The sequence below is a fragment of the Streptopelia decaocto genome (genome assembly GCF_964273445.1).
Source record: "Streptopelia decaocto genome assembly, chromosome: 2".
In the NCBI taxonomy this organism is placed as follows: domain Eukaryota; kingdom Metazoa; phylum Chordata; class Aves; order Columbiformes; family Columbidae; genus Streptopelia; species Streptopelia decaocto.
Genome location: NC_138655.1, coordinates 118569222 through 118633607, shown reverse-complemented (window position 1 = coordinate 118633607; position 64386 = coordinate 118569222). Strand labels below are relative to the sequence as shown.

Here is a 64386-nt window from a genome sequence, read left to right as displayed (position 1 = left end):
AGGATTGTTTTCACAATCTGTTGCCAGCAGTGAACACTGTGGTTTGACTAACGGCTTTTTTCTGGCTCATAAGAAATTTCTTTTGTTTGCATCTCCATAATCCAAAAGTAGACTTGGTATCACTTGTCATCTTGCAGAGACTGTCCTGCTTCTGCCAGCAAACTGGAAGGAGTGCGTTTTGCTACATTAAAACCACTATATCTTCTCTAAAAAAAAAAAAAAAAAAAAAAGTGTGCTGTAATACACACTGTGTAGAGTTCCCTGTGATGGGAGCAGGGATAGATTCACTGAAAACATGAACTGTGTGATTTTTGTTCCAGCATTAGCCTTTTTTACAGTGGTATTACTAGCTCATCCACATTATGGCTGCATCTTGCCATGTTTTTTACACCTTCTTCAGTTACTGTGTTCAGAAGGGATGGACTTTTCTCTCTTTCACTGGAATTGAACCAAAAGATCTCTCTACTACCTTGAAATAGTGTGGCCAGTAGAATCACTGTTAAAATAGTTGGCCGGTGCCAATGCCAGGCAGTCTAAAGTGCAATAGCTTTTCTTTTTCCTTCTAAGCAAAGAGTTTACTGGAGAGGTTGGAATGAAAGCCTCATCTGTACACTAGATCCTTATCTACTCTAAATTGTGGTATTGAAGTCAGTGATGCTTTATTGGTTCATATCCCAAGGGATATGTTGGATAGGAAATAAAATGAAAGAAAGCAAAATTGTGACCTGTCTTTCCTGTAACAGCTGATTGCTATAAAACAGAAGAGAACAAAAAGTGGGTTTTGAGACTGTATGATACATAGAAGATGGTTTCTGGGGGGGAAAAAAAAAATCACACAGCTGTAGGTTAAAGCATGTTGAAAATAAAATTAAAAACTTTAGAGAAAAAGTCAAGATGGAGGGAAGAGACCAGGAAAACCAAGGCACAGCTGAAGCTGAACCTGTTTAAGGATGTGAAAAAATAACAAGAAGGGTTTCTTTGGGTACATAAGACAGCAAAGGAAAAGAGAGAAACTGCACACTCCCCTGTTCTGATGAGAGAAATGGGAGACCTGGCTGCAACCAACGTGGAGCAGGCTGAGGTACTCAACCACCTTTTCGCCTTGGTCTTCACCAGTAAGTGCTCTAGCCGTGCTCTTAGAAGTTGTCATTAGATGTGGCTGTGCTATATATAGCTGATGAGCACAAGCTTGGTGTACTGTATATGTAAGTGAGAAGATACCTAGGAAGACTTGATATTTTTAATACCACACAAGGTTAAGTTTTTAATTAAATTAACTCTTTTCTCCTTAGGATTTAGTCTTGTACAGTCTCCCCTTTGGTTAATCTAAAGCAATTTTGTCTTTAGTCATTATATCTGATCTGGGCAAGGGAGCTTTCAGCATTTTCCTTCAAATTTAAATTTGAGACATCTCAAACATTTCTGCAGCATGTACAGGCATTTTTCTTACTGAGAAAAAGTCCAAATAGATTTGATTACATAGTTGCTGCTGTCTCCCTTTCATTGAAGGGATATTTGAGTCCAGCATCACCAGGTGGTACTGGGACCCACTTCCATCCTCTAACTTTCAGAGCATCCCAAGAGCTCTGCTTTCAGTGTTTGGAAGTAATTAGCGTGCTTTAAAAAGGGACTGGACTGCACTTAAATCATCTGTATGTCATTATGTTGGATAATATAGTGTATAAGGGTCTACTTTTTTCTTAACACCAGATTAAGTAAAAGCATTTATTTAGAAGTCCTTTTGCAACTGAATTGAACCTAGAAACTTTGAAAGCAAAATTAGAATGTAGAAATGTAATTACTCATGTATTAATTCAATTGGTAAATAAAGGCATATGCTATTCTTGAACTGAAACACTGGCCAGGAAATCTTAGTAGCGCTCAGGGAATAAACACTGGTGCTATATTTGTTGTTTTCTTTTGTGTTGTCCTAAGGAAACAGAGGATTCTTTTTGTAGATGATGCTGTAGAGGCAAGATGCCATCACTGACTCCCTGTGCATGTGTTTAGTTGTATGTTATCTCAAAGTATTTTTCCTACATAGGTTTTTTAGTGTGCATGAAGAACTAGCTTTCTGGATTAAAAAAAAGAAAAAAATGTTGTAAGGGAGGTTGTGCACAATTCTTGCTGGATTTATTGGGATAAAAGTGACAGGGCTTTGAAGGACGAGAACTCAGCACCTTCATTGCTACTCTGGAGGCTCATGATATTCCTGCATCCGTCAAAGTATTCCTTTGTAATACAGACTAATCATATACGACAAACTTTTCACAGGTATTCTCCAATTAATTAGTGTTTTTGGGGTTTTTGTTTTCTGCATGCCTGATTTTTAATTATTTTTTTTTTCCTCCTTCTTCCTAATGCTGGAGTCTAGCTTTTTTAACTGAGGTTGGGAAGAGTTGTGCTTTGAGTGCTAGTTACTCTGAAATGCTACATCTGAAGTTAAGTACACTGTATTAGCAGATATTCGTGTTTGTAACAACTTGGTTCCTTGGCTTCCCTCCGTAAAATGACGCAAAAGCACCTTCATTTTGTAAACATGTTATAGTTCATTTCAGTGTCTAAAAGCTTGGTAATGCAGTATTTAAAAAAAACAGTGGACACTACTTTTTGAAAAGTGCAGTACTTTGAGGGATGCCAAATTATTTTCAAATTGATTTCCCTTCAAGGAGAAATTGAAATTTTGGGCTTTTCATTTGGTTCAGTGTGAAGCCACATTTTAAAGTTCCTTAGCTCCTTGCAAAACTGTTTTTCCTGCTAGTACTCTAGTTCTAAAGAACTCTAATATAGTGATACTGTTTCTGAGGATTTTTGAGGAATGTTTGCGTATGCATGAACATTATATCTAATGCATGGTGACTTTCTATCTAGTGCATGGTGAGTGTCACAGAAAGCATTTTTTAAGTTACCTGCCTAAGTACTCTAGACACCTGAGAAGGTGTCAGGTTTCCATAGTTACAGCATTTACTTTGGTTTGTTCTCACAGTGGGGCAATATATAAAATATGCTGTTTAATTTTAATTGCTTTTACAACAGCTGTAGTTGAAAAGATGGCTTTAGTGGTTTGCAGTAAGGAAAGACAGAAAAGGTGATGTTGGTTTTTCAGTTTTCCAAGACTTATGGCAATGAAAAAAGCACTGAAAAGTTTCAGAGGAGACATTAAAGTGAACAGCATCCTGCTTTATTTCCTATTACAGAATATATATATATATATATTTTGCATCTTAGTGAAAGCTTGATTTAAATTTTACTTACTTTCTTTAAAAGACTAGTATAAGCAATGCCTAGAAGTGGCAAGAAAGAGGAGATATACCTCACATCTCTAGCTACAAAATGAGAGTTTTCCAGTTGTTTTCAGGGTGGATCTTGTGAAGATATTCACAAGCAAAAGCCTTGATTCTTTCTAGCTCACGTTTTCCTGTTGTCAAAAGTGGTAGATGTTTGGTAAAACTGTGCATGATTTCCAGCATTAAAATAAGAGGACAATTAGGTTCTTTTAGCCAAGTGATGTTAGCAGAAGTTTTACATCTGTGACTATTGCAAGGTTACAGTTTTCTTCCATGAAGCTTTCATAAAACAAGAGCCTGCATTTTGCCAACACCAGTAAGCTCAGATTGTTAGAGTCTGATTTCAAAGGTATGTCTAGCATATTTTAGTGGATAATGTACTGGTGGTTCAAAAACTTCTGTAACATTATGTGTAAACTGTTGCCATCAATTTTGAATTCCCCATTTTGTGGTAGTTCAATGTGAGGTGACTTACAGTATTTTTATTCTAAAGCAAAACTTATTATAACAATAATTTGTTCCAGATGAGATGGGTTTAAGTACTTATTCCTTTGTATAGGGTGGTTTCCCACTCAGTATTCCTAGGAGCAGGAGAGTCACATCTGCTACCTTTCGTAAGCGCTTTTGGCTTTGGGAAGCTGCTTTCATGAATGAAATGTTTGTGTTTAGTTTGCTTAATATCCTTTACCAAATGAGTCAGTGAAGCACAGATGGGTAAGGTTGATATTCTTAGCATTTGTGCTGTTCACATTTGTCTACTTTCCGGTCAAAGGAACTGACAAGAAAATGATTAATTCCTTTCTATAAGCAAACAAACTTGATCCTTGGTACTGACATGATACTATGTGCCTTATGCAAAGTAGGTCTAAAGCCAGGATTGATAGGAGAGAAGGAAGAATGATACCACATGTATCTCCTGTTCCATAAGGACTTTCTGATTTGGGAAAATTACTTCTCATACCAAGGATCTCTTTGGACCTCCTTTATTCTCTTTTAACAAATCCCTTAGTAGGAGGCAAAATCACCTTGCTGTGAAATAGACAAAAATATATAAGTATAGATGTTACTGTTTAGGGTCCCAAATTATCACACGGGGTCCCCTTCCACCCTTCTTTTATTCACGCCAAAGAGCAAAATGGTTAGGAGTTTGAAAGCAAAGTTGTTCTGGGTCAGAATGAGTCATTACTAGGTAAGAACTTGTTTAACAAGGTTAAGAGACTTTTCAGCTTTGCAGCTCCTTTTATGGGGTTTGATTTTCAAATTATTTCCCCCATCTGGGATGAAAGGGGAAATATAGCATTTTGCCTGACTTCTTTCCTGAGGAAACAAAACCAGGAGAAAAGTCTAAAGCCATGGTCCTGAGTGCAGTACTGTACATATTTTAATGACTACATGGGATAGTCTCGTTGAATTCATATGCTTAAAGACAAACTTTAACTCCAGCTGTGTATATCAATTAAGTTAGGGTGTGATTAATAAATAGCTATTTACAGAGTGTGCAAAGTGAAGAAGTGAAAGCTTGTCAGGCTCTCAGAATAGCCAGCTCTAGTCTTAGGTAGATGTGATAAGTATTCAGGTTAGATCTTCTTTTCAGCTAATTGGGTTTTAAACTGTTTTATTTTATTCTGTAATAAAGATTAGCTTTCAGGGGGGTGGGGAAAATTTCACTGAAGATTTCCCAACAGGAAAGTGCTGGGGGTTGGAGCAGGCAGCAGAGCAGTTTCAGAAATTTTGTTATCTGAATCTTGAGGAATTTTTAGTTCTGATACCTGACAGGCAGCCAGGACAGCATCACTTGTCTACCTGCTTTATCTGCTCCTTGGGAAGGAGACACTACAAAGTAATGGGGGAAGTGTAGGCTGGTCATGCTAAGCTAGAGGAAGGTGGGTAGATAAAGCAGGTTTTTAAATGATGCTGAGAGTTTGCATCCTGATCCTGAGTAACTATAAATACATACTCAAAAACTCAACACAGTTGACTTCTGGAGAGACTACAGGGGTATGGTTACTTTAGTTATGGAGACATCATAATTAACTGGGTTCTCTGATAGATGCTTTGGTTTTGAGGGATCCTCTTGACTGAAGAGAGAAACTATAATTTGATTTTACTTTCATGGTAGGTTAAGAACTGTTTGAGGCTATGAGGATGCCAAGAGTCCATTTTCTAGATTTTGTTAATATGTACTCATTGCAATTTATGCTGTTAAAGCCAGCAGGGAGATACAAGTATGAATGATAAACAAGGCTTACAGAATAATAGCATGCCAATTATAAAGCTTTACTCAGAAAAGAAAAATAGACAATAAACTTATAAAAGGTGCACCAAATACTGAAATGGAAAATAGTTATGTCCATTCTTTAAAATCAAGTCAACAAGTGTAAACATCCATCCCACTAGCTTGCAGGCAGGCAGACACCAAATCTAACAGTAAATGAAATTGACTTTCAATGTCAGTCAGAATTTCCATTTAAGACTGGGTGTAGACACCTAATGGGCTGGTTGTGTGCTTGTACGTACGTGTGTCCGCATGTGGGGGTATTCCTACCATTGTGGCCACATCCTTTCCAGCTGTGGCTGCTTGCCCTTCTAAATGAAACCACTCTTTGGAACATCTTGAATCTCATGTTGATGACATTGGCTGTCTAAGTCAGGTAAGTCACCCAGGGTTTCCTTGCTTGAGTCAGTGTCTGGCCATGTGATTGTACCTGGGAACATTAGGAAACTCTTCTCTGAGAAACCTGCTGCAAGTAAAGCTGCAACTTGAGACATTTCAGTGCTAACAAAAAGATAATGTAATTGTAGGAAAAAATGTGTCTGTAGAGAGGAGATAACTGATAAAAAGATTTATTAATTTACAGAAAAAGCTGGCACCTAGAAAATATTTTACATTGTTTTTACAGGAACATTTATCCTTCTTCTTGTATTAATATGTCTTGGTGGCTCAAGTTTAGTATGTGGACATATGAGGAGAGTGGTGAGGTGGGAGGGTGGGATGGATTTCTCCCAGTTTTACTGTTTGGTGAAATCAGGAAGTTCCACAGATGAAATCCAGGCTTTAAATTTGCATTAGTGAGAGAAAAGGGGGTGGCAGAGGAAAGGAATAACTAACTGGCGCATGTGAGCTGAAGCTGTCTGTCTGCTACACGCCAGGGCTTGGGCTTTTTCTGAAGACTTCAGAAGGAATGAAATCAGCATATAAAAATGGAAGAAATCTAACTGGAGTTCTTCATTAGGTAGGAGAAAGCTACATGATCACATTCATTTTCACTGGTAGAAATAGGATTTGAAGTTGTCATAAGAAAGATTGTGTTAATTCTCTTCGTACATACAAATTGAAGAGGGAAAATGTCCTCAAACCAGGGTGTGCAGGGAAATCCTGCATGCAGCATGGTTATAAATTATAGGTGAAAAGCAGACATTGCCTCAAAATCTCCACACTTTTAATAGTGTACTTAAGAAGTTTATTAACTGTGTATTTTGCTCTGGCAGCAAACATCTACAAAATGTCTTTCTTTTAGCTGTGTAAAACATTGAATCAGCTTAAGATGAAATTGGAACATTAGTTGGTTAAAAAAGAAAAAAGAAATAGATGCAAGCAATATTTTTGAAGCATTTACAGAATTCAGGAGTACTGCTGATCTTTTCCTGCCTTGAGAGTTATTGTATACATATTGGTGGGTCTCTGGGAACAAATAAGGAAAAATGCTGGCAGTAAAATAAGCTTTAAAATATGTATCCTTTTATACTGTTTTCAAAGGGCTTTTAATATTTTTCATGCTGTTGTCTCCTAAAATAGCATTAAAGTGGAAAGAAGTCTTAGGTTTTTGAGAGTTGCTGTCATAGCATTTTACATAGATTATGCCTATATATATTTATATAAACAACTACACATCTGCACCTTTAAGTAACTTATACTAGGACCTGCGTATACTGTTTTATGTTCAAATAAGTTTTGGAATTAACATATTTGTAGCTTAATATGCAGAATTGTTAATGCTCTGTAACACTGCATGTTTCTGAGTGAGATTATTTAGGCTTTGATCTGCAGTACTTCTAAGCTGTATGACCTGAGTTTTCCATTAAATTACTTCTTTCATTTTACTTTAGCAAACAATGAACAATACATGTAGAAGGCATAAAGTGCCTCTCTTTATGCAGCTTGTAGTGCACTATTGGAATTTCCAATGTGAAGACAGGGAAAAATAAATGCTACAAGTAGGGAAACTAGTCAACACACATTTTTAAATTGCAGTGTCACTGTGTATTTAAAGAAGCTGCCTGATGTCAATAGAGGCTACTAAAGGGAAAAATAAAGAGCAAGTGGGAAATACATTCCCATCTGCACTCACTGTTTAGAAAGAGTTGGAGAGATTTTGCAGGTGTAGGGTATCTGACCCTATGACCACGGAACATTCTTGAATCATGAGGCTGAAAGAAGGTGAAGGAGACACAGAGACTACAGCCGTTATGAGGTATGGAAATAGTTGCATAGCTCAACAGTGACTGATTATTGTGTATCATCTAACAGTAAGAGCTAGACTTTGATACGAAATTCTAATGTTTACATTACTGAGCAAAGTTTAGCCCCTTGCTAAAACAGTAACTATATTTTGCTCATCTGAGTGTGGGCAACCACATACACCCCAGAATCATGGTGATATTGGTGCCCTTGAGTTTTTCACAAACTCAGTGTTTTGCTCTAAAAATCTTCACCACTATAACTAGAGGTTTTGGAAGCTCTGGTAGTATGTTACTTATCTGCCTTTGAATATGTATGTTTCTAGCTGCATCGAGAGATCTGTGTTCAATTTATTAAAACCAGATAGTTCAGGACACTTACTGCTCCTCTGGCACTGTAACTGTGTTATCAAAGTAGGTACTGCGTAATACAGTAATGGAAGTTAGTAATTGTGATGATATTTTAATGTTATTAAAAATAAAAATAATGTCTCAGTATAAAGTTTTTGCTTATTAACGTCTAAAAGAGGCTGACATTGTGAGGCATAGTAGTGAAAATAGATAACTGGAAATCAAATCTCTGTCAAAGTGATCAAGGGGAACTCCTAAGATGTTAAGTAACTATCAGGAATATGTACAGAAAAATTAATTAAATCCAAGACAAAATTTATTTGTGAAGATGCCATTTAAGATGGCTGCAGAACATTTTTATTTGCTATAGTTTCATATAAAACATAGCACAGTTTCCATAGTAAGTGCTTGTTAAAGAAAACTGCAATGTGCAGAGGCATGAAGAAGGTTTCCACAATGCACAAACAGCAGCATTGCCACCTTTTTAAGGACCTCATAGTACCTGGAACCCCTTTTCTTGTATAGGGACCCCAGTTACATCTGGAATCTGTGTTACTGCAGTACTAATAATAGTAAAGAGTGCCCATATGTGATACATGTCTTAAAATATAAGAAATGTGGCTTTTTTCTTCCCAGAGGAGAAGGTTCCAAAGAACCCTTCAAGAGCTACAGTGAGGCTTGATGTGGTAGTACTTGGAAATGAAGTTTTGCCATTGTCTGAGCATAGAATATAGTCAAGCAGATTTCTGTTCATTGCTTTTTGTTGTTTACAAAACTTAGGGTAATATTATGTACTGTTACCCTAAGAACTTGGAAGTGAACCCTGTGCTATGATGTTAGACCAGCTGTAACCTTTCCACTAAATTGTCTTTGCAGATCCAAGATACAGTTTTCAAACCAGTGTAATGAATTGTTAACAGCAGCATTTGATCATCAACCTGTATTTTCAGAGATACTTGGCTTGCTTTTTCAATAGAACGTAAGTGATGTTTGCAATATGATAAACAATCTAATTGGTTTGTGATTTTAATATAAAACTATAGCTGGCTTCAAAAGAGATGAGAATAATTTATGGAAGTATGGTCTTCACCTAGAAGCAACCTGGAAGCTTTTAAACCAGTCTGTGTGGAAGGGAGAAGATTCCTACATTCCTTAACTTCCTTTTTATTTTATTTCCTTAAGCTAATGGCTATTATCAAAGATACGGGATTGGGCAGGATGGACCTTTATTCTGAACGCTAGAACTTTTTTGGTGACTAGTGGCAAAGGGAAGTTTAACAGAAGTGACAGAAATAAAGAGGAGCCATCTGCATGTACTGGTAGATACCCTGCCCCTCGCACATACTTTCAAGATACTGAAAAGACTAATATGTGGATCAACCTGTTATACTGTAGCCATCACTTGGATATCTTCTCCCACTACACTGGTTCAGTTCCACATCCTTCTGCGAGAGGAATTTCCTGTGTCTGAGACTGCTTGATTCTTAGAAGCATGCTCCTGGGATCCAAGAAGCATACCCAGGAAGCCTTCCAGTTGCTGGAAGGACAAACTAGGTTTTTTTGTCTCTATCTGGTTGCTTCTGTGTGTCTTTACATAAATTTCCTTCTCTGTTACCTGTAAGTTTAGGCAACTTCATGTGAACATAATTATTAGGCATTAAGCAATAGCAGACACATGCTGGGGAAATTTGTGTGCAAATCATCTCCAAAATGAAATTGTAGACTGATTGTTCTGAGTTCCAGAAGCCCTGAAGTTTGGTTTGGTTTGGTTTGGTTTTTTGAGTGGGGTCAATGGGGGCAGGGAGAATGACAAACGAGGAGCCGGGAAGCCTGGAGTATAAGTGGCTCAAGCTATCTTTTTCTTCTGATCTTAGCATCTACCAGGATCACCCAACAGATTCAAAAGATGGCATGAGGCAGAGCAGTGTTTGGCTTATTCTATATTACTGGTAGTTTAACAGTGCTTTCTATAAAATTTTGGTAATAAACACGTGGTGGCGCATAAAAGTCAGTAGCCATGCATCTTTCACAACAATATACCTCTAGCTTAGGTAGTATGTGAATATGAGATTCTTAGGGGAGCCCCAGTGGGATGTATTTTTCAGTCACTGAGCTTGTAAGCGTAATATATTAGTTATGTCACGTTGCTGAATTTTACCTCAGCCTCCTCAATGACTCATTCCTCAGTATAATTTCTGCAGAATCCTTGTTGCTAACAGGTGTGTTCTGGAAGCCTGAAGAAGAAACTACACGCAGTGTTGAACAACATTACCTCTGACATGCACATCCATGCAAAAGCAGTCCAGCATGGACAGCAGCTCTGTCAAGCTCTTGGTTCCCCTAGAATGGGAAGAGATGTGCTCTCAGTTGGCAGAGGACCAGCTACAAAAGGCGGGTGAGAAGGCTGGCTTTGGCTGTCTGAAATGCAGTGGGGACATCTTTTGCTTGTCTGTTTTAAATACTTGAATAACCAAAGGCTGTAGAATAAATAAGCACTCTACCCCATTTTCCTCATCCTCTCTGCTGGACATACCCAGCCAACCTGCTTATCTGCTACTCATGTCACCATGCAGAAGCTTTGGCCTTTATATTAATAAATTTTACCATAAATCTTTTCTTCTACCTGCTGACATCAGCATTGTGCTATACAGCTCAGTTCTGACCTGGAACAGAATGAGAGGGTGGAACTAGGAGGAAAGCAGCTGGAGCTAGTCAGAACAGAAAGATAACTTGAGCTACTCCAAGGAAAAACATTATCTGAAATGTTTTCATATTCATGCTTTTTTGCATGCTTGGCCTCCAAGGCTCTGGTTTATTGTTTCTGTTTATTCTTTAAGCTATTTAGTATACTTGTGTTCTAGAATTGAAAGTTTTTCAAAAGTGTTTTGTTCTCCCTTGCTTGGTGTGCTTAAGCTCAGCCTGGCTAAATTTACTAGTTTCTCGCAGAGATTTTCATTCCCATTTCCCATAGCATTGAGTTGTGGTACTTTTGTATAGCAAGAGTCTTCATTACAGGCCAACTAGCATATTTCATTTGTAAATGAGTGCTTGTTCTTATCTGTGCCTGTTGTATATAAACACCACCACCCAATTTCTTTTAAATACATATGTGGGTGAGGAATTTCAAGGCTAGAGGGGAATCTTAGAAGCATAACTCCCATTAATCTTACAGTGTGAATAGCTTGCTTGTATTAATAGTTGAATTTTGGATCGTAGTAAGTATAGTTGTGTGAATCAGAACAAAGCATGATTGTGTGAGAGCAGAGCAGTGAGCAGTTCATTTTAGTTATATGCTGTACATCAGTATCAAAATCTTAACAGTTGTGTTCAAAGTCTCTGTGTTAAAAGCTGAGGAAAGAAAATATGAATGTAATATAAATGTAAAGTGCTGCTTTAAATTGCATAGAGCTAGAAAACCTCCATGTTCTTCATAAAATGCACTTACTGATTTCTCTCATGATTAAATATGTCTTTCTAAGGAAATTATGCATGTATTTCTTACTGTCCTTGTTTTTTTTTCTTTCCTAGGGAGGTTTTCAAAATGGATGACTGGAAACCACTTCTTGTTCTTCTCTTTTTTTCCACCTTCTGCTCTGTAGATGCACAGCAGACTGGTAATACACTAAATAAATTATTCTTCTTCAAGTTGATAGCAAAACTAACTTTTTCTATTTATACCCAATGCTGGAGGGAGATGAAGAATTGATTACAGTTTATTCTTTGTATAACTAGGAATAACATGGTATATTTCTATGAAACAGATATTTAAACTGAGATAGGAGTGTTTTCCTAAAAAAATGCAAAATTAAATGCAACAGCTTAATAAAATTTTGTTCTGTTCATGTGTGTTAAGGTTCTCTATTTTCAAAAGCAATTAAAAACTCTCACAATTGTAAGACCACCAAGAGTGAGATAAGTCACGGGATTCAGCATTTTTATTTTGCTAGTCAAGTCTTCTGGAAAATCTACTTGAGAAAGTATTCTGTACAATTGCAGAATGTTTAGTGCATGACTGTTGGGTAGGGAAGTATTACAGTAACTGCTTTTTACTTGCTCTACTAGTATGATATGCTTCTGAAAGGTGTGGAAACATATGAGTTTACTATTTACTACAAGTAGATGTGGCTGGCCTTGTTTAAGTTGGTGTCTTTTTTTTTTTTTCCCTTAGATGATAAATATTTTGTAATGTATGCTTGCAGAATGAAGCTCAAAGTGCATGAGTAACTTTTCCTTTGGACTCACTTGACAGCAGATCAATGCATTCTTATAGTTCTGGTTCACATACAGAAGTGTGTACAACAATTACCATATGCATTTATTACAAATGGGTTCTGAGCAGGCTGTGAGGCTGTGTATGGAAATTGTGTCGGTGTGAATTTCAGCATCTTTAATTTGCCTAGGAATGGTGTTGCAGAAGGATGTAGCCTCTGACCCTCTGTGTGATGAACACGGGAAAAGAAGGAACTAGTGGGTGCTGAGAATTTACCAGGATAGGTGGAAGGATTTTTTTTGCAAAATGCCAGTAGGTCCTGGATTCTGATAAGCGATCAGGAGAAAAAAATTACTCTTCCATTAGATTACACATCCCATAGGAAAATGGGAAAGTTACAAAGTGTTTCTTCAGTCTGCAGGAAGGCTTCTATGGCAGATGTTGTCTTCCTGGTAGCTGGATCCTGCAAGGCTTCTTGTACACAATGGTCAGTGGCTTTGATACTGATGTGCCATACACCATGTTCTTGTTGAATACTTACTATAACAAGAATATCTTACAGAAATTCAGTTGCAAAGGAGGAGGCACCAAAACTGGGCAGAACCTCCAGTTTATGCTAGAGAATCACTTTGTAGCAAGTGCTGGTAGCCAAAAGGAAGAAGGCATTCCTCAAATTGCTGTGGTAATTACAGATTGATAGGCTGAAGATAATGTTCAAAACGCAGCCGCACTAATCAAGGCATCACATTGTATGCTATAGGTGTTAAAGGTTCTACTTTGTCTGAGCTTCGAGAAATACCTAGTGAGCCAGCTGACAAGCACGTCTATGAAGCAGAAGATTTTGCTTCTCTGCAGGGACACTCTCACAGTATTCTACAGATGCTTGTACTACACTAGCAGAGATAGCTGGACTGGTCACCCACATTGCCCATGATATATCCTGTGAGAGTTGTTTTCTTCCCAGCTTTATTTTTTTCCCGTTCATATGGAATTGCATTGTGTTGCCAAAATACAGGTTTTAACTTTTTTCATTTTCCATATATTGCTAACTAGCTTTCAATAATATTGGCTCATAGCTGTGATAAATTTGGAGTACCTGTCTACCTTGAAAATACTCAAATAATGGTGAAAGATGGGAAAAGTGTTGGGAGGAAGGGGAAGGCAGAAGAAACATGTGACACAGTTGTAATGTATTTCATAAATGATAAAATGTACAGTCAGTTCTTCCTTGACCATGAGAAAAGCTAGAGAAGAAGCTGTAGTAATTCTTTCTTCTATATGGTCTTCATTGGGCAGCTTGTGAAAAGCCTTGTTGGCAGATGTTGTCTTTTAAGTGGATACTTCAACAAGTATTGGCCAGGAAGACTTTCAGCAGGTGAAGAACTCCTTTTCCACCTTGGTTTCATGTCTTCCTATTTGTCTTGATGCAATCCAAGTTCGGCTGGCACAATACAGTGATGAGTTTTACCACAAATTCATGCTGAATCAGTATTTATTGAAAAGTGATGTTTTGGAGCAGATTGAGAATTTGCCTTATAGAAGTGGAGAAACATACAGAGGGAGAGCTCTGGGTTCTTTCAGCAGAGTGATATTTCACTGAACCTGCTGCTAGCAGAGCTAAAGGCTGTGTCCCACAGGTTCTCATTGCTGGTTGAGAATTCAGTAATGAAGTTGAATTGCCTGCCAGGAAACTGAGCAACAGAGGCATCTCCCTCTATGTTGTTTCAGTTGGTGTCCAGAATACAGCTGAGCTTCAAGAAACAGCCAGCAAGCCTGTATATCTGTGTAGTGCTGGTAATTTTCATGACCTTCAAGATCTTTCCACAAGATTTTGAGGTAACTTTTGCAGTTGAAAGTCAGAGAGAAGGTAAGTTGTCCTTATACTTTTGCAGTTTCAGTTGCTCATGCTGTGTAAGTGTGTAATTAGGTTCTAGAAAAATCGTCCTGGTTTTGATGTTGTTTACAAAAGCATTACTGTCATGTAACGTGCTTGAAAGCAATGGGGCTAATTTTTGGTTAGCTTGCAGTTCAGGATGATTTTCCTGTTCTTTTTAACACATTCCAGTGTCTATTGAAATCAGTGAGCTTTAATTGTTAAAATATGAAGGCAAACCTATGCTGGGTGCTCTCTATAAGCTGAGCCTTAATGTGTTGCAAAGAAAATCAGGGTCAGATTCACAAAATCTAGGAAGTACATTCAATTTCATCTCATTAGGGCTGGTGGAGCCTTTTTTAGGAAACGTTTTGATGTCATTGAACAGTTGAAGAGAGAATTATTTCTTGATTAAGCTATGCTTTTGATAACTCTTAATTCCTTCTCCAGCAAAACTTTTTCTGTGATATGGAAGCCTCATGTCAGAAGCTTTGTGACCTTGATCCAAGTGTGCCAGCAGGTACAATTTATCACCAGAGCAAAACCAGCAGCCTGAGTAGCTTCTAATTCACTAGCAATCCAGAGCAACTTCTCAGGTGGCTGTGAGGGAAGAACAGAGTGCAAATGGCTGGCACCTGTGATTCTATAGTGGTGCTATATGGACAAAATATTTACCACCTTTGGCTGCGTGATGGCAATACTTGCCTATGTACATTTTGTTGTAATTACCTGTACTAACCAAGGGGAGCGGGGCAGTGGTCTGAGGGGTTTGCTGCAGTGGAATTGGCTGTTCTGACTGGCAGAAAAATTATTTATCTTGATTTTTCAGGAGAGTGAGAAAAGCACCTGTCTAGCAGACTTTCCTGTAGTGAGGGCAAGGGGCCAGTTAAGGTATTGTGTTTATTTCAGGTATTCCTTTTACTGTGAAAATCTGCTCTTCAGCACTGATAGGGATTTAGATTTCATGTTTTGTTGTAGCACCATCTTGTGTATTGCCTTGAAGATGAACCTTTTTTGTAGCAACCTTTTCTGATTATTCCACCAGTTATCCCATGGTATGACCTACATTCGTCTTATCTTCCTTATGTCTACTCTGCTTTTAGTGAGTTCCAGTGTTAATGTTGCAGATATTGTGTTTCTTCTGAATGAATCCAGCAAAATTGGGTCACACAACTTCCAGCTGATTAGGCCTTTTCTATTAAAAATTCTTGATGCCCTGGATATTGGTCCAAGTAATGTAATAGTTGGGTTAGTGCCATACAGTAATGAGCTAGAGTTCACTCTGGGCACGTTCAAGGATAGATTGGAAATCCTGAATTACTTGAAGAACTCAAGAAAGAGGCAGCAGGAAAAAACAAAGAGTACAGCATATTGCTGTGGTGGTCACTGATGGCCAATCCTTGGATGATTACACTGAACCAGCATCTAAACTAAGATGTAAAAGTGTTAACTGTCTATGCTGTGGGCATGCAGAACATCAGAGAGTAGCAAACTTGATAAAATTGTGACTTATCCCCCAAGGAAACATGTCACCACCATGAAGGTTTTTCTACAGCTGTCAAATATTGGGTGGAAAAATAAAGAAAGGGCTTTATAATGAAATTGTGACAAAAATGCTTGTAGTCCCATTACAGCTGATAAGTTTGAAAAAAGTTTTGTGATGTTTAGGTGATGACTGACCCAAATATCATCAAAGGAAGAGCTGCCCTGCTTAGAACCAGGTTCGGGGGTCAGGCTCAGGCATCGAAGGTCACAGTCAGAGGTCACAGTTAGGGGTCGCATGGCCTGTGTGTAGTGCATGGATCATCTGGTATCACATACCTGCAGTTCCAAAATGTGAAGTGGCTCGTAAAAGCAGTGGTTAATGCCTCAGTGGTTAGGGTGAAAAAAGTTCGCTTTGATGTTTCCATCTGTAGCTCCAAGTGGGAAATGTATTTCTCACTTAATTAATACTCCTCGAAGTCTCCAACTAGAGAAGCAGTATTGAACTTGAAGCCTCTGTCAGGCCAGCCCTTCACAGCAAGAGCTTGGAGCTTTGCCAGACAGAGATCTGGTGTGAACTAGGGTGGTTGTGCGTCTTTCCTTGCTGTCACCAGGATCCTCATTCTTACTGGAGAATCAGCTGTGCCATTGGATAGCGCCAGCCTTCCCAGGGCCATAAAAGCTTTGAAGGGAGGTGGAATCAACTTAACTGCTGTTGGAGTAAACAAAGAAAGCAAAGCAGAACTTGAAGAAATTACTGAAGGTCAAGAAAGATTACTCTTTGCACAGAGCTATGATGCACTTGCCAATAAAAAGGTAGGAAACTTGCTTCTGCAATGAAAATAACAGACAAGAATTCTCTCTGCTTCAGGGGTACCAACGTGCTGTCTTTCTCCACGGAAGTCATGCAGTTTGAGTATTTATTTTTTCCTCACAGTGGCCCTTGAGGTAGCAAGAGGATGAGTGTGGTGAGTGGGGTAGTTAATCTGACTTGGCTTCATTGGTACCTCAGCCGAGGATTTGATTTTGGTTGCAAGCTCTGTCTTGTTATGACTCTCCCAGGTAGTCTTTTAGATGGTATGTAAAGATATATTTCTTCTACAAACTAATTGCAGAAAAGGATGAATTTTATCTGTACATGGAAACTCTCTGAGTTGAAGTAGGATAGATTGGCCTTGCGTGGCCTTGCTGTGAACAGCTTCTGTGACTAAAGCTTCACACTGCAGAAAAAAGGAAATAATTAAACACTGCTGAAGTTATGTTCCTCACTAGTTTGGTTTTTTTTTGTGGGTTTTGTTTCTGTTTGTTTGTGGTTTTGTTTGGTTTGTGGTTTTGCTTGTTTGGGGTTTTGGTTTGTTGTTTTGGTTTTTTTGTTGTTGTTGTTTTGTTTTTTTTGTTGTTGTTTTGTTTTGTTGTTGTTCCTATTTTTGTTTTCCCCTATTTTTTCCCTATATTTGCAGCAGTCAAGTGGCAGATCTGGTATTCCTGATAGATGAATCAGAAAGCATGCCAAGAAGAAACTTTTCTGTCTTGAAGACCTTTATGATGAAAGTTGTGGACAGCTTTGTTATTTCTAGGGGCAAAGTACATGTTGGAGTAGTCCAGTACAACCAAGAATCCCAGAAAAACTTTCTCTTAATGACTTCTATACTGTCACCATGATAAAGGAACAGATGAACAGAACTGAGCAATTGCAGCCCTCTGCATTCACTGGCAAGGGGCTGAAGCTTGCGCAAAGCCTTTTTCAGACGGCCGATGGAGGCTGCAAGGGCCTTGTAGTGATTATAGGCAGAAATGCTACTGACAGGGTGGAGGATGCAGCAGTGGCTTAGAGAAGCAGTTGGCATAGGTGTTATCAATTCCTTTTAGCTGCTGGTGCTGCAAGAACAGTGGAAAACCTTGATGCACTGAAAACCATTGAGAGGGGTATTGTCAATCAGGTCTGTGAATCAAAACATCCTCCTACCCAGGGTAACTTGAATATTTTGTTGGGTGCATGATGATGAATATCTACATGGCTACATGCAGTTCCTGATGAAAGTACCTGAGCTAGCTGGACAGCTATGCCACTGTTTTACCAAAGAATACTGCTCAGGTTACTCACTCTTGTAACTTTCTAGACTTGTACCTGGGTTCAGTCAAGAACCACTACACTCATTAGTATGGTAAATAGCTTCTGAAGTGAGACAGCACCTCACATCTAGCATTCATATCCATAGCTCCTCAGTGTCTCAAAGGAGCCAGAGCAGATGTGCCCAAGGTATCCTAATCAAAAGAGAGAAACAGACATTTCAGTGATATTTATAAAAGAGCCTTCCAAAAACGTAACTTTGTCATCTACAGCTGACCATACTGCTTCAGTGGGACTGTCAGCAGCAACTGTTGACAAAACTTAAGTCTCACAGAGGCACGGTGGAGAAGGGCTGTGAGAAAATCCATCGTTGTGTATGTGGGAGGTATTGGAAAGGTGTGAGCAGCAAATCTACAGTAAGCTGAGATGCTACCCAAAAGCTTTCCCTATATAAGAAAGAGAACTTGCTATCTTTTACTATATCTTTGTGATGGCAGTGTTAGCTTGGATGCCACACAGCCTGAGGGTCTCCCAACCCCAAAGAAAATAAAGGTTCAGTATTGGCTTTGATTAATGTAGCAACTTTTATGAGATGCCAAAGGCTGGCTTTGTATCTGAGTTTATTCCAAGTTGGTGCTGGGTTATCTATCACCTTGTCACGTGGGAAGACTGAAGCAGAAAACATAAGCAATTGCTCTTTAAAATTACAGATTCTTGCCAGTTATTTAGTAAGATAATACTGTAGATGTGTTTCTTAAGTTGCAAAAAGAAAAATGTGGTGAATGACAAATGAAAAGGCAGAGCACTTCCTCTGCTGAAGGTAAGGGAGATCTGTGTTTTAAGTTTAAGCATTGATTTGGGATAGCAGGAAGAGACAACTGCTGGAACAATTCTCTCTGTGCCCATCCTTACAGGGTCTGTGGCTGTACTTTAAATCTCCTTGTTATCTTCCTTGTGTCTTCACCTTATAGGTGATATTTTACATGTGTTGAATACATGCTCTTTCTTATCTTTGTTATGCCATAAAACTGATCGTACCCAGTTCTCTAGGTTTCATTCCCTTAGTGACCAGAATCTTACTGTGTGAAAGGAACACTGGGGTGACCACACTGCTTGTCTAAGGCTTGTCATAACAATGGCTGAACAAAAAACTGCCTCTCCTGCACCTTGGGCTGCTGAGCTCTTAAACACAGCAGGTGCTTTTCAGAGAAGAGAACAGCTGGGCTTGTTTCAGTGTGAGCTCTGCACCCCCACCCCCTGTTTTTCCCACCAAAAGCTGAGCAAACCTCCAGCTGAAAAGGCATGGCCTGAAAGCAGAGAGAGGAGGCTGCTGTGGAACTGGAGTGCACTGCTAGTGGCTAGTGCAGTAGCACCTCCTGGTGTTTCGTGGCCAGAGAACAGGTAGTAATAGGAGTTACTGCAGTAAACATCTATACAGGCACACTTGTTTAGAGAGAGAAGTTAAGGAAAGCATGTTGACTTTGATCCAACCAATGCATGTATTTATTAAGTTCTGCATAAATTTGTCTCATACAACAAAAAATAACTTCTTGTGAAGTCTGTTTTATACTGTCATCTGTTTTCCTATATTTGCTGACCTTCTTTTCTGTAATAAATCTATTAATTCCCCTTTCTCCTGTCACTGTCTCTTAAACTGCCAGATTTTTCAGATTTAAAAAACTGCATTCAAGGTACTTTTTACAAGGGCGTGTAGTGATAGGGCAAGGGGTATGGCTTTAAAGGAAGAAATTCTTACCCAGTGGGTGGCGAGGCAGTGGAGCAGATTGCCCTGAGAAGCTGTGGATGCCCCATCCCTGGAAGTGTTCTTGGCCAGGCTGGATGGGGCTTTGAGCAACCTGGTCTAGTGGAAGGTGTCCCTGCCCATGGCAGGGGGTTTGGAACTGGGTGGTCTTTAAGTTCCTTCCAGCACAAACTATTCTGTGATTCTGTAAGCCAACAGGGTAAAAATATACCTTTGCAGCAGTAAGGTGGGGTAGTTTAACAAAGTGGATGTGTGTGGGAGAACAAGGTGATTAGAAAAAGAGCTTAGCTACACAGAGGTGTTCACTCCTGCAAATAAATACAGATTATCAAAAGAGTATAGAGTACCTATCAGAAGCTGGTTTACATATTCTCATGCAGAACACAGTAGCACTACAGTGGATAATTTACTGCTGTTTTGGTGTTATTGCTGGTATATTGAGGAGTTGGCAGGGAATGTTTTAAGAGCTATGCAGCATGTCTGGCCAGTTGTCAGGGCTATACTGCTGAGTCCATGGTTACCCTTTGCACTCCCTTCAAATTATGTGGTTGAAAAGACACATATCTCAGAAACATCTCATTGTGAAAATGTACTTTGTGTATGCTGGACTTGAACACATACTGGAAGAAATATCTGATAAATTTTATGTTGTTCATGGAAATGTTTAATCAGAAACATCTCTCACAATTAGAAAAATTCTGTTAGCTGAACTGCTGATGACCTTTGCATCACAGGTGTTCTGTGAATCTTGAAATCAGATCTATAACCTCACAACCTGGCTGAGGGGCATGACTGTGGGGTGTGTGTAGACATATGTGTATATAGATATCTTTAGCTGTTTAAGAGAAATTTTTTCTTGTCGACTAAACAAAAAATATATATAGATTTTTTTTATATTGTTCTGAGGCTTGAATGTTGGCTGTTTTAGCCATAAAAACTCATCCAATGTGATCTTTTAACATTGAAAGATTTTCATGCTGCTTACCAGCAAGTCATACCCTCTAGGGGGCAGTTTGTACCACAAGTGAAAATACTGAAACATAACGATGGCTACTCTGAGGTGAAATTATTTCTGGATTTATTTGGTTAAAGAGCTAAACACATTCATCTTTTATATGTGGGGAAAACCCAGAAATCCCTGATGAAGCCTATATGGAATAATGGTCTTACAGGAAATAGTCCAAACTAGCAAACATGGAAAACAGCCTTGTGTTTGGTAAGTGTTTTAGAGTCAATAGCTAAAAAAGGAACAAAATTAATTAGGGAGAGAGCTGTTTCACAGATAAAATTGCATGCTTCTGACATCTTTGCATAGGCACAACAATGGATGATAACACATCTAGAGGCACAGAATAAAATTCAGCATGACACATGAGGAATTGAGGTACAAAACAAATAAGTCAAGTGGTTTAGCTGCTTGATGAGGGCAAGGTGGTTGGGGAGGTGGGATTAATTAACCACATTGCAGTATTTGCTGTTAAGATCAGGAGCTGTGCAAGCCTAACTGAGGTAGCCCTTGCCTTACAGCAGCTGTTATTCACAGTGGATTTATGACATTGCATGTAGGCAGTGCTGCGTCTTTATCTCATGTTTGTTTCTTTGGCCTGTTGTTCTACATTTGCATGTATCATCTGGTCTGGTGACAAAGCGATAAAGCACAGCCAACCATCAAGCTGTTGCACATTTCTCCGTTGATAGCAAAGCTCATGGAAATGTTTGCAGGAATAGAACCTTTGAGGACATTTGGCAGCTGGGGAACAGTGACAAGTAATGTAGACCTTAGTACCTGCAAGTTCACATAGCCCCAGTGAAACTGGTGGACTTGATGGTATTTTATATTTATGGAAAACCTATCTCACTCATTCTGACTTGTGGTTCTAAATCTACAATATTTGATTTTGTTCCACTCCCATACTTCTGACAAAAGTCAAGATTACAGATAGTGTATGCTTATAGTTTTCTGTTTCTTCTAATTTTTTCAGATTGCGACGTAGATCTTTCTATAGCAATTGATATATCAAGGCACATGCAGCCAGTGTCCACCGTGCTTCTGAAACAGAAATTGCAAGCATTCCTTCCCAAGCTTTTACTCCAGATGAAATTGCTGCCAAATACCAGCTGTAATGCTGGCTCTTTAGTCAACATTAGATTCAAGTTCCAAGTATGGGCACAGACCAAAGAATTCGTCTTTGACTCTGATTTTGAAGACTATAACGAAGAGATCATCCAGAGGTTCTTAGGTGCACAGACCACTGTGAACACCTACCTGAATGCAGACTTCTTACAAGCACTTGAGGAGAAGTTCTTCAATGTGACCTCTGCTAAAGTGAAGGTAACTTAATGGTACGAATGTACATCTTGGAAAAATTATGCAGTTTGATGTTTACAGTCTGATGCTGAGTACTCCAGAGAGACAAAAAGGTAGTTCAGGAATTGGTCCATCCAATAGACAGAATGACAGAATGGTTGAGTGTTGGAATGAATAAAGGACTCAGCATTCTGATTCAATGTGAATCACGCAAAGCCATTTATTACAGAAACAAGCCTCCTTATATATGCAGCTATTCTCTGATCACGCATCCACGCTCCAAGTATGCATTCACTAATTGGATATCATCTATGTTCATGAGCTGTCTGCACACTGGAGTCTCACTGCTGATGGGTCCATTGATTTACATCATGTTGAGGCTCTGTTATTGTAGAACTGCCTCCCTTCCACGGCAGGTCCTGTTTTCAGCTTTCCAGTGTGGCCTTGAAATTCCTTTGGGCCTGGCTAGTTCAATAACAAATCTCCATCTAGCAGAAACCCCTCCACAGTTGAGGAACCTCTGGAGGTCACTGTGTCCAATGCCCCTGGTCAAGGAGGGTCAACTAAAGCAAGCTGTCCAGCAGCATGTCCAGATGGCTTTTGAGTATCTCTAAGAATGAAAACTGTACAACCTCTCTAGGCAACCTGTGACAGTCCTTGGTCATCCTCATGGTGAAAAAGTGTTTCTTTATGTTTATATAGAACCTCCTGTTCTTTCATTCATGTGACTACATATACCAGTTCCAATTCCCTGAGTGCTCTTGCAGTGAGATGGTGCCCAGAACATTTCAGTTAATACGTATGATCACAAGTATGCTTACAGAAGACCTTCTTATATCTACCATGTACTTTGAGTAGTGGAAACAGTTTTCTTTCAAAAACTCTTAAATCCTGATCCTGAATCTCTGTCCAGCATAATGACAGCTCTAAGCAGAAGTCACCACAAGCATCATCCAAGAAATTTGTTTACAAAAGTCTATTTGTGTAGTTAACTTGTCAAATAGTTTCCAGTAACAAAGCTGCATATCATCCAAGAAATTTGTTTACAAAAGTCTATTTGTGTAGTTAACTTGTCAAATAGTTTCCAGTAACAAAGCTGCATTCTGCTCAGGGATCTTATGGTCAAGAAAATCTGCATAGGTGTTGCAGTTAATTCTTCCATCTTGAAGTGAGGTGAAGGGAGAAGCATAAGACTTGATCTGATCTCTTCTGAAGTAAATGGGGGGAGTCTTTCCACTTAGTGGAAGAAATTTAAATCTCATTGGAATGTTTCAGGGTTATTGCCCTGGCAGTTTTTTTCTTAAGACACTGACTCAGTAAAGTACTGACCATGTCCTGTAGTAGCTGTTTAAATATTATTCCTTACTAAGACCTCCATGCAGGAAGATCTTCCTTACAAAAGAGGACAGGTTGGCCCTTGCAAAATACATAAGGAATTTCCTCTATGGAGCTTATTTTAACTTTTAGAAGATGTTAATTGTAGTCTGATATTATTTCATCCCACTTGATGGGGTGAGAGCAGTTAACTTTTAAATACTCTGTGCAGTAGCCAGGAGTAATGACAATTACTTGAGAGCTTCAATTAAATCACAAGTTTACTAAAAACTCAGTGGAATTTCAAGGAATACTGGCTTGGCAAAAGTTTGTAACTATATTATAAAACTTAACAAGACTTCAACAACAAAACTCACAACGATATCACCCTAATGTGCCCAGAATAAAGAGAGAGAGAGATTAACGTATCAGAAGAAAAGCAAGATTTCACCACTCCAAAGGTCAGTCAATCCAGCGACGATCTCTGTAGTTCTCTTGGTGGTGAGCGCAATGAAACTTCACTACTAGTGTCCCAAGTGAGGAGTTTATATACTTTAGTTCATTTGCATGTGAGATAGGAGAGGGTGGCTCATCTCCTCCCTCTGCACGCTCCTTGTACTAATTAAGGAGATTGTTCCAGACATGGGTCGGTGGTCTGAGAAGTAAGTCAGTTGGTCCTCTAGGGGTAGCTGGTGAATCATAATTTCCCCTAGCTGGTCAGTGATTGCTCAATGACCATGTCTTGGTTCCAGCCCAATTAATAAGGCCTTCATTTTGCAAAGAATAGGTAGGCCTCAAGGAAGAGGTACATCCTCTCTCCGCAGCACTCATCTCTTCCTCCTGCCAGTAGCTGCAAAAAAAACAGCTGTTTAAGGCATAACAAGGTGCATACCATCACCATCACAGATGTGGAGTGAGAAATTGTTAGAAATTCTCCTGCTTTCAGGTGAAAGTTGGCATTCTGTTTTTTTTACAGCATTTATATATATACAGCTTACTAATTTAGGTGGTAATTTTGTGCATAGTCAATACTATTTTTTCCCCAAAGATTTCTTAAAATATAATTTTATTCTGAATGGGGAAAATTACCACGTATGATTTTTCTTCTTTTGGGCCTCAGTAGAGAGAACTTGTGTGACATACAAGTAAAAGCAGTGCTTTTTTTCTCCTAATTGCCAGTTCTGTTAGATCCTGTTGAAGATTAGAATTAAGCAAGGCTTCTTTCTGCTTATGCATTATTACTAGAAATAAATGTGCTGCATATCTCAGCACTTTTCCAGTGGGTTAATATTCCTTTCTGATACTGATAATGTGCAAATTGAAAACATAAGACTTTAGAATGCACATGAAATCACAATTTAATCTTCCTTGGATCCTGAGTAATAACATGCTTGTTCTGTAAAGATTATTAGTTTTAAACATCATCAGGGATAGTGATTTCCTGTTGTTTGCATTTCTTCTTTTATTTATCATGTTTGTTTTTCAGCAAAAGAGATGTACCTAATTCCAGCATTTTTGACAAAGCAAGACTCAGATGTGTACCAGCGAGAGGTTTATATAAATGAAAGCTTTGTAAACATATATGATGCCCACACTAACACCCCACACTTCCCTTCAGCCCCATGTTTTTAAAATGAAAGGATTGCCAAAAAATGCATCAAGCCCAGGCCTGCAGTGTGGTTTCTAACAGTCTGTGGTGTGTTTACCCATCTATGGTTCAGCTCCCCACTGCACCACACTCTGCTTGAGCAAACATAGAATCAGCACCAGTTCCTCCATCTTGGATGTTTGGGAACTTTGCACCACCAGAACAAGTTAACTCTGTCTGCTCTTAAATTCTGGTCTCCTTGATGTTTTAGCACAGAAGTGGGATGTTTGGTGTTACAGTCTCTTAATTTGCCTTTTGTCACCTGTGGAAAAGTGCACCTTAACAGAAGTATTTCTCTGGAGTTTGCACTGTTTGAAGCTGTGCATTGTATAGGGAATGTAAAACAAGAAGGATGGAAGGGAAGGAGCTCTAGCTGTGCTTGTCCACTTGTTGGTCAGAGTTTCAGAGGACTTAAAAATTATTATTGTTGGGGGCAGGAAGTGGTTTACCTGTGTAGCCTCTTTCTGGGAAACCTAATCCACTGGATGAGTGACCCCTGAGAAGACTTCTGCTGGTGAGAAGTGGGAAGGTGAGGAGAGAAATGGGAAGAGACTGGTAGCTTGAAGAGGAACTGTAAGAAATGGTGCTTTCCTCAGCCCTGAAAGGGTCTTAACTATATTGACCCGAAAAGGCAGGAATGTAGCCAATACAAAGGGTCAGGATTAGCATCCTTATGTGCACTAAGCTTGATGTCTTAACAAGGAAAAATATGGCAGAGTGGAGCAGGGGGGTGCACTGCGTATGTGGGAAGGGCAAGGGGACATGAGCATCTGCAGGGAGATGGGATTGGACTGAGAGAAGTGCTTCAGAGTGTGGTTCAGATGGCAGCCAACTGGAGCCGCTCTTGCAGAAAGGGAATTTTTTGTTTGGTCTCAGTTCCACATGCAGATATGGGAGAACTCTTCTGACATCAGAGAAGGCTCTGCAGTGGATAAGTTACAGCAGAACTGACCTTCCACCTTTCTAAGATGGCAGATATAATTAATAGCAATGCTGTGAACTGGTCAGCAAGATGAATCCCTCAAATGGAACTGTGGTCATGGAAGACTCGCTTCTGTGTTCTGTTTTCCTTGCTCCTCAGCACTTTTTCGAGCACATGTTTCAGATCTACCACAGTGTAGTGCAGTTTGACCACCATATAGCCAGTTTTCAATGTAAACTGTACATTTTGCAAAGACTCAACTCTTAGTCTCTTCTCAATTGACTTGTCAGTCCTCCCTTTCCCTACAGGTTCTGTTAGTATTTTCAGATGGGCTGGATGACTCACTGGAAGATCTCAGAAAAGCAGCTGACTCCCTTCGCTTTAAAGGTATTACAGGACTTCATTGATGCTCTGGCCTCCTGCTACCAATGGCCCAATGTATTGTTCCCCCACAGCTTTTATGCATAACATTACCTCTCTATGTTCATATGGCATTCCCCAGGAGCCACTGAGAGAGTGTTTGCTTCTCCATGTGAACCAGTGTACATGATGGCTTATCACCGTTTGGCAGATGATGCCACAGACATGCCTAGGGGTGCAGAGGGCCTGGGATGGTTCTGGTTTCTGGAGTCCAGCTCCAGCAGCTGGGGCAATTCAGGGCAGCCCCTCTCACTGATGAGTGTAGCACCAGAGGTTAGACCCAACTCCAAGTTCTGGAGAAGAAAACAGTTTTACAGTTCTGCTTGGGCACTAAGTAGCAGTTGGTTAAATATTGTTGGTTAAATGGTATCATTCAGGTATTCACTAATTTAAATCTATACTTACATTGAAGGTCTTGATGCACTGATGTTAGTTGGCCTGGACAATACACAGAACTTGACTGAACTTCGGGAAATAGAGTTTGGCAGAGGGTTTGAATACAACAAACCTCTGAGTGTTGGGTTTGCAGAGATTGCAAGCATCTTGCAGCGAAACCTTGTAAGTCCTTCTGTGATATAAACAAAAGGGGGAAAATCAGTCTTTGTTTTATTATTAATATACATTGATGAAAAGTTTCTTGTTATTTTTCAGGATACTGTTGCAGAAAGGAAATGCTGTAAGATTGTTTGTAAATGCCTTGGAGAAAATGGTGATCTTGGTGGCCAGGGGAGTCCTGGAAGGAAGGTAGGAGAGCTAAGATAGACATTACTTATGAATTGCTTTATTTTTTAAGTTTTCATATTTTTGTAGTATTTCAGAGCATGCATGTGCCCATGATCTTTGCTGTTAGGACACATGAAGGAGAAACATGAAATGTGATAATTTCTCTGCTGTATGTTCATATTGCAAAAGCGGTTTTGTAGTTAAAATCATTCATACATATAGAAGTCATTAAGCACTCTCCTTCACCAATTCAATGGAAAATGGAGAGGAATTTAAAAATTGTTTGATTAACCAAGACGCTTATTAGCTATTGTGAATGTGAAACTTCCAGCCAACAAGCTGAGAGTAGAAAATAATCCTTCATCACCAGGTGTGAGCGTTATCCTTTTGTGCCTCTGGTTATTCAAAATATCCTCCTCTTTAAGTTTCTTCTGATCCAATACAGTACTAATTTACATTATTTCCTTTAAGGTTTTATATTGTCTGTTTTAAGCCTTTTAAGTATTACGGATATCACCACTTTAGCAGCATGCTAGTAGGCTTCATTATTAAGGTTTTTAGTTTGTTATCTCCATTTGACTACTATTCTGTTATTTCTACTTATTCCAGTAACATGGTAAGTAAATTATATTCGAAGTTAACACTCTTCAGTTATGTAGTTACAGTTAAATGCATTTTTGGTTATCTCTTAGCAGAAGTACAGTTTTCTAATATTTATTCATAAAGCAATTTACTGATTTCTTGCATTACTCTTGTTCATTTTCTACACCTTTCTTTTTTATTAAAATGTCTCCATTAGTGTGCTTAGACAAAATAGTGTTCAGAATGTAGATATGGTTGTTTTGCAGACAGATATCATGCCTGGGTTATACAGCCTACATTTGTAAAAGCATGTTTTTGCAGCATGAATTTGTCTCATTTCTGTTCATCTTCATTCCTAGAAATTTTGTTTGTTGTAGTTTCAGTTGTTCAAGCTTTTGCCTGCGGGTATGAGGTTTGCATCACTTCAAATACAAAGTTGCAGTATTCCTAAAAGTCTTTGTGAAGTATTGCAATATCTTTGTCCTAACAAGTCTTCAACTCCTTATATTTTTCATTTCACCTTAGAATTTCATTACCGTAGTGCTTCCTTTTCCAAATCACTAAGGAAGAGATTTAATTTGACCAAATATCCCAATGAGGTTTTTTTAACCCATCAGGCAGTTTCCTGAAGTAACATACTGGAATTTTATATCAAACATTATTTGGCAGGGGAGGGAGGGACTGTTTTTGTGGTGTGTTTGGGGTTTTTTTCCACAGCCATGTTATATATGTAGGACTGTTCACAGTGTCTGTGTAAATGTAGTTGATGGAGCCTGCCATCCTCAACATAACCAGATCTAATTTCAGGAAATGTTTCCTCTCTCCATGTGCAGAGTAATCTGATAGAAATGAACCCAGTGTGCTTGGAGAACAGTGTTACTTATCTCTTAAGTTCCTGTTTTTCAGGGAAGTACAGGTTACAAAGGATCTCCTGGCCATCCTGGTGAGGAAGGTGGGGTTGTAAGTAAACATTATTCCTTCCTGCTAAGATTATGTTGGCTGATGCCTGAACCTGTTTGCACTTATTCTCTCAGTGCTTATGACTGTGAAGCTGAAATGTGTTTAAGCAGTGTGTATCTGAAGGTAAATAAATGGACTTGATCCTCTGTGCATCTGCACCTCACCATAGTTATTAACAGTAACAATTTCTAATGCAGAAACAGAATGAATTAGAAGGAATCACACAAGAGCATCTTCTGTGGTACATTTATGACCAACTCATATACTCACTTTTTGTGACAGACTGTACCAAATTCTGTGCTGCTAGTTCTTCTAGAAATTGCCATCCTTTCCCTTCTTAACATGAATGAATACCTTATGACTGGCTAAATTTTGTAGTGTGTTTTAGTGATTTCCAAACCCTTTGTGATGTGCTGTTCCTGACATAACTTGAACTTAATGTGTATAGGTCAAAGCGCAACCCAGTAGGAGTATTTCTTCCTCTTTAGCTGTCTAGAAACAAACAACTCCCACAAATAATAAGATAGAAGTTCCTTAGCACCATAAGCACAGAACAGGGTTTACAACACTGCACCCATGACATTAATATTACTCCTAAATACAGGGGAGAATCCCTCAAACCAAGAACCAGCCAAGGATTTATCTCTTTATATAACTGCAGAATCCACATTGGACTAGTTACAGTTCTCACAGTAGATTGGTCAGCCTGAATTTGCCTTTGATGAGTCAGCCTGACACAAGCCCACTGTCTATTAATGGCAGGATGATGTGTCAGGGGAGGTTCAGGTTGGACATGAGGAAAAGGTTTCTTCACCCAAAGTGTAGTGGAGCACTGGAACAGGCTCTGCAGGGAGGTGTCACGGCCCCAAGCCTGACAGTGTTCAAGAAGAGACTGGACAATGCCCTCAGACACATGGTGTGAACTGTGGGGTTGTGCTGTGCAGGGACAGGAATTGGACTTGATGATCCTTGTGGGTCCCTTCTAACTCAGGACATTCTGTGACATTCTATTCAGAAGAAGGCAGTATGGGAAAGGACAGTTGTCATATGGGATTTTCAAAAAGGTGCATTGTAATGGTGGTTTTACGGTTTCTTTGGTAATCACTGGCTGTAACTACTGGAGCAGTTTCTGTGAATTTTATTTTTTTTCAGGTGGCCTGGTTTGCTGAGCAATGGGCTGAAATTCCATATAAACATTTTCTAGAATGGCTTATGTGTGTTGCTCAGGAGTAGAACAATTTTCACATCCTTTCACAGATATGAATGACATAAGTAGGAACTAAAATTCAAACCCTGAGAGTTTAAAACAGGAAACATCTTGAACACATCGAAATGGGATGCCTCAATTTTTTCACCACATCATTTTGATTTGAAATATTCTAAATCTTGCCTTTTTTGAAGTGGTGAAGGGATGAAAACAATTTTGATTTTGGTTTTGTGTATGAAATTGAATTTCTGGTTTTGACCTTCTGAGAATCCAGAATAACCTTCTAGAACAGATATATTACAGAAGTCTTGTTTCTGAATATTCTCATCCCTTTTCTGTGGCAAGATGAGAAGTGGTCATGGCCACACTTTGAGAAACTTTCTCCATCTCCGTGTGAAGCCTACAAATAACTTCAATATTCAGTTAAAAAACAGAAGGCCTACCTTCAAGTACAGAGATTTCAGTCAGAGATTGGTAGTGCAGTATAAAACCTGGCATGATAGTGAGAGCAGAGAACCAGGTGCAACTCAAACTAGTGACTGACTGTTCTTTTATGGCCAGAATGAAAAATTCCAGTTGACTTCCATTTGTGTCTTTAATGTAATGAATGGTGGTATAATTGTGTCTTGCTTTAATCTTATATGATGATTTAATCAGTAGCCATCATTATATGGATGAGTTGGAACATTCTCTTTTGTTTCTTAGGGGGAGAGAGGACCAGTTGGTTTCAATGGGACTCAAGGAGACAGGGGATGTCCTGGTGCCAGAGGCCATAAGGCAAGTTATGTCACTTTGAAGCATTTCCTAATTTTGTTTCCCACAAACCTGTTTTCCATACCGAGGACAAATCCCTGTGTCTTCCTGAAGCATGGATGGACACCAAGACCCAACTCTAAGGGTAGCAGACAATTTTTGCTGTCTCCTTTTGAGAGGTACTATGTGTAACCAAAGCACGGTCAAATGACTACAGAGTTTGCTGGCTCAGCAACTTCCGAGTGTCTTTTCCACCACCATCTCCAGACTGCCCTTGGGTAAAGCTGTAAAGCTTTACAGAACAGGAATGAAAATGAAGGCTGTAATGTCTTCCCACAGGGAAGGGGTCAATCCCATCTGTGGCAGTAGGGGATTTTATGGTAGGGACCATGAATACTGAGCCCACCACGCCTCTGCACAGCAAGCTATCGTGCCCTGCTCCTCAAGCTCAATAAAAATACTTTCACCCAATTTGATCTATGTTTGTTTTCAATTTCAGGGGGCCAGAGGCTACAGAGGAAGTCAGGTATGTGTATTTGTGTGTGATCAATTTTCTCTGAGAACAGTGTTCTGCTTCCTTTTTAAAATCATGTTGCCTTTTAAGATGAAAATATCAACAAGGAAGGAAAACAGTGTAAAAACTTCAGAGTATTTAATGTACTTTTGCTATGGTTGTATAAGAATGGTTTTAAGTGAGCTGTTAGGGATCACATTATTAAAAACCAGTACTTGTATTTTAGCATGGTTGCAGTCATAGTTGATTTAATCTAGTTGACAGGAAAGGAATTTATTTATATTAACAATCTGTCAAGATGTTAATTCTGGTAGCTGAATCTCATATTGTAATGGTTGAGGCTGCAGAGCAGAACGGGGAAAAAAGTTTGTGACTAGTATTTGTTGCAGATTTGGACAGCATTTTCACTGAATCATTATTGACACTTTCAATATCCAGACCTCTTCAGTTGTTTTTGTCATCTGCCAATCTTGCAACTCTGCTTATTTAACCTTTCAAACATACTTGTTCATTGAAGAGATATTGTAACCAATTCATCAATAAAATGTGGAGCCTGGAAGATAATGATCTGGCAATATTAGTTCCCAGGCCAGAGCAATTAAAATAGAATTCAGATTGTGTTGGGTGCTTTGATACAAATTCCAAACCTGAGAAACTTTGTGAGACATGTGAGAAAGTTCAGAGAGTGTTTCTGATACATCAGCTCTAATTAAAGTACAGCTCTGACTTTTTGAATTCTCCTATGTGTTTTTCTTCCCTTCTCCATTTTCTGTTGTGTTCCCTGAAGTAATTTGTCTTTTAAGTATCTGAAACATCTCATTATAGAAGAGAGTGCTTGCTGACAATTTTGATTTGTTCAAGTTGAATCATACAGTAGGACTTATCAGGAGCACAAACCCTGCTGAAATCCAATGAATATGTGAATTTCTTCATATGTTGTGTCATTATATTCACTAATTTATTTGAACTAAAAATATAAAACTTTCAGCACATAAAAAATGTGATTCAGTATTGCTAACTTAGTAAGACTGAGGCAATTTATCAAAGCCTGCAAAGTTATTTGGAGAAAAAATGCAATACTGAGTATTTAATACTATGAATTTGGCTCAGGTTTTCTGAGGTAGGAAATAAGTGAGGAAAAATTGCTTGCTTAGTGCTCAATATTTTTTCTGGAATCCTTATTCAATAAATTATTGTTGGTGACATATTAATCTTATCAAGATGTACAGCCAGCTATTTTTTCTGGTAGTACATACAAAACTGTTACAAATGAATGAAAAATTTCCTCAGGAACTATGACTAGGTGGTTTTAAAAGTCAATTTAGCATCAAAACCTACAAAGTGATTGTATCGGCGTTCTCTACCGGGGTGAGTCTCCTGAACAAGAAGTTAACATCGCAAAGTCCCTAAGGTTGGCACGGGTGTTTTGTGAGAAAATGGCTTCTATAAATGTTTGCAATATGGTCATTTGTTTTTGCAGACAAAGGGAAGAGAAGAGCAGTGTGTGTTTGAATGGGAATGTGACTGCTGTTTATGTAGCAAGTATCACATTGCTGAAACATTAATGAAGTTTCTTTAATAAGTCCTAAACCCTACCATCAGTCTTCTGTAATTGTTTTTATCATGGTTATTCTTTCTAGCTTTTCAATACACTGTTCATGGTATACAATTATTAAAAAAAAAAAAAGGCACAATACAAACACATATAATGGTTGACACCAGAAGTATGAGATTATCAGCATGTTATATCAGATACTAGTAGTTAAATTTTGGAACAGATGAAAAAGCAGAACTTAAATCCTGATGAAGATCTATAGTTTAGTAACCATTGTTCTTACTCAGTGTTCTTAACTAAGAATTGTTTTAAATGTTAAGAATTCATTAAATATCTGAATTATTAGTTCTTGTTTATAATTATTATTCTTAATTATTCTTGCTAGCCATTGAAAATGAGTATTCTTATTCAAGCATCCAAAAGTATGGTGAACTCTTCTTCCCTTGGTCAAAGAAGCAATTGAACTGATGCTAATAGGGTTGGGTTTTTTTGCTTATTGCTACAGGGTGAACATGGTGAGAGTGGATTTGATGGCACTAACGGAGAGCAGGTAATCATTGCTTTAAATGTGCAGTGCAATTAAAGACATCTATCTCAGGGTTCAAAAGTACAGATTTTTTTCATTTTGAATGGACTTTAAACCAGCACAGAAATGCTGTTGTTTAGAGTGTGTTTACATGCTTGGAGTTTAAAATTTAGATCGAAGTTGGATTCTGCCGGGCAAAATCTGGGGACCACATTTACTAGAAAGAACATCCATTATTTTTTTTCTTCTTTCCTCCCTCTTTGTGAGTCTAGGGAGAACATGGATTTCCTGGACCTTCTGGAGAGAAAGGCAACAGAGGAAAACAGGTGAAGTATCCTTTATTGTAATGTTTAGATTCTATGGCAACATATTTCCAGAGTGTAATGCTATCTGTAATGCCTGTAAGTTGTTTTTAATAGCTGCCTGTTCTCTAATATGATGTGGTTCTAGCTGTAGATTAGTGTAGCTCCACTGACTTAAACAAATCTGTATTCTCTTATCTGACCTTCCTCTAATACATATACTATTTAACCTGTATCTGAATTGCTTGTGCTCTTTTTATGAATTTAGGGCAGAAAAGGCCCCAGAGGAGAACCAGGTGAACGAGGAGAATGTGGTCTAAGAGGAGATCATGTAAGCATATTCCTTCTTATTTGTTAGATTGCTCTGACTTGTGCTTGCATTTTGTGATGGAACTGCCTGAAGTATATGTGAAGAGGTTTACACAATCCTAGATGGTCCAATGCTCTGCAAGTAGTATGGCATGTTCCAGGAGTCCTGAACTCTTTAGATGCAGATGGACTGATCTGTTTTGATATGTTGCTTGCAAGCAGATGTTTAAACCTCAGGTCTCCTCCTTGTTGCTTGTGGTTTTGTTTTATTCATGTGTTTGTGTTTACCATGAGCAACATAACTCCTTTTCGAGCTACTCAGTCCTCCCTGGTGGTTCCCACATGACAGAGAAATTTCTGGATCACTTGAAAACCCTGTGCACTGACTCTTGGTTAGCAATTTATAATGATGCAAAGGCATGTTACTACTTGATTCTGACAGATTTTTCCTTGCATGCTCCAGAGCCCTGTATAAATGCAGTTCCCGAGGACTAAAATTTTGGTGGAGAAACCACACTTCTTGTATCCTAACTTTTAAGTCTTCTCACACATATTTCAAAGACCTTTGTTCCAAAGGGTTAAATATAGTGTTGACTCTTGTCTTCTAATGCTTCTAAAAAAAAACCCAAACAAACAACCCCCCCCCAACCCAAAACCCCCACAGGTGTAATGTTAACTTGCCTCTTTGAGAGATCAGTATTTCACCCGTGTCTAGCATGAAGTGGCTAAATTTAACCCAATCTAGAACTCACTAAGTAGTTATGATCTTAATTAACTATACTGAAACAACCAGAACAGCTTCACATTTTCGGGGCTTAATTTGTTGTCCATTAGTAATACTTTTAATCTTTTTGCAAAAGAAACTTGTGGACTTTGCAGAACTTCCTATATAGTGTTCTTATAAGCATCTTCATTTAAAATAGCCTTTGTATTTCTTGTTGGCTGCAATGATGAATCTGATTAATCCTGTTTCCATATCCTGCCTCTGTAATCAGAGTAATAAAGATGTGGTCGCTGAAAATGCTGAGCTTTCTGCTTAACTTTTCAAGGGAGATCCTGGGACTAACATTAATGTTCCTGGTCCTAAAGGTGAAAAGGGAAACACAGCGCAGCAGGTAAGTGAGTAGGTCTATATTATGGAGAGAGGATCTGCATAATTTCTAAGTTCTATTGGCTGTCCAGTGACTAAGCAGCTCTTTTACTTTGTGTTTTGCCTTTAGGTGTATGTTTGCAACACAGAAAGCTTTTGAGAAGTACTTGGTACTGTAAAAAAAAAAAAAAAAGTTTAAAACTTTAACAAAGACTATGGAAATATTCTCATAGTATAGAGCTAAAGGAATATATAGATTTAGTGTAAATATATTATTCTACCACAAATTTACATTACCAACCTGAGAGGCTTCTAGTAATGGGTTGCTGGGAAAAAAGGCATTGGGTATCAACAGGCTTTACTCATTTTACTGTGGAACTGCTGTTTCTTCAGGGTGGTTGATAAACTCCATTTTGACCTGTACCTGAAATATAAAAGCTGGGATGTGTGCTTATGCAGTGATGTCTGAATTTTTAAGAGGTGTTTGAGCAATACTCCAAGAAAAGAAACATAACAAAAATCACAGCTCATTTTACTGTTGCACTTTGTTTGGAAAGAATAAGCAAAATTGATAACTAGTTGGACAGTAGTATATAAGTGATGGTGGATGAAAGCTCGAGAGGTTGAGAACTAGGAACATGGGAGAAAAATCCACTGTTTTAGAAGCTGGATTCTATCTGGACAAGTTGGGTTGTGTGCACATGTTCGGATGCATGTGTGTGGACATGTTTGGATATGTGTGTGTGCATATATGCCTTTGTAGAGTGTGCTGAAAGCAGTAGAAAAACCGTGAGGGACACTCTTTGGAGAATAATTGTGTTTTACTGACTTTTTGGAAACAAACCTCATCAAACTTTCTCAAGAAGTCAAATTGAAAGGCTGAAGTAAAAATGATTTCACAAAAGCCTTGACCAACTATCAGCTGTTAGTAACAGATACTGCAAATCCAAAGCAAACCTGATACCTCTGGTTTATAATTTTTGATTGTAAATTATTTCAGGAAATAAGAATCATTTAGCATGATACAGCTGATTGTAATGAAGTTATTTAATAGAAACAAAGAAGAAACGTATCAAGAAGGATTTGTAAGTACAGGAAAAAGACAGTGTTTAAAGAGCCTGTTCATTACTTTGTTTTGCAGGGAGACCCAGGACCACATGGACTCCAAGGAGAGCAGGGTGATGCTGGCCCTGATGTAAGAATAGTAATCAATACAGGGTGGAAGTAACTGATACAAGATACAATGGGGTTCCCATTGAGAAAATCAACTTTTCTTTCTTTTATCCTTAAGACCTGCAATGAGCGGGAACAAAAATCTTCTAAAATTTTCATAGTGAAACATATTTGTCTTCAAATTTAGAATCTTATGTGTATTGCAATGTCTTCTGTGTTTTTTTTATAAATCAGGAGTTTGCTGTCACTTTGATTTCAGATCTGATTCATATGAAGTCACAGGCCTTAAACTCAATGCAACCTTTTTTATGAGCCTTACCTGCTTCATAATTTCGCCATAGATAAATCTATCCCTTCTTCCTCCCCATGACTGCAAGTTCTGTATGTCTGTTCAAGTCTATATATAAACTCACTGGCAGGTGAGCTGTTCTTTTTTATCTATGGGAGACTGGAATTTATGAAGACACCTCTTCTAGTCTGTCAGAAAGGTACCTAATGCCAGAGTCTGGAATTATGATTGGTCCTCAGTCAGGCTGCTGAAACATGCTAAAGGCCTCTAATGATGTGAGGTTTAACAGTAACATTCACTAGTGCTGCTGAGCAGTGTGCAGCAGAAAGCGGTGCAGACCTCTTAGCTCAGAGGCAGAGAAGAGGGCTTTTATTTAAACCAAGGAGCAGCTGACTGGCGAGATGTTTCTCAGAATTTTGTTGAGGTGCCTTCCATCTGCACTCACTAAGGATCTAAAGCCTTTTTTTTTTTTTTTTTTTCTTTTCATAAGGCTTACTTGTGTTGGAATTTCTGTTCCAAATCCACTCTTTTATTGTTTGTACCTCAAACCTTTCCTTAGAAATAATCTTTGCTTTCTGTAAGCTGCCTTTGTTGTGATTGTATGTGTAAGGTATTTTATTACAAGCTGTTGTTTCACATTTTGCTCAGTGTTCTGCATGTAATCCCTCATGTCACTCCCTCCTAGGGTACAGCAGGTCGAAGAGGCTCCCCAGGTGTGAAGGTGAGTGGCTGACACTGCTGCTACTGATCTGTTAGATATGCAGCTACATGTCCAGCCTGAGGATTTGCTGTTCTTAAGGGAGGAATTTCAGTGTGATGCCAAACACAAGTGTTTAACAACCGAAAGTCTGCTTCAAGCCAAGGCAGCCTTTGGATCTCAGGTGGATGTACCAGAGGCCCTCCTGACTTGAAGGATTTAGAATTGGAAAGAAGATTTCATTGAAATAAAAGGACATGTACTTTTATTATTAATGCAAATGTGGGAATGTAAATAGAAAAGAGACTGTTGCTAAAGATGCTGGGAATGAGTAGTCAGGCTGCATTCTTGCAGCAAAAAGCCCTAGTCAACTCCAGTGTGTCGTGATTGTTCATTCCAGGAACATCCTCTGGTGGAAAATTCTCTCATGTCATTGTTAGGTGGTAGCCCTGGTTTTCCTAGACCTATACTCCAGGGAGCCAGGATGAAAGGAAACTTTCCTGAGATGTAATTGGTAAATTCTCTTCTCTTAAATAAAGTTTTAGATAATGTTCTTGGAAAAGTTGTTTGTCCCAGGGTATAAATTACAAACTAACAAGCACAAGAACTCTGTGCTTAGAAAATAAAAACATTCAACTTGTTTAGTAAAACCACAGAGTGCAGAATTAGTTGAACCTTTCGAGACAACCTTCTTCATCTCCATGTGGGCCCCTCCTCCAGTGATGAGGCCACCCTTTTGCAATATGCTAGGAAAGAGGGAGATGACTGAACTTCACAGCAACAGAGAACTTCCAGACTGTTTTCGTTTACGTACTTGATGACCAGCTTTGAGTTCTAACAATATAACAAACAACTTTGCATTGGTCAGTAGGCATCAAAAGCTCATATTCAGCTCATATTCAGAACACAGCTTATGTAAATAACCTGTTCATTGAAGAGCTGTAAAAAGCAAATGGCAAATAGAGTTACCTTTATCTGTCTTCTACGTCTCCTGGAGGAACTAGATGGAATAGTAAACCCTGTAAGTTGACACTGGCATCCATCTTTGGGTGAGATTTTGGGTGTTGTGTCTTCCCACCAAGATCTCTTGCATGGCAGGGAGTTGCAAAGCTGCCACAGAGCACAGCACAAGGTGTGAGAATTTCTCTGTACAGCCTTCCTGGTGTCCCTGGGCCTGGAAGTAGAACTGTATAGTCCTAATGTTTGCAAGATCTTCAAGGGCACTTCTGTGGACCACAGGATCTGGCTCTGCAAGGAGATACGATGTGGCCAGTTCTCCTGGAAGAGGAAGGTTTTGTGCTGAAATGGAACAGAATGGAAATTAATTCCTTTTCAGATGAAGATAAATATTGGTGGTGACATACTCAGGGACAAATAATCAAATTACAGGCAGTGAGCCAGAATTCACGTAGCTAATGCCTAAGGACTTGTAGCAGGTTTAGCTCTTGATAGAAGTCACTGAACTAATGCCCTCGTCAACAAAGTTGTTAACTTCCCTTGCAGTCAGCATGAACACTGCTTTTCACCATATCCTAAAAAGGACAGTTTCCTGGGGCTTCTCGTTCAAAATATCTGCTGCTTTTTGTGATAAAAGGGCAACTTTTTGAAACAGTTAAAAAAAAAAAATAAGGAAGCACAGCTAGCCATTCTTAGCATAGGAACTAGTCACTGGACAGAAGGAACAGAACATGTGATGTAGCCTCAGAGAGGTGTTTGTCATGGACAAGAACAACACTTCAGTCTGTGTTCCGAAAGCAAAGCAAAATAGTCAGACGGAAAGTAGAATAAACTAAAGAAAAGCATGAGAGAGAAGAAAAAAAATAACTCCTTTGAGTTTGATTCAAAGTTAATTTAAGTAGCTGAAAACTTTCTATTGGTTTTGGATTCTAGTAGCATGTGCCTAAGGAATTTGTCCATTTCATTGTAGTCAGAGTGATTTTTGTGGAAATCTATTGCTGTTTGTTTTTTTACATCTGTAGTAAGCCTAGCATCAGTCTACGAATTGATGTTCCGTGTTACATTATGGTAATACACTAGCTGAAATGCCTTTTTTTCTATTTTTATCTTTCATTTCATTCATGTGGCAGAGAATGGGAGTTCAGAAGTTCAGCCTTTTGAATGTGCTTTTCCTCAGGAGATTCTTTCTAGAACCATCCATTTCCTGAAAATCTTCAGACAAATGTTTCTTATTTCTCCTGTGAAAAGAGATCTGCAAGTCCTGCAATATCGTGGTACTAATTATCAGCATTTTACTCAGTTAAACTGACTCATCCTCACATGGCAACTTTATGTAAATGGGAGCTGGTATAGTATGCGTTTGAGGGGTTTTGCGTTTTTTTGGGGGGGTTTGTTTTGTTTTTTCCCATCATCCAGGAAGATGTGACTGGCCTCACTGAGTAACCAGAATGAAAGGTCAGGAGTATAAAGACATCTAATTCTAGGATGAATTGTGAAGCCATGATTCCCCCTCAGAGTAGTTCTCCATGGATAAGAGTGAAGAGGATCTGCCCATGTGTCCTTGGCTTTGACTTCTCATGGTTTCTGCAGTGGACAAGGGTAATGCAGGAGACTTACTGAGACTGTGGTGCAAAAAGCACTTAGCAAAATGCGAAGTAGGTGGAACTGACCTCTTGTGCTGCAGATTTTATATTCATCTCACACCGTAAACAAAAAAAAACAACTATGCAACTCTTTTGCCTTTTGAGTTTTCTTCAACAGGAATTTGAAGGTGCTTGAAAGCTGTTTGGGAGCATTGAAAAACATTCTATCAATTGATACTCTGTGCAGATATTAAATTATCTGTTGATGTACATATGACCAGTGTTAATTTGTTTGGTCTGATTGTTGGGGTTATTTTGTGTTGTTGTTGTTTGTTGTTTTTTTTTTTTTTTTTTCCTGGCAGGGTGAGCAAGGAAATCTGGGGAATGCAGGTTACTCAGGAGACCCTGGTCTTCCAGGCCCACAGGTAACTAAAAGAACTTTTGAGATGTTCTTATGTTAGCTATGGGAGAAGATGAGTTGTCAGTCTTGATCTTTTGCTTTTCTTTTGGAATGCTTTGTTTACTTCAACTGATAAATATTATGAGTAAGATTCTTCCTTGGAAAGTCTCCTCTGTAACCCCGAGGAATTAAATGTGCCGAGTTTCTCTTTGCGTTTTTGTGGGTGCAGCTTCTAGTGAAAAGATGAAAGGCAATAGCAGAAATAATTAATTTAACCAGCCACATCTCTAGCTTGCAGGATATTATCAAGCAGCTATCTTCAACATGTAATTTTTAGAAATTGCTATCTATAAGTACATAAAATCTATTGCATTTTTGAATATACTGTATTTCCAGGGTGAATTAAAATGCTGAAATTTATATACTGATTGACAAAACCAATGAGGAAAGCTTTGTGTTTTAAAAATTAGCTTAGTGGAGTCATTTTGAAGAGAATTATGGTGGTAGACAGCTCAGAGTAGCTTCCAGTTTTATGACACTCTTAGATGCTCTAAAGATGCTCTTAATTTTAAGTTTTAAGGTACAGGCATCAGGAGAAATAGTGCCTAGTTGATAGTGGCTTGCTTATGGCTCCTTTGGTATCTTAGGCACCTCAGTGGCTCTCTTGAGTATGGTCCTCAGGCAGTGACCATCTCAGCTGCTTCACACAGGCAAATCCTTACAACCAATGCGCGAGAAGTTTCACTTGTATATTAAGGCTTGTGAAACAAGCACTTGGATTCTGGTCATTGCAGCAATGTAATCTTCATTCAAGGGCTATCAACATTGAAATGACTTTTTTTTTTTTTTTTCAATGGCTTTTTTACATCAGGGCCCAAGAGGACTGCAAGGGATCAGAGGACCTCCGGGACCACAAGGCATGCCAGGCCCTCTGGTTAGCGTTAAATAATACATTCCTCCTGTGCACATTAGGGCTTTTCATTCTCAGTGTTGATATCGTTCTCACAAAGAGTTTTTTAAAAACTTACAGAAAGAGGAAACTGAGAATTCTGCAGTATAGTACTTAAGGAAACTGATTCACAGCCTCGTAGATAAAATAACAGCCATGAAAGTAAGTTTAGGTGGGTGAATAGGAAGTGAACATCAGTGTTACCAAGCTTTTGCATAATTGCAATGAAAAGCCTTAGCTCTAGATTCAGCTCTTGGTTCTGTAGTAATAATATGGCTTGCAGCATGTATAAATACAGATGTACAGTGGTGTAGTTGAGGGCAAAGTTAGATAATGGTCAGTGGTTTCATTACAGTTTGGTCTGTGAGACTTAATGGTAGGGTATGATGAGGTTGTAACTAATGAAAACTGCCTGCTGAGCTTCTCACTTGTGCCATGCTCTTGATTTTGGGGGTTCTGATTCTGGAATTACACCAGTGTAACTCAGGACTGGAACATCCTACTCTGTCAGCTTCGGGCATCTGCTTCAGTCTTGCAATGATGCTCATGCTTATGCACTGATGTGTATTTGTGCATATATATATACATATTTGTGCACATACGCATGTATTCACTAGGTATCTGTGTAGAGAGAAAATAGCCTTCATGTCATATTTAATAATTTTCTGAGAATTCTAAAGCAGTTGTACAGGAAACAGGAAATAACTGGAATGATAGCTTGACCAGTAACTCTTACTGTGAACCTTAAAAGCCTGTTAATGTGCTAATATTTATACTGATTCTGTAAGAATTTCAAGTGACAATGAATCCTTGAGTGCAATGAGCCCTTGATTTCTTCAGTGTGCACCTTTTAACTGATACTTCTGATTACAGGCTAGTCTGGGGGCCCCAGGTTCACCTGGCTCTGTTGGGAGGTTAGGTGCAAGAGGACCAAAGGTAAAGATTTTTAAAAAGCCTAATTGCAGCATTCTAACAGTATAATTCATTCAAGAGCCTGACTGAAGTATGAACTAACACTTGTGTTGTTCCTATGGAACACATGAAGAATGTTAAGTTTTATAGATGTTTTTAGATGGCATGTGAAGGCAAGTGATGTGTTCAAGGTAATCTTACAAGTGTCAGAGCTATACTAAGAAGTTTTTTGTGTTGTCATGACTGCTGTTCTAAGTGTGGTTCTCATGCCCTATGCCCCATGGTTCTCATTGGGGCCTGGCTTCTCACAAAATGCAGTAGGATTAAGACAGTTCTGACCTTTGAGTTTGTTTTATGATTCCTAGAATCTGTCTAATCCACTGAAAATATGTACCAGTTATTCACAGAATCCTAGAATATCTCAAATTGGAAGAGACCCATAAGAATCATTGAGTCCAACTCCGTGCTCTTCACAAGATGACCTAAAACTAAACCATATGACTAAGAGTGTTGTCCAAACACTCCTTGAACACTGTCAGGCTTGGTGCCATGACCACTGCTCTGGGGAGCCTGTTCCAGGAACCAAACACCCTCCTAGTGAAAAACCTTTTCTTCATGTCCGATCTGAACTTTCCAATTCCATGAAGCATAGCTGCTTATTTTAACCTCTTTGTTCTCAAGATTCCTAACCAGTCCAAGGTACCTTGACTGTTACAATGTCTGTTATACAGGAATGAAAATGTTGAGATTAACTGAATCAACATGAACTGAAAAAGAAAGTCTTATTATACCAATAGGTAGTCCACATTGTGGTTCACTTACTTATAATAAATGTTATCTCTTCCATTTATTAACGTGTGTTGATATGGGAGCCTTTAATAAAAATAACTCATACTAGGGATTGTTGCATCTTTGAATCTAAAAGGCGTAAAAATACCAGTTAATTAAGCCTTTCAGTCTCTTTGAAGGATTATTACATTCAGTATATTATTACATTCAGTGTCAGAAGTATCAGAAGATCAAAGTGCTACTATGAAAAGAGTCACTGTGAAAACACAGTGAAGCAGTGACAAAAATTGGGAAGAGACACAGGAATTTAATTCATCATACATTACATTTTTTCACCCTGGTTGTGCGCTGTTTAATATTGGGGTTTGTGTTAGAAGCAAGTTCACTAATATAGTGAAAACCAAAAGAGAAACTGAAGAAAACTTGCAAGAGATCTAAGAGCATCGTGAAGACAACCAGCCTGATAAATATTGTCTGCTATCAAAGATGCTTCAGGCTGTTAGAATTTCAGGCTATGTCATACTACTATTAATATAGTTTTTTTCCAGAAAACACTCTTTTCACTGATAATTCTGTATAACAATGAGAGCTTTTTTGAGCAAAGGCCTTTTGGGTTTAGCTACATGAATGCTCAGCATAATCTGGTTTGCCAAGTACTTCCCAGTTCCAACACAAAGAACCTTCATGAGTCTGTAATGGAATGCTTTTGACTGGCATAAAGAAGTCTATAAAATATATAAGCACACTTCAGTCTAGCAGCCAGTTTTACATTTCAGAAAGAAAAATTCTCCTGAATGACCCAAACTAATGCCTTTTATGTTTTGGTTATAACAGGGTGAACCTGGTGACCCTGGAGAGAAGGGGCCAATGGGATCAGCTGGACAGAGGGGCATGCCTGTGAGTCTTTCTACCCTAATTCAGGGCCCCTGTAGTTCAATACCCATCTGGCTGAATCAGTACAGTTCATTCCCTTCTGTTTTCTGTGTTTGATACAATTAAAATGATTTTGCATTTGGCTCTTGGTTTCCTTGTGGACACCAGATTCCTTGTGGGCTAGAGAGAATATCTTTCTCCTCAGATTGTCTGGTAGAGACAGAAATTTGCTAGAGGTAGTGCACACAGTGAAGAGGAACTGTGGCCTTAATACTTTTCTCCTCTGTACAGATTTTGCCACCATTTGCTAGTGGGTTTAGACCATGTTGTGATAGCTTGCCATGCTCATCAGTCTTAACAGCCTGGGCACCTGATTGTAGTGGGATATCTTTAATTCCAAAATGGAATTGGATGTAAATCTAATCCTTTATTAAAAGCTAACTCATGATCTATTCAACCTATGCAGGGTATGGATGGCAGAGATGCCTATGGTCTTGAAGGAAGCAAAGGAGTAAAGGTAAGTGCTTAGAGTTAGGACATCTCACAATCTCCATTCTGCAGTGTCAACTCAAACATGACCATCTGCGTTTGATGCGGAAGAAATGTAAGTCATGGCCACAGTGCCTTTTTGAGGTTCAGTAAGAGGCTCAGGCTTTCCACAACCATCCTTTTGAGAAATTCTTCAATATTATGTTCTTTTGAGAACCGCTCTCTCTTATTCTTTCACTTGATGTGTGTATGTCTGTGTATGGATATGGGGGATTGTACTTCCTGGAGCACACAGTCCTTTCTCCCCATTTCAGTCTACTTGACTAGCTACTCCTGTTAGCAAGTGTTGGTGGATCAACCACCTTGGACTCTCTTAATTCTTTCAGAGGAAGGATTCCTTGACTATCAAGTTGAGGATGAAACTCTCCAAACATCCTTGTTGTTTTAATCTGAAATATTCTTCCTTGTGCTCCTGTGGTCAGCAATGAGATCTGAGGATTAACCTCTGAATTTCTGCATGTTTAGAAATTCTTATCATTCCCTTCAGAGCCCTGAGCCCTGAAAAAACAGCAGTGAAATGCCTACTTCTATAAAAGCATATAGGAATCCACCTGAAATAAAAAGTATTTGTAAAGGATAGGTCAGAATCATGGCACCTGTGGATCAGTCCATGAGCAAAGTGGTCAGGATGTTGGAAACAGCTGCAGTCCTTCTTTCAAGGAGTTTGTGTAGTCCTTCCCTGTGGCTTGTGCAACAGAAGTGGTTCAGTGGTTCACACTCGCTTTTTGTAGGAGAAGCAGGGTGTTGTAGAAGCTGCAGAAAAGATATGAAAAGCTTCTCAGGAGCCTTTCCAGTTGATGAGCTCCTTTTTCTAAAATGGCTTTTTATTAAAATGGCTCTTGATGCTTCTTATTATCCATTTTCTTATTAGCCCCAATAATTTCCTTTGAGGGGAGAGTTTCACAGGTTACACGTTACATGCAAGACTATTTCTTTTAATCTCTTGGAATCTCCCACTTAGTCATTTCAGGGGACATTCTCCTTGTTACAAGAAATGAGGAAGAAAGGTTTTGGCCAAATCATCTTGTCATCATTCATTGTTTTAAAGGACTGACTTAAAGCCCTTATTATACACTGATGTGTCTGCCCAAGGTTTGGCAGACCTGAATTACAACAGTTAACACAAACAAATAAAAGCAATTCACCCCAAAACAGTGGTCCAGAAAATGTTGGTTTCCTCTGATAGCTAAGAGAACAGCCCTTTAGTATAGGTTTTACTTAAGGTTACTATCAATTATATGAGTTCACAATTACATTACACTTTCTTAGGTGTCATGTGGGGCCTATGTCCATGTTATTTTCTGGAGGTTGTTGGATGGAGTCATACGATGTTTGACAAGAATGTCCACTTTTAAAACAAGAACATGCATAAGTCGTGTGAATTCTAATAGTTACTCTACTGTCAAGAGAAGGTACACTTCAATTCTGATTGGTCTTTGTGAAAGTTCCCATATTTCTCATATATTCGCAAAGAACACACCGAAAACTGAAGTAACTGAAATATTACAGTATCACTGTTTAGTAAGGAAGGTACAACATTTTGGAACTGCGTTCAAACGCTGAGTTCTCAATTTTAGACTTATGATTGCTGAACATTAATTTCACTGTATGTTACTAGGAGGCATAAATAAGTTTTGATAAAGCACTTATTTGAGAAATTGAATGCTCTTGAAACTCCAGAATTTTTAAAATGTTCTTCCTTTAGATGAACAATGTGTTAATCTAAAATGGTGTCATTTGAGACCAGAATAGTAGACACTGTTACTTGAATGAGTTGGAATGCTAAGAATAATTTTTGGTTTGGTTTCTTTTTGTTGTTGTTGTTGTTTTGGGGTTTTTGTTTGTTTGTTTTTGTTTTGTTTGGGGTTTTTTGTTTGTTTTGTTGTTGGGGGTTGCTTAAAGACATCAAACACTAAGCAGATCACAATGTTCTAGACTCTTGTGAAGTCTTTTTCTGTTCTCTTGGTAGGGAGAATCTGGATTCATAGGATATCCTGGTCTAGAGGTATGAATAAATGGGCATGTCTACCTTCTTTATGTCTCTTTTTGAATTATTTTTGTTTGGAACTGGTTATCTGTCTTTCTCCCAGTCTTCTCCTTTCCTATAAAGTTCTGGTTTTCATTAATTTTCAGGGAGAAGAGGGAGATCCAGGCATTCCAGGAGCTGAAGGACCCAAAGGAGTTAGGGGTAGAAGAGTAAGAATAATAAATCTGCCAACTCTGTGAAGAGTTCTATAAGTAAAGACCTTAAGTCATAAGTGTTTCCTCACCAAAAAGTTTTGAAATTGGTTTCCACTTTTCATCTTTTATTGCCATAACCTTAGGTAAGAGGTCTTGAGAGAATGTAGGTCTAAGTCTTTAGAGATGTTAGTTGCTAACAATTCATAGGGGTAGTAGTCTGTCTTTATGAAATGCAGGTTTTTCTCTACTGAAATTCTGCACCTGTGTGTGCAACTATAAAGAATAAAACTTGTATTTCTATTCTTAGGGTAATGCTGGCACACCAGGTTCCCTGGGAGATCCAGGGGACCAAGGGCTATCAGGACCTATGGTAATATATTTTTGTTTTTTAAAAAACCCTGTTCAATTGCACTTAAACTTTCTATTAGATTAATGGAATATTTAATAATGTTTCACATTATAAACTATGCTTACTCAGCCTGGCAGTTGTATAGAGTTATGTCTTGCCTCTGGTTGTGTGTGAACAAGAGCACCTACTGTTGGAAATGGAACTACAATGATACAATGCAGGGCAGAATTTCTTCCACAGTATTTGGAAATCTCTTAAGGTTCGGTAAATATCTAATTAAAAAAGAAGAGAGTACTAAAAGGTAGAACTGGATTGTTCTCCTGAAAGCCGATGTTTTGGGTTTGGGTTTTTTTTCTATTTTAGAAGAAAAGCCATTTGAAGTCAGATTTGCAATTGTAGGCATGCACTTAAAGCTTAAATTGACTGTAACCTGTTAATCACCATATACAAGTAGATATCTTGATGTACTTTTCTGGTGTCTGTGATCTGCATTTTATACAATGAAAGGTTTTATTCTCTATCTAAGTAGGAGAAAGGATTATGGATTTCAGTAGGATTTAGAACTAACATTGTAGTGAGTTAGGAAAATCCCTGTACGTGTCTATGTTGCAGCAGTTCTGCAAATCGGCTCCATAGTGACCAGAAACAATTCCTACTGATAATTTTATTGTTAAACTTTCAAAGGTTACACTTTTAGTTTTAGTGTGGTTTTATTCATAACAGTGTACTTACCTGTATAACATGGCCCACCAGGATACATACAACCTAGAAGACAGGGGGATTTTGTCATTGCTGTTATCACTGTGCTGGTCAGTGAATGTACCTGTCCCACTTTATTTTGTGATGCTGGGCACAACAATGGCCAAGAGTACCACCTGGAATGCATTGCCCTCCCTGCTTCCCTGCTGCTTGGCTGCTCACATACATTACAGACAGACGGACCTAGTGTGCTGATGAGCCAGATAGCTGTTGGCTTTGCCAATCCATGGCCCAGGAAGTCTTCAGAGAGATTTCAAGCTCAAGATCTTCTCTTCAGATGCAGAATTGAGTGGAGCTTGGGAGGTATGGGTTTGGTGGGATTATTGTATTAGCAGTGCAACAGTGAAATGGGAAAGTGGGAACTCTGTGGGAAGAGATAGGGATGCAGGAAGAGGTACAGGCCGTAGGCATTGCCAGCCAAAACAGGCCTGTTTCACCCATCCTTGATTATCTGTATGGGTCAAGTCTGCGCATCTCAGTCACCACTACTAAGCTGCTGCAAGTAGCATTTATTAGGACTCAGGCAATTCACAGTTAACTCTTGCTGTACGGTACCAAAGAAGAACTAGCACCTGCTGGGAAGTGGAAGAAGGTAAAAACATGGAATGGCTGTGATGGTGCTACCAGCAAGACAGCAGAGATAATGAGGAAGGTAGCTCAGGCAGAAGATGAAGGAATGGAAGGTTAATTGGAGGGTGAAGGAAAAAAATCTGGACATGGGGTTGTAATTTGTGGGCATAAGGAAGTATATGATTTTTGGTAAACTGTAATGTTATGGTAGAAAGATGCTAAGGTAAACGTTGTGGGATGTGGAGTTCAGATTTTTCTGGTATATCTCACTGCAGCCCCCTGCAAGTAAGTGAGAATTTTCAGTAGGCTTGCTACGCATCTGTATTGCACACATGATGAAAACTCTCAAGCTGCCTTAAAAAAAAAAGTTTATTTTCCCTGTATTTTATTCCTGTTATAAGGATTAAACAATGCTTTTATTTTGAAAAAAGATACTTGGAATCCTGGCATTTGCTCACAGCTCCCAAGAAGAAGGCTGCAGACTGGTTGGACAGTCAGGATGTGTGTGTGGTCTGTGGGATCTCTTGAGGTAGAACTGTGGGGATTTTACCCTGCAAGAGAAGAAGACAAGCCTGTTACACATCAGAGGTTGACAAGGGTTTAAGGTGCAGATAACAGAACCACAGCAGAGAAATGACTGTTTAGAAAGAAAATCTAATTCCAAATTATACTGGTCCTCAAGGGCAACAAGTATGAACATTTATAAAACCATTAAGGAAAATGGACCAAGAAGTAGTTCCGGGAAGCAGTCTGCAACTCTGTTTGGAAAAGGTCCACAGAAATCTGTGCTGGGAACTGTCTCCTCATATTTCAATTTCACAAATGGTTGTCAGGGAAACACTACAGTGCCTGCATTTTCTTTGAGCTAGAGAGTCATAGATGACAATGCATTATCAGGGACTGATTTTCTGGACCTGTGTTTAATTTGTTTCAGGGTGCCAAGGGACCAATGGGCACCACTTTAATGGAAGTAAGTAATCACCTTACAGCTAGCTAACTGCACACTGCATGGATTTAACAGGTTTTGTCTTCCATTTATAAGCACTGACTGCAATGATCACAATTAGCTGTTATGAAATAGTTTCCTTTTCAAATACTTGTCAAAGTGCAGTGGGTTCTTCTGTTTGGCAAATAATCAAGGAATGAGAAACAGTTATGTATATGGATTAATGCCATGTCCAAACATTTACAAACTGTTGGACCATTAATACTCCTTTATTTGTTTCTTCATTCAGATCAGTTTGCACACCAGCTCAGGTTTACGGTTATTTTTCACCCTTTTGTAGAGGAAGGCATTTTCTCAGCAAAAGCTGTTTTCACTGGAAATAGCAGAGTAGGATTTCTTCAGAATCCTAATCCCATGTAAAATAAACACTGCCCTTCCATGGACAACTACTTGCACGCAATACTATTGCAAGTGTGTTCTGTGTCCTGAGGGGGTCCTTTCCTCCTTCGTGGACCTCTCTCTTCCTGTGTGAGTTGCTGTTGAAATGCCCCTTCTCCTGTGGAAGTGCCATTGCCTGGTGACCTCCTAGATCAGATTATTACACAAAATAAAGAGTGGGTAAATGGTTGCTTAATACTCCAGAGCATGATTAAATGCCAAGAGAGCATGTCTAAAAGAAACTTAGGTTTCTACAGCAGGGGCAGAACATCTGTACTATTTGAAATACAGAGGAACTGGAATGTGTGATTCTGGAATTACTTTAGTGAGAGTTAGTTCAGGAGCTGAGATATGACCTACAGCTCAAACCAATAGTAGGATTTCCAGTCTGTGGTGGTCTGGCATTTGCCAATTAATTGCTTTTTTGTTTTGGTTCTGCAGCCTTGTGAACTTGTGAATTTTACACGAAAAAACTGCCGTAAGTAGGGAGCATCTTTTAGCTCATATTCCACCCAGTCACTGTTCTTAAATGGAATAGCCTCAATTGGAGGCTCTGGAGACAGGTAGTTTGTATCTGGGTTCAGTTTGATGATGGCTGCTGTCATTTGAGGGGTTTGCAGCTGATTTATGAAACAGGCTTAGACTTTTTGCTTGTTTTTCCTGTCTCTTAATTACAGAAAACTGTTACAGATGCCTCTTTTCCTCATTTAACATTAAATTAATTCTTTGGCACTGTGCAAACTCCCTTTGGGGAATTTTCTGAGAGAATACAGTATTTGTATATCACCTGACCTCCAGATTTGCAGTGTTCATTCTCTCTCGGACTTGTGTGCTCAGTGGAAACCAGAACAATTTATTTGTGATCCAGTAAAACCACACTATTTTGAGTATTTAGCTGTGGAAGAAGAGTGCTCTCATCTCACTGACAGATTCTGTCAGTCATCTGAGCTTTGGCTCAGGCTTTTTAGTGAAAGCAAGTAGATATGTCACTATGTTAATGAATATTTATTTACTCTGCATCTCTTCATTTCAGCTTGCTCATCAGGTAAGCTCATTTGGCCTCTGCATGTCCATTCTTTTATAGACTTGAAGAAAAACCTAACAATGTTTGAGTTATGGAAAGGTTTTCACACAAATTTTTTATTTCAATATACAGATACATGTCCAGTTTATCCAACTGAAGTGGTGTTTGCTTTTGATATGTCTGAAGATGTTACGCCAGCTGCATTTGAAAGAATGAGGAACATTGTTATGTTATTGCTGAAGATCATTAAGATCAGTGAAAGCAATTGCCCAACAGGCGCTCGTGTGTCTGTTGTTTCTTTCAATGTCAATACGCGCTATCTCATCCGATTCTCAGAATTCAAAAAAAGACACTTGCTGCTGCAAGCAGTCCAGAGAATACCGCTGGAAAGATCAACTGGAAAACGTAATATTGGGACAGCCATGAGATTTGTTGCAAGAAATGTCTTCAAACGTGTTCGTCAGGGCATCCTCACAAGAAAAGTTGCCCTATTTTTTGCCAGTGGTCCATCGCAGGATGATGTTGCCATCAACACAGCTGTGCTTGAGTTGAGTGCCTTGGATATCACTCCAGTGGTTATTGCCTTCAGTGAAGTGCCAAATGTCAGACGTGCTTTCTCGGTAAGTAGATAGATTATAGAAAACCAAGTCAGTCATCCATTTGCTTGGTATCTAAAGGTGTTTGAGTTAAGTGTGCTCTCAAGCCGGGAAATTCTACAGGAACTGTCCAATCGCTTATTAGAAAGGGGTATATAAAAGGTTACTATTTTAACGAAGAAACACTGATTCATTTGACCATAATGATCACCATCTGACCTCTTTCTTCACATTAATTATTTATGACTTGTGGTCTTAGGCCAAATCAGAGAATTTCAATAACAAGATAGCTGGGTGGCATTCAGAGATTGCTTCTTCCACGCTCAGGATCAGAGCATCCCCACACGTAGGAAGTCAAGGAAGGGAGCCAGGAGGCCTAGGTGGTTGAATAGGGAGCTGTTGGGTATGCTCAAGCAGAAGAGGAGAGTTTACAGGTCATGGAAGCAGGGGCTAGCCACTTGGGAGGAATATAAGGCTGCTGTTAGAGGATGTAGGAAGGCAGCTAGGATAGCCAAGGCCTCCTTAGAATTACAGCTGGCGAGAGGGGTCAAGGACAGGAAAAAGTACTTTTTCAAATACATAGCAGATAAAACTAATACCAGAGGCAATGTAGGCCCACTGATGAATGGGGTGGGTGCCCTGGTGGCAGAAGATACAGAGAAGGCAGAATTACTGAATGCCTTCTTTGTCTCTGTCTACTCTGCCGGAGGCTGTCCTGGGGAGCCCTGTACCCCTGAGACCCTGGATGAAGCCAGGTCAATGGAGGAGTTTGCTTTAGTCGATGAGGACTGGGTTAGGGAGCAATTAAATAGTCTGGACATTCATAAATCCATGGGTCCAGATGGGATGCATCCGCGGGTGCTGAGGGAGCTGGCTGAAGTCATTGCTGGACTGCTCTCCATCATCTTTGCCAAGTCTTGGGAAACGGGAGAGGTGCCCGAGGATTGGAGGAAAGCAAATGTCACTCCAGTCTTCAAAAAGGGCAAGAAGGAGGACCCGGGTAATTATAGACCGGTCAGCCTCACCTCTGTCCCTGGGAAAGTAATGGAACAGCTTGTCCTTGGTGCCATCTCAAGGCATATCAAGGATAAGAGGGTTATTAGGGGCAGTCAGCATGGCTTTACCAAGGGTAGGTCATGCTTGACCAACCTCATAGCCTTTTATGAGAATGTAACAAGGTGGATGGATGATGGCAGAGCGGTGGATGTGGTCTACCTTGACTTCAGTAAAGCCTTTGACACAGTCTCCCACAGCATCCTCACAGCTAAGTTGAGGAGGTGTGGTCTAGACAATAGAGTAGTGAGGTGGGTTGCAAACTGGCTTAGGGAGAGAAGCCAGAGAGTGGTAGTCCATGGTGCGGAGTCTAGTTGGAGGCCAGTATCTAGTGGAGTGCCCCAGGGGTCAGTGCTGGGGCCAATATTATTCAATATATTCATTAACGACTTGGACGAGGGAATTGAGTGTACTATCAGCAAGTTTGCTGATGACACTAAGCTGGGAGGAGTGGCTGGCACGCCGGAGGGCTGTGCTGCCATCCAGCGGGACCTGGACAGGCTGGAGAGTTGGGCAGGGAATAACCTAATGAAATTTAACAAGGGCAAGTGTAGAGTCCTGCATCTGGGCAGGAACAACCCCAGGTTCCAGTATAGGTTGGGAAATTACATATTAGAGAGCAGTGTAGGGGAAAGGGACCTGGGGGTCCTGGTGGACAACAGGATGACCATGAGCCAGCACTGTGCCCTTGTGGCCAGGAAGGCCAATGGCATCCTGGGGTGTATTAGAAGGGGGGTGGTTAGTAGATCGAGAGAGGTCCTCCTTCCCCTCTACTCCACCCTGGTGAGACCACATCTGGAATATTGTGTCCAGTTCTGGGCCCCTCAGTTCAAGAAAGACAGGGAACTGCTGGAGAGGGTCCAGCGTAGGGCAACGAAGATGATTAAGGGAGTGGAGCACCTCCCTTATGAAGAAAGGCTGAGGGAGCTGGGTCTCTTTAGTTTGGAGAAGAGGAGACTAAGGGGGGACCTTATTAATGTTTATAAATATATAAAGGGTGAGTGCCATGAGGATGGAGCCAGGCTCTTCTCGGTGGCAAACAATGATAGGACAAGGGGTAATGGGATCAAGCTGGAACACAAGAGGTTCCACTTAAATTTGAGAAGAAACTTCTTCTCAGTGAGGGTGACAGAACACTGGAACAGGCTGCCCAGGGAAGTTGTGGAGTCTCCTTCTCTGGAGACATTCAAAACCCGCCTGGACATGTTCCTGTGCGACCTCACCTAGGTGTTCCTGCTCCAGCAGGGGGATTGGACTAGATGATCTTTTGAGGTCCCTTCCAATCCCAAACATACTGTGATACTGTGATTATGTTAATTTCACTTGGTTACATATGCTGTTTCTCATCTGAAATTGTGACATGTACTAACCATTTAATTAGCAAACCATGGCCTTAGTTTCTAGAAAAAGTAGTAGTAGAAGGCTTCAAGTACACCAGTTTGGTTTTTTGTTGTTTGTTTTTGTTTTCAAACGAAAATTAAATTAAGCAAAACCCCTTTTGGTAGCTGTATTGCCATTAGCAAAGGAGAAAATTAACAACTTTTGTTTTAAATTATGACTTCATATAGAGAGAGGTAGTAAACAAAAATAAGCAATCCGTTTTACCAGGTACCAAAGGAAAACTATTCTAAGTGTCTTTAAGGTTTCATAATGTGAATTCCATGTTCTCTCTCTTTTCTGCTCATTTTTGTATAATCTGTGCTCAATTTTAACCTTTTTGCAATAGAATTCCTTCCAGCTGTGGTTTCTTCAAAATTATCCTTGTAGAAGGAAACTATGTCTACTTAATGTGACAAAAAATGCAAAACTTTGAGTCTAAGTTCTGATCTAGTAGTGTCTAAGTCAGCCCTTTAATCTTTGTATTATATTTAGTCTCACGCAGCATCATATCCATTAGTCAACACACATATTTGCACTGCTGAATGTCAATTTACCAGACTGAAAAAATTCTGCTGGTGTATGAGAAGGAAGCTTATATTTTATTCACTGGATTGCTCTACAGGATAAACAAATATTTTGTTTACTTAGGGTAAGCGGATTATGAATACAAATGGTATTTACGAAGGTGCCAGCTTTCCATAAATGAGTTTTCAGAGTAGAAAATTTTAAAAAAGCTGCTTAGCAGGGGGAAAGGCAAAAAATTCACTGCCCAGCTCTCCTTTATGGTTACAGGGATGAGAAGGCAACTGACCGCACCACCACCCCCCAAGAAAATACAGCCTCTCTTTTTCTTTCAAATGGGCTTCTGCCCTTGCAATTGAGAGGTGATTCAATCTTCATGATCCTACCGGCCTGTAGCCACAGATACTTACTGGCTTGGGTTATTTTGCTTCAGGAGCCTCAGCTTGGAGATGACAGTAATTGCTGATTCTTATTCCCTTGAAAAGTGCTATCTATAAGATCCTTTACAGCCGTTAATCAGAAGTTAATTGTGTTGTGTATAACACACAAAAAGTTTAATGCAAAGATGTAATTATTTATTTTCTCACCATTTAGGTTATCCATATATATGGTTAATTTCCTGCAATGTTATGATATTTTGCAGCTATTTTTATTTATCTTAGTCCGGAAGGAAATGGTTTTTTCCTTTGAATTACATTTGGATGGGGTCAGATGGTCAGTGAAATTGTAGGATGTTGTCGGAACTTCTTCAGGGTTCCTCAAGCATTTCTGTGGTCAAATCTTCTACTGCGGAAGGTTGTCTTTCTTCAGCTGATCACAAGCAACACATCGGTGGTTCTAATGCTAAAATTTTCTAATGCTAGAATTTTCTTTCCTAAGAAAAGTTTGCTGTGGAGGATTTCTCTTTGTCCCAGAACGAGCTGAGACAGGAGATTCTGCCCTTTTTTCTGTAGCACCCTACTAAGAAAATAAAAAAAATGATTGCCATTCACTGGCAAAAAAAAAAAAATACAAATCTTTTGCCTGTGTTTTACCTATCTTTTTAATGTTACTTTTGTGTCTGCTTTAAAACACAGATTGATGATACTAGAAGATTTCAATTCTTTGTTTGGGAAAGACAAGAAGATCAAAGTTTGGATAACGTCACATATTGTACACTCTGCTTTGGTAAGATATTTTACAAATTCCAGCTGTTGCATTGGTCTTCTTACCCTTTCAATAACAAATCCTATAGATTTTGCAGTGTGGTGTTGGGGAATTTTTTGGTAACTCTTTTTTTGCTTAAATATAAAAAATAATAATTGCTGAACAATGCATTGAGCAGAGTCCTACTGCCATAAGTGGTTCTGCAGGAGTCTGCAAAGATGTATTAAGAGCTGATTCCTCATGTGCACATGTACCAGCACTAATGCCACGAGTGGCTGCATGGGGTCACTCAGCTCAGCTCTGCTGCTCAGAGGTGGCCCATGAGTACTCACATTCCAGGATAGCTGCAAGACAATGCTGTAGCTGTTTCTCCTCATCACCAAGAAAACTTCACTCCCTGACAGGGAGTTGTTCTGTCCCTGGCATTCTTACTTCCAGACAGTTTAACCCCTTCTGCTGTTGGGCGTTCTTGCCCTCCATGCCAGATCATTCCTTCGTTACAGATTCCCATTGCTGAGAAGTTATGATTTTAATTTCCCCTTCAGTGAATGGTAAGAATTAGAATCTCAAAAACACAAAAGCTGTTTAATTAGTTGCTGCTTCAGCCATGTGAAATAAATTATTGTGTTTGGCATTTCTTTAACAGAAATGCACTTAAAATAGCATTCTGATTCTGGGAAACCAGGCTCATTTACTGTAAATTCTATATTGTGAGGAGGAGCAATGGTCTGAGATGAAAAATAGTTTGTTCCAGTGTCCTTTACATTATTCAGATTTCAACAGAAGAAAATTTCTCAAGGGAACTCTTGTCTGTTAAGTTTTAACTTATGAATATTTTTTGCTCTCATGCCTGAATAATTTCCCATGGTATCTGAAAACCTTGTTCAGCAAGACTCATGTGTTGTTCCTTACTAGAACAAGATGATTTCAAGTTATCAAATTGATTTTTTTAAATCGAAATTAAAGAAAAATAAAATAGACTAATAAAACCGTGTGAATTTTTTTCTGAACTATTGCTTTTGTTGTATTGCTAAATAGTTTGCTACCTATTGGCTCTTCCTGTGTAGATAAATGCAGACCAAGGACCAACTGCGAGGTGCCCTTTTCTCCCCCTGTTCTGATGGATATGGATATCACTTACATCATGGACAGCTCTCACACCATCAGCTGTGAACAGTTTCAGAGAGCTAAAGACTTTGTGAGCAACATGCTAGATCAGTTTGTCATTTCCTCACAGCCAAACGAAACGTATGGAGGCATCAGAGTGGCACTGGTGCAGCAGGCTCCCAGGGGCTTCCTACCTGACAGAAACCAGACCCCTGTGGCTCTGGAGTTTGATCTAGTCACATACAGCAATAAAGATTTGATGAAGAAACATATCCAAGAGTCTGTTCATCAACTGGAAGGACCATCAGCCATTTCTTCTGCCCTACAGTGGACGGTTGAAAATGTATTTTTTAAAGCCCCTAGACCAAGAAAACACAGGGTCATATTTACAATAGTTGGAAGCAAAACAAGCATGTGGGACAGAGAGAAGCTGAGAGAGATTTCACTTGGAGCCAAGTGCCAAGGATTCACCTTGTTCACTCTTGCGCTTGGCGATGATGTGAGTGACGATCAGCTGATGGAGCTGTCAAGCTCCCCCACAGATCAGCACTTACTGACATTGGGCAGGGTTTCAACATCTGAGATGGTATATGCTCAGAGGTTTAGTCGGGCATTTCTGAATCTTCTACAACGTAAGTAGCATGCAATGGCATTCGCTTAAGTTATGGACAGAAAGAGAAATGCTGTGTAGAAAAAGGCATGGTATATGTGCTGTCATTCAGTTCCTAGTCATAATTTAGCTAGCCAGTCTTTCATCTTGAGTTTGCTGCAGATGCTGGACAGTAATGGAAGTGCCAGTAATGACAGAACAGTGTTATATTCTGATGGTGCCTTAGGTCGAAGTCTCAAGTAGTGTTTTTCTCTTAAGTTTGTATTTAATGAGTGGCTTTGTTGATTATCCTTTCACTAAAGGAAGACCATTCTTCATCTTAGAGTCCACAGTTATATTCCTGATTTAGGCTTACATTTATCCAGATTTACCGAGCTGTTTATGCCTGTTTGGACTTTGGAGCAGATACAAGTTTAAACATTTAGCAGATTTGGCATTAACCTCTCTGCAGTTATTCCTCCTCTGTAGAGCAGAGAAAAAACTTCACTTTTCAGGACACATTCATGCATATTAGCAGGTCTTAGATGCTTTGAAGTACAAACAAGAGTATATCAAGAAGGAAATTATGACTGATTTAAAATCCTCCTGAGAAGCACGTACTTAGAGATGTCAAAGTTTCTATAGAAGGGTATGGTATTACAGAGCAAGACAAAAGTATAAAAGGTTGGTTCAGGAGTTGCTCTCGTCTAGCTGATCTCTAACATAATTTTCATTTTCCTGGTCATAGTGCTAGTCATTCTACAGTGTGTTACTTATTGAAGGATGCAAACTCCAATTCACAACAGAAAAATCATGTAGTGCTTTTTATTAAACCTACTGGGGTTTGGAGGACTTTAAAACTCACCTGTGATATCTCTGCTTTCCCCACAGAAGAAACGAACAGTTATCCTTCACCTGAACTTCAGCAAGAGTGTGAAAATTTAGATAGGGGAGATGCACAACAGCAAGTGTCTATGATTGAAAGGTTTGTAATTGCCTATTAAACTTTTTAAGTGTGTATCTTTAAACATAAGATTTCTCTCTTTGTGTTAGTAGTTATATTCGAAGTAGTTTTCATAGAAACATTATCAGAATCAAAAATTTTTTTGTGGTATTCAGGTGTGTTTTTCTAGGCCATACTGGTGCTTAAATACTTCATTTATTTTTCCTCTCTTTGGAAGGATGCCTTTTCCTGAAACTGATGAAACTGGTTATGATCATAGATTAGAAGACCTTGAAAGAACTGAAAGGAGAGTCCTGGAGAATATTAAAGAGACCACCACAGAACCTGTATATAAAATGCCAGAAATGAAATACGTTTATGAGGAGAATGAGTATTTTACAGAGGAAGATGCTGAAGGAAAAAAGCTACAAGAGTACGGAGAAACTCAGAAGGAGAATGAAGAAAACTTAAAGGCGACAGTAGAAACTAGAGCTACCTATAGTGATTATGGTATGATTTTGGAATATGAAAATATTTTTTAATTTAGTAAAAAACCACTAAATTGTGAAGGGCTCAGTTGAACATTCACATAGTATGAAGCACTTCCATTAATTACATTTTCCAGAGTGTTTTGTCACCATATGTTTGTATTCAGTTCAAATCTATACAGTAAGTATTTGTAATAAAAGGCTGAACCGAAGGTGTCATTGTGACTTTAGCTTTGATTTGTAACTTTTTGTAATAACATAATATAAAATTCTAACCCTCTTTACTAGAATAGCTGTTCATTGTAAATCCCCAAGTTGCACTATAATTACTGAGTTACTCCTGCTGCTCACTTACCTCAACATGGAGGAACTAAATATATCTTTGCTACAGTCTGTTACTGTAGAAAGAACAGGATCCCTCAACAGAGTTATCTTATAAAAATCTTCATGTTTTTTACTTTGCTTCCTAATTATGCCTTTTTCTTTGCACATTTGCCATTTGATATGATAGATATGGGAAGCTGATTGTGAGATAGGTTGTCACCAACATCCTTCTAACACTCAGTGTTTTTATTCTTTAGACTATGATTGGAGATAATTGAATTGAAAAAAAAAATGCAATGGTATCTGCATAGCTTTGGATGTGGTAGCACATTGCTACAGGTGCCACCCCTTTGTTTTTCATCCCTCTCTCCTCAAAAATGGTTGTGGGAATCTCTGGTGGCCCCATCCCTGTTGAGAGATGACCAGTGATTTTGCAAAACTGTTAAAACATTGGATCTTTAATTAAGAGCTAATGTACCTCTGGGAATGCCATATGTCCACAGTGCATGACAGACTTGCTCTGCACAGTTGGAATTGGTCCCATCACCTAACTGCCTGTATACAGTCTTGAATCAGTGCTCGCATTAACCAGTTCTGTGGTCACAGAAAATTCAGGAGCATGATGATTTGTAATTGGTTATACTTTGCAAAGAAAATATTCCCTGTGAGGAAGTAGTCAGGGTCATTGCACTGATGTTGTAAGTAGTGACCTAAGCCACTTATAGGAGACAGATGAAATACCATTCCCAAGCCTGAGTTGTAATTAGTGACCCAACAGTTCTCATCTAAAAACATGTAGCACAATTCCAGAACTGTGATGTATTTTGTACTGGTCTGTTTCTTGAGATTGTGTTTCAGTTGATTAGGAGGAGAAGGTTGGGTAGTTCTATCAGTATTTTGCTTTACTTTTCAGTGCTTGTCCTTCAGTGTTGAACACATGCCAAAGTCTAGAGCTGTTCTTCTGACTTAATTTGAGTAACTCTGAATTTACATTGGTGAAAGCTGATTAGATCTGTACTTACTCAATACGAGATTGCTATGAAGTGTTCTACTCTCACCTACTTTGGGGCTAATTTATTAAATTTTAATCTATATTACTCTGGAAATCAGCTAAGAGACTATCATGGATAATTTAACCATTTATGCATGCATGTTCATTTATTAAATTTTACTGATGGATAGCAGTATAACAAGTTGGAATAAAAGTGGATGTTCTGAAAAGCTTTATTTACCTAGTCTCTATTGACCAGGTAAAATCATTTTTTCAATAATTTTAGTTAAAAGTCTGTGTCAGAAGACTAAACATTCTCTCTGTTTATGCCACAGAGAATCTAGTTGTTTCAGACATTCTGGTCAAATCAATCATAAGAAGAGGGGCTTCACACCACACCAGCACTGTGCATTTGTGGATGAATGCTTAATGAATCTTTGTAAGACCTTGAACAATGGCTACCTCTTTCATCTGCCAGTTTGCACTGAACGTTACTTTTTCTTGAAATTACAATGCTGACAAATGTGGATCTTTCATTAAATTTGTCTCTTATTTCCCTTTTCCAGATGCATGTGACCTTGTTCAAGATAGTGGAGAATGTCAAAATTACATTCTGAAGTGGTACTACGACAAAGAGCATAAAGTGTGTGGTCAGTTCTGGTACGGGGGCTGTGGAGGCAATAAAAATAGATTTGAAACGCAAGAAGAATGTGGATTCTTGTGCATAGAGTCTTCCTAGTGCAGAGATGCTTAATTTAATTCTTCAGTTACACCATCAGGGTGATGCGATTGGACTAGGTGATCTCCAGAGGTCCCTTCCAACCCTAACCATTCTGTGAAAGAGAAAGCTTCACACAGCTACTCAGCTCCCACGTTTCAGTTGAAAGAAATACTTGCTTGTGAAATTATCTAGTAACTTAATAGTGAAAATAAAACTATTCCTCAGTTGATCCGATATAGTATGTTGAATGTTGAGAAACTTTTGTTAGCTAACAAGGTATTGTTTAAAAGGGATAAAAGTATTGGAACTTTACTTTCTTCCATAGACATCAAAATGTACAATTTTAAATGTACTGAATAAAATAAAACAATACCTCAGAGATTTTAATGAAATAACATTGGCCATGAAAGACTAATGTCGACATGTTTTTATACATTTGCTTGCATTTATCCTGCTTATAGAAAATGCCAAAAGCATTTAGCTCTCAAATGATATAGACTTACTAGAACTTATTTCACTTTGATTTAGAGGATTTTAAACTATAGGGTCATTCTTGGCTTTTGAATTATTCTGAATAATCCAAGATGTTAATAAAATCAGTCATTCTCAAATAGTTCACTTCGGCTGTTCTTGAAACAGGTGTAAACTTACTCTTACAGTGTGGCTTCTAATGTGTAAATAAGCATTGGTCCCTTTCCCATGTTACCAAAGGTTGGACAAGTGAATTCATTTTAGAACATTAGATTTTTGTGATTGCTCTTGAGGGAAAGAAAAAATCCTGAGGACATCTTCTGATTAGAAATAATAAATGCAATACCCTGCAAAAGGGTGGGACTTAGCTAAGCTTTCACACCCTGCTGACTTGCCCAAACTCTGCTGTTGCCCATTTTATGTCTGTAGAAGTTATGGTGCATTTAACTTTGTCACCTTGGGCCACTCTTTTTAGAGGTGGCTGTGCTCACCTGGAATTTTGTTCTTCTCTGTATTTGTCTACAACAAAATAGATAAAATATCTTTAATATATTTGTATAGACTGCTGGATAAGTGTTCCTCAATGAATTTTTAAGGAACATACGTGACCTTGGATTTCCAGAGCCTAGTGCTTTTGGTTCACCCAGAGGGAGTCTATTGTGCGCAGTGACTTGGAACAGAGTGGACTCTTGTGAGGCTCTGCCAGCCTCAAGGCTGCCATATTGCTGAGCAACTCACTGCTAAAGGTGACAGTGCCACCCAAGGCAGTGCTCAGCTGAGGAAGGGCCAAAATCTCTCATGGGTTACTGCTGCTGATCCAAACTCTGAGACGGGTGAGATGATGAAGCTGTTGGTCTTTCAGCTTTGGGTTTTCTTGCAAGTGATGGAATGGGACTGCCATGGAGCGTGAGATAACCTGCTCTCTCTTATTTTTCTGTATGTGTCTGGAAAGTGATACTTGACGGAGGGTACCTTACCTGTCTGTTTTGGGGCTAGAACTGGTCTAGCAATAAATTGACCCTGGGTTTGCTTTTAACTACAATATATACAATGTTTTTAGTTCTGAAGTGGTTAATATCTGGATTTCCAAAATGCTATTCTCTGTATCTGAGAGTTGTTTCTCCACAGATGCTGCCAGTTGGCAGTAGTTTCTCTCCTTTTTCAAAATCAATGGCTCCCTCCTCTTAAGCCAGGTGTACATGAGAAGTGAGTTAGCCTTTTTGGAGAACTATGTTGATTTTTAAATGAGATTGACATAAATTATTTCTCTAAGACAGCTTGGCACTTTGACCTCCTGTTTCCTTTAGAACTTCAGTATTCTAATTTTCTTCAGATAAATAATTATTTTCCTTGGAAGGGACAAGTAAAAAAATAATCTAACATCTAACATCTCTGTTCTTGTAGCAGAAGCAATTTTTGGTGTCTTGGATTCTCTTTGGCCCAGGAGACACTGAGTCCCCTGATGAATCTCAGCTACCTGCAATCCATCTCTTTCAGCTGGCCCTTGTTATCTGGGGCTAGTCTTGCTGCTGGCTCAAAATTACTGTTTCTCACTGAGAGAAGAGTCCCATTGCATGGGTTCCTCTTCCTCAATAAGGAGAAATGTCTATGTCTGTGTGAACTAACTGGCTCGTGCTTTTTATACAAACATCTTCCATCTCCTTATCTGAGGCTGGTTGAGGATCCTCTTCCTAGAGCAATGCAAGAGAAGACCAACCAGCTGACCCCTCTTGAAGAATGACTCTCAAAACCCTAATCTGTTTTTCCTTCTTCTTTCATTCTTGGCATAAACCCCCTGGGCTCTTTTCCAAAGGGAGGAATCTGCTAGCTACCACAAGCATTTGCAGGCTTTTTTTTTTTCCCTTTTCAGACATATGGAGTACTATAGGAATTCAGATCAGTTACACAAAGTATCATATGAAAAGACTTTACAGGCAACTGACCAGATTTCGTTGATTGCTGCATTTCACTGAGTTGCGAAACATCAGTGTTCAGCAAATGGTAAAATGTTTTGGGGAAATACTAAGTTCTAGTGCCAGTTAAATATTCTGGTGTTACTGCTTCTATGTACTTAACAGGCTTTTGTGAGAAATCTAGGTGCTGAATTTCATACGTTGGCTGATAATGTACTTTTGGTGCTGTGGGTGCTTAAGCTTCAGAACATTGCTCTAGATAATGGAGTACCTAGTACCTACATTTTTTGAACCCTTGGCAATGTTCTGTCCTCTAATTAGAGCAGTCTTCTGAAGATGTACCCACTCACTGCTGAGTTGGATGAATTAAGGACAACCTCTTCCTGCTCAATCCCAAATTCCTCCCAAACTATAGAAGAAACATGAATCTCTCAGAAATAACAAGGAAGTGGCTTCTTTATGCATGTTGTCAGAGGCTGTATTTAGAGTCAAGCCATGCAGAAATCGATTTAGGGAGCAATTTAGTTTTGCCACAGTAAACCTGTGTCTGATGTTTATGCTGGTGAGGGCCTTAGTTAAGATAATCTGTCATTTAAAAAGTGCAAGAAGGTAGATATACTAAACCTAATGCTACTACTGTTATATGTCAGCCCAAATGCACATATTCTATTTTGTAATAGAGTTTTGTAACACAGAGTAGCTGAATTCTGAGGCCCAGTCCTCTGAAAAGGAAGGTGATGAACAGAGAACAGATCTTCTTGGGACCAAAACACTGTCTCTGAGTTCTGCTTAAACAAAGTGAGTAAATTTAATGCCCCTGCTTATTTGGTTATTTTTTATTATAAGGGTTATAATGATGTGAAAATGCTCATAATCTAGTACTAAATTGTAAAAGGTTTCAGATTGCATCTTATATTAATTATACCTAGTGATACATATCTTAATTAATTTAATGCGACTAGCTTGGTTTAGAGCAACGAAAGACATGAAGCATTTTAAGGGAAAACATTCAGCTTTCTGGCTTTGTGTTATTTTCTGCCTCCTATTGCAGAATTTGGCTACTTATCTGACAGGTGAATTGACCAGCTTTTCTAATGAGGAAGGAGCTCAGCTCTTCTGAAACATGTAAGGGTTAAATTTTACCTTTTGTAACAAGGCTGGTAAATGTCCTGGCTATCATTTGGATCCTGTATAAATGGAATGTAAGACATGTTCTTCCTCAAGACATGAGGTCAGTGCCATCTCATCTTGGCAAAGTGTGATGCACGTGCAGGATTTTAATGGGACTGGCAGTTACCAATGCGTAAGAAGTCAATGTCATTCTTTTCACTGACCCATAGACCCTTGGTGCTTGCAGCGTTGCTGTTAGTGGCCTGGTGCAATTTCTCAGCATGTGACAGTCCTTCAAGAATCCCAGGTCCTGGAGAGCAGGGGGATAATATGGAGCAAGGAGAAGCTGTCTTTAGTGGAAGAGAATCAGGTCAGGGAATGCTTAAGCAAACTGAACATACGTAAGTCCATGGCCGTGATGGGATGCACCTGTGAGGCAGCTGAAAGGTTTAGTTGCGAGGACACTCTTAATAATCTTCTATCAGTGATGGCAATTGGGAGAAGTGCCCAAAGACTGGAGGAAAGTAGATGTTCTTTTCTTCAAGAAGGAGGACCCAGGGAACTACAGGCCAGTTAGCCTCACCTGGATCCCTGGGAAGGTGACAGAGAATCTCATCCTGGAAACCATTCCAGGCACAAGAAAGACAAGAAAATCATCAGGAGTAATCATTATGGATTAACCAAGGGGGAAGTCATGTTTGACCAACTCAACAAACTTCTACAATGGAATGACTGGCCTGGTAGATGAGCAGAGAGCAGTGGATATCATCTGCTTGGATTTCAGTAAGGCCTTTTGACACTGTCTCCCATAAGATCCTCATAGACATGCTATTGATGTGTGGGCTTGATGAGCAGTGAGGTGGATTGAAAACTAGCTGAAAGGCTGGGCCCAGAGAATAGTAATCAGTGGTGCAAAGTCTAGTTGGAGGCTGGTCACTAGCAGTGGACCACATGGGTCAATAGTGGG

General features: G+C 39.2%; 1 pseudogene across 1 annotated transcript; it reads left to right on the top strand.

Moving 5' to 3' along the window:
* Positions 1 to 10393: 10393 nt before the first annotated feature.
* Positions 10394 to 60395, top strand: LOC309435853 (collagen alpha-4(VI) chain-like; annotated as a pseudogene). The gene is made up of 35 exons: positions 10394 to 10491; positions 11625 to 11710; positions 13603 to 14100; positions 15283 to 15820; positions 15975 to 16477; positions 17198 to 17425; positions 21477 to 21826; positions 25995 to 26073; positions 26519 to 26664; positions 26758 to 26850; positions 28318 to 28371; positions 30284 to 30355; positions 30831 to 30857; positions 32906 to 32950; positions 33199 to 33252; positions 33497 to 33559; positions 34587 to 34652; positions 35769 to 35822; positions 36775 to 36810; positions 39689 to 39751; positions 40598 to 40660; positions 41549 to 41611; positions 43211 to 43273; positions 43716 to 43766; positions 45768 to 45803; positions 45932 to 45994; positions 46287 to 46349; positions 48592 to 48627; positions 49483 to 49519; positions 50165 to 50685; positions 54693 to 54783; positions 55830 to 56501; positions 57350 to 57443; positions 57640 to 57911; positions 59771 to 60395. The product of its transcript is annotated as a collagen alpha-4(VI) chain-like (transcript).
* Positions 60396 to 64386: the final 3991 nt, after the last annotated feature.